This window comes from Camellia sinensis, chromosome 13 (assembly GCF_055761805.1).
Source record: "Camellia sinensis isolate YWXY chromosome 13, ASM5576180v1, whole genome shotgun sequence".
Taxonomy (NCBI): domain Eukaryota; kingdom Viridiplantae; phylum Streptophyta; class Magnoliopsida; order Ericales; family Theaceae; genus Camellia; species Camellia sinensis.
In genome coordinates, this window is record NC_138973.1 from 88,313,673 (window position 1) to 88,385,761 (window position 72,089).

At 34.9% G+C, this 72,089-nt stretch overlaps 3 protein-coding genes across 5 annotated transcripts; 1 reads left to right on the plus strand and 2 right to left on the minus strand.

The window, feature by feature from the left end:
* The first annotated feature begins 25,606 nt into the window (after window positions 1-25,606).
* LOC114276617 (diacylglycerol O-acyltransferase 1) lies at window positions 25,607-42,106 on the plus strand. 3 transcript variants are annotated; one of them, XR_003634321.2, is made up of 17 exons: window positions 25,607-26,349; window positions 30,130-30,210; window positions 30,447-30,520; window positions 30,687-30,762; window positions 31,965-32,032; window positions 33,047-33,170; window positions 33,277-33,375; window positions 34,130-34,231; window positions 34,323-34,459; window positions 37,898-37,979; window positions 38,101-38,121; window positions 38,994-39,056; window positions 39,259-39,306; window positions 40,115-40,177; window positions 40,276-40,329; window positions 41,130-41,336; window positions 41,802-42,106. XR_003634321.2 is itself a non-coding variant. In XM_028218402.2 (16 exons), the coding sequence occupies exons 1-16, from the start codon at window positions 26,002-26,004 to the stop codon at window positions 41,232-41,234; spliced, it is 1,545 nt and encodes a 514-aa protein (XP_028074203.1). In that variant the 5' UTR covers window positions 25,607-26,001; the 3' UTR covers window positions 41,235-41,589. The 3 variants fall into 3 exon arrangements, 2 of the variants coding, with proteins under 2 accessions (XP_028074203.1, XP_028074204.1); XM_028218402.2 differs by lacking the exon at window positions 41,802-42,106 and having other exon boundaries at window positions 41,130-41,589; XM_028218403.2 differs by lacking the exon at window positions 41,802-42,106 and having other exon boundaries at window positions 34,163-34,231; window positions 41,130-41,589.
* Window positions 42,107-44,401: 2,295 nt separating this feature from the next.
* On the minus strand, window positions 44,402-51,288 carry CKL12 (casein kinase I-like 12). The gene is made up of 14 exons (XM_028218404.2): window positions 50,820-51,288; window positions 50,698-50,738; window positions 48,728-48,797; window positions 48,464-48,612; window positions 48,282-48,377; window positions 48,109-48,179; window positions 47,433-47,494; window positions 47,241-47,304; window positions 47,074-47,158; window positions 46,863-46,989; window positions 46,643-46,725; window positions 46,499-46,562; window positions 46,049-46,188; window positions 44,402-45,086 (listed from the first exon to the last, which is right to left on the minus strand). Exons 1-14 carry the CDS (start codon window positions 50,893-50,895, stop codon window positions 44,811-44,813), a joined length of 1,404 nt encoding a protein of 467 aa, XP_028074205.1. The 5' UTR covers window positions 50,896-51,288; the 3' UTR covers window positions 44,402-44,810.
* A 14,213-nt stretch (window positions 51,289-65,501) lies between these two features.
* On the minus strand, window positions 65,502-71,182 carry LOC114276616 (IQ domain-containing protein IQM1). Its single transcript, XM_028218401.2, has 9 exons — window positions 70,613-71,182; window positions 69,130-69,638; window positions 68,923-69,040; window positions 68,746-68,811; window positions 67,949-68,037; window positions 67,369-67,456; window positions 67,011-67,241; window positions 66,803-66,904; window positions 65,502-66,249 (listed from the first exon to the last, which is right to left on the minus strand). Exons 2-9 carry the CDS (start codon window positions 69,603-69,605, stop codon window positions 65,791-65,793), a joined length of 1,629 nt encoding a protein of 542 aa, XP_028074202.2. The 5' UTR covers window positions 69,606-69,638; window positions 70,613-71,182; the 3' UTR covers window positions 65,502-65,790.
* Between the last annotated feature and the right edge of the window lie 907 nt (window positions 71,183-72,089).

Sequence of the window (72,089 nt, forward strand, 5' to 3'; positions counted from 1 at the left end):
TAATTTTGATATAATTATACTAATTTTTGTTTTAAAATATGGATTGAAACTAATGCAGATATTATGAAAACACAAAAATAAGCAAGGTAAAGTATATATTTTCATATAAAATAAATGACAATATTATTTTTTAATCCATGTAACTAACAAATTATTAATGAAAATTTGGTTAAGTGTTATATAAATTAAAATCACAAAAGATTTCAACATAATTATGTTAAAATTGTGTGGCTTATTATATTTTCTTCTAACTTTAAGGGAGGTCAGTGTAATTTACCCTTCTTAATTTGAATCAATATTTATTGAAATTTAAAATAAAGGTAAATTACACTAACCTCTCTTGAAGTTTGGAAAATATATAATAAATCCCACAATTTTGACATAATTACACTATCTCCCTTTTTATTAACGTTAAATTGATCAAAACTAATGCATATGGTATAAAATCACAAAGATATATAAGTGAAAATATGCATTTAAATGTAAAAGATATGATATTATCATTTTTTTCATTCATACGATTAATGAATTTCTAATGAAAATGAGACCAAGTGTTATATAAATTAAAATCTTAAGAGAATCTAGCATAATTATGCCAAACGTGTGAGCTACTTGTATTTTTTTTTTAAATCTTAAAGGAACACTGTACGAGCACGAAATAATGTTCTCGTATAACTTTGTTGATCAAGTCTGCGCTCCTCCAAATGTCGTCGCTTTACTCCCTAAAAACACAAACGTGAGCTAGCCGGCGGGTGTGTGCCGGATACCTCTCAGATGCCTAAGTTAGCCAAATAGACAAATAGGTAAAAGCTCTGTGTATTCGAGAATCAAAGTTGTGTTACCTTTACATAGGTTAGGTTGTGAGCTTTTATAGGTTCCGTGTGGCACAATCCTAGCAGAACTCTTATTCCTCCGCTTGGAGTCCTCCTAGGAATCACACTCCTCAAAGATACTGTTTATCCTTCAACACCCCCTTCACTGCTTAAACCAAGTGAGATGGTTTTACCATGGTTTGGATAATAGCATGACCGAGCTAACGTTATCTCTTTCATACTTAACCCGGCGCCTTTATATGCAACATATAGCTCAGCTCATGTTCACTTGTACCTCGGTTTTCTTCTGTTTAGACCGAGCTAACCACCCCAAGCCTTGACCGAGCTAAAAAGGGCAAGGTCCACCTTAAGAAGCCCAAACACCTCTGCTCTTAATACTATGACCGAGGTAATTATCACCACTCCGACTGTGGTAACTATAACCATATTTGGACCGAGCTAACTACAAAGTCCTCTTTACTAAGCCCTTTTTACCGCAGCACATAGAACGGCCAATTACCACGACTTGGCCTAGCTCGGCCCTATTGCACATAAAAACCCCCTCTCAATTGCCCCTTAATTCCATCTGCGTAGCATGATTAGGATTACCTGTTACCAGCCGAGCTAAAACTTTAGACTTTACCGAGCTAAGTTATCACCAGGCTACCGATTGGTTCGGTCAAAAAACGTCTTTTCAGACGCTGCAAAACTGATTCGCTTACGATTCTCTTGGACACGTGGCAAGTCTTTATTGGTTAATTACAGCTGCCATAGCCACCCTCGTACCTCGCAAAATTTGAACAGTCCCGCCCAAACTCATGCCTTACACAAAACAAAACCTTACTTTTCAAACAAAACACATCACTATTCATCTTCCCTCTCTCTTTCCCTCTGAGTCTTCATTCTTGCAACCCTAGCACCTGCCAAGCTCGTGTTTCTGTTGATATTGTTTTCACCTTCGGTTCCTTCATTTTGAACTGGTACGTGACTCAAATCTTTTTCTTTTTCGTTCATTTTGCATTGTATTGTACTACATAACATAGTATATATGTTTCTCGAAAAACACTTTCTTGTAGTTTCCATGGAAAATAACCACTTTGTTCCAAAAACCATGTAATAGACCCACTAGATTCACAACCAATCTGAGAAATGATGCTTTTGATCCATAATAATATTTCAACCGAACTAGCAACCTGTTTGTATTTAAGGTGTGCACCCAGCCGAACTAGATAAGTTGTAATCGGTCTAAGAACCTTCTGTATCATTTAGCTGAGCTAGGAAACTGTATTACGTGTGCGTACTACCGAACTAGAAAGCCTTAACCAACGACCGAGCTATAACTTGGGGCCAAACCAGCTCTCTCACTTAGTCAAAACCGAACCAAGAATGTGCTGCACCCTATGCTTCAACCGGGCTACGAACCCCTCGTTTCACTTAGCCGAGCTAAAGTCCTCCTGCTGCAACCAAGTTAAGAACGGATAGTATCCCACGTAGCCGAGCTAGGATTCCATTCCCTGGGGCAAACCGAGGTTCGTCCCTTTCTCCGTCATATCCATTGTAAAGGTTGGTCTCCTTTTCCCGTTCAGCCTCTTCTTTGTGAATTCCTTAGACAAACAAGACTTTGCCCTACCCAGCTTTCCACAAATTCGTACAGAATAATAAATGACATCGTCGAGCTAAACCGCCGGCTTGGCCTCAACCTCGGTTTAGCCGAGCTATTTCACCAATACTCCCTCGGCCAGAATGAAGACGGTTGGGTGTATTACTTAAGAATAAGACGCCGTCGAGAGAAAAAAATTAAAAATACACCAGACAAAGATGTAAATGACGATGATTTTTTCTGGGTCTCGGGCAACTTTAAAGACCAGGAGGCCCAAATCCCGGGCGACCGAATTAACTGGAATAAGGGAGTAGCTGGTATGCGTACCTCGGTTTTAGCTTCGTGCGTTCTTTACTCTATTTATTAGTTTAGCACCATGCTAACCGTTGCTTTTTTCCTTATGCAGACTTGGACCATCTAAAGTCACAATACTGTTACCCCAATCTAGACGCACTCCGCGCCGCGCTGCGATACCGCAATCGAGGTTGGACCGAGCTACTCAATTTTGAACTGACATACAGATACAGCAACAGGAGGAAAACCAGGGTGACGGATTTCCTCCTTGAACCCTCACCAGAACCAGATCCAACACTACCTCCAATCAATTTGATCCCACTAACAACGGAACAAGAAATGGCTAAGAAGAGAGCAGTTAGGGCCCTCATCACCGAAACAAATCAAGCCGAGGTACCAAAAGCTGGCCAAACACAAGAGGCCATGGTAGCCCTTCTAACCGCCCAGCCTTCATCATCTCGGCCAAGCAAGCGCGCTCGGACTTCCATAACCGAGCCACGCCTCGTTGATGAAGAAGACACCATACTTCCCCAATCAACCCAGCTGAGCCCAGAACCAGTGCGTTCAAACCGGGCTAGCGCTTCAGAATGGGTGCCTAAGATCACCTACAAGAACCGAGCTATCACTAGCACTGACTCGGTGGTTGTAGAAAAAGACCATTCGCTGGCTTTTAACCTTGCCAAGAGCGTATGTCTGCCAGCCGATATGGAGCACCACGACCATCTCACCGAGCTGAAGGCCATTCGCTCTGTAACAAAATCGATGGTGCTAGTAAGTTCTCCATTTGCTCGTCCTTCTAATTTTGTACATCTGTTTGCGCAGTTTTAACCATAATCGTTATCTCTCCTTTTGCAGGCCATGCAACAGAACCATGTCGCTCATAAGCGTGTGTTGGAGCTACGTAAGACTACACGGCAGGCCGTGGCAGAGGCCAATGCCAAGTCAGCCGAGCTAGAGGAGTCAAAGCAAAAGATGGCCGAGCTACACACCGAACTAGCCCGACTCACTGGACTAGTCAACTCGGCTAAAGCAGATAAGCAAAAGGCTTCAGCTGAGTTGAAAGATAAGTATCTGCGCGAGCTGGCCAAGCTCGAGAGAAAGAAAAACGCTGAGATCGCCCGGCTGGAGAAGAGCATGGAAGATGCTGAAGACCGGGGTTATAAGAAAGGGGAGGCCACTTATATCTAATAGTGTGAAGCCGCAAAAGATATATTCTTCAAGTGTGGATGGAAGACGGCTGTGGCGAAGCTCCGTCATGACCAAGAGACCTAGGTCTTCCAGAACCCTCCTCCACATTTTATACTAAGCTACATGGCGGAGTATGCCAATGCCATTCAGCAAAAATTTCTTCAAGTTGAGGAAGAAGAAGAGTCCCCAGAGCCCAACAATGCCCCGGTCGTCGCCAATGATCTCGTTATTCAGTCAGCTCGGGTGAAGCCACCGGTGGAAGACTTGGTTGAAAATGTAACCGAGCTACTTGTTGAAACCGGGCTTCGAGTTGATCTGGATGCGGATCTCGACGACTTTTTTGCTTGATCCTGTATTCTCTTCTTTTTACTCTTGGAAAGAATGTGTAACTGGGCTAGACTCTCATTTCTTGTAACTTTGACTTGAATTTTGAATGAAATCTTCTTTTGTTTTCCTCTATTGTTTGCTCGGTTTACTCCATGCTTGCACTTACTTTTTACTATGATTTGTGTGAAGTATAATATTTTTTGGCCGAGATACCTATCTCGGTCTTAACCTTGTAGTCTGTTTGGTCATACCTGCCATGTTTCTTCAGCCGAGATTCTTATTTCGGCTGAAGGGTACCCAAAGTTAGTTATTCCAGCCAACCACTCTTCAGCCTAGATCCTTATCTCGGCTGAAGAGTACTTAAAGTTAAAGTTGGTTATTCCGGCTAACTACTCTTCAGCCTAGATGTCACGACCCAAACCCGCCCCTATGGGTTTAGCACCATAACTGGCCAGTAATCCGTGATTACCGAAGGCCTGCTTAACAGTAATGGCAGTAATACAGAGTAAAGGGGCTGACGGAAGCCAAAACAGAAAATAAAAGATGTCCAATGAGCTGTGACAGTCTGAATGCAAAAAGACTTTATGCACAAGTCACGTTGATAAACAAAACATATATACATATCAGACATATACATAACATCCAGGTTAGGGACCAAGTCCCTCCAACATAACCGTACAGTCAAAACTTATTCATTTATTACAAAACAGAGACAAAAGGGTGGTCCTGAACACCCCAAAGCAGCCTTGGCTTGAATGAACTAGGAACCTCGAGGTGTGGCACAACGGTTGGCTTGACAAAACGGGAGCTTAACCTGACGCTCCTAGCATCGGTCCGGTGCCTGGGCACCTACATATAAATATAAACAGTGAGCTAAAGCCCAGTGAATAACATATGCGTAAAGGGGTTAAGAATGAATGTCCTTTCAGTAATTAAAACAGTCAATTATATCAGTTATTCAATCAGTGGCTCATATTTCATGCCATAACAGTCATTTAGGAAACATAAAGACATATGTGGTACATCTAATAGCAAAGCAGTACAGTAGGTCTTAACAGACCGAACACTCAGTTGATGGCCATCAAATAGTGAACAGTAGTGGTCCCAACATTGGGGCCGACAAATATCTCTGTAACAGTAGCAGTAACAGTAACAGTAGGTTGCTATGGATGCCACGAGTACAGTTTACAAATAGGACAAACATTCATTCATTGAACACTAACATTTCAGTAAGTAGTACAGTTGATCATTCAGAAAATAATCATAATTGAACATATCTTTACAACATTGTTACTCACAGAGCACTGGGCTATAGACAAGCTAACGAGTGTCCTCGAATGCCAGCCCTACAGAGTAACAGAATGAACACACACTCGGGATCAATAACTTAGCCCCTAACTTTACATGGTGTGGTTCTATAACATTATCCTCATTAAGATACCTTAAACTTGGCCTAGGAATGCCTAGGATGGAATAAGGATGCCAAAATGCACTTTAAAACACTTTTCAAATTTTTGTTGAAACAGGGGTCTCGCTGGAGCGTGGCTTTCTACGCTCGAGCGAGCGTGCCAAAATAGAGGGATCGCTCAAGCGTGGACTTCCTCGCTCGAGCGGTTTGTAAAAATGCAAAAAGTGCTGGATGTTGAAAATCTCCGCTCGATGCTCGCTCGAGCGTGAGACACAATCCTCGCTCTAGTGTAGGTTCTTTCGCTCGAGCATGCGTCTGCACATGCAGAAAACCTGAGAGCTTGCAATCTACGCTCGAGCCAGCATTCCTTCGCTCGAGCGAAGCTCTGAACAAAAGATGGTCGCTCAAGCGTGAAAGCCAAAATCTAGAATTTCCAGATTTGCCTCCTAAGCTCAAACTAAGCATTCAACACATCAAAACTCAACCTTTTGGGCCCATTTACTAGAAAACACTTGAAAACTCATACTACAACATATTTTGTAGATCAATTTTGTAAAATCAAGCCTAAAGGTAAGCCAATTGAACACAATTCAAAGAAACTTTCATGAACTAAGCAAGAACATAACATGCATGAGTTCTAATGGACTCCAATGCTCCAAATCATGATCAAATGTAAGATTGAGCTCAAAATCAAGGTGAATTCATGGACTACAACCAAAATATGAACATGCATGTTAGAATTTTCATGAAACCAACCTCAAAACTCAAGAATATGTACATTTAATTCTCAATTCAACTCTTTAAATTAATTCTAGACTTTAACTCCAAATTTTACCATGAACCATGCAAGAAGCAACTTAAATTCATAATCAAGAGGGTGAATTCCCTACCTTAGGTCTTGAACTCCAAGTATGGAAGTCTAATTTTGCAATCACTCTTCAAGTCTTCTAATTTTCGAAACTAATTCTTGTTAAAACCAAACTTCTCCTACTCTCCCTCTCTTGCTTACGGTTTTGGGGTCAAGACGATGAATAAAAGTGGTGCATCAACAAATGTAAGGTGTAAGGAGTGTTGGTGAATTAGGCCACTAAGTGGCAAAAGTGTAAATAATTCAAGTTGATGTAATTTAACATTAACCATGCTAGTTTAATCATTCCAAATCAAATTTAAATTAAATCTACCATAAAATCACATAAATTCTAACTAGCATAAAACACTAATCAATTTCTGATTCGGTCGCCAATAAGGCTTTCAATTTGCAGTTCGAAATTAAAGCATGAATAGATTCATTCAGAAGTCAAACAGATAGAAATGCATTCAAAACAATACACTCATACAATCGATTCATAATATTGTTCTTATCAGTTACTTATCATGCTCAATCATAGATTAGCACTAATCAGAGGTGAAGGTTGTCACACTAGATCCTTATCTCGGCTGAAGAGTACTTAAAGTTGGTTATTCCAGCCAACCACTTTTCAGCCTAGGTCCTGATCTCGGCTGAAGAGAGCTCAGTGTTGGTTATTCCTGCCAACCTAGAGCCAAGTGTTTGGTTATTCCTGCCAAACCTCTTCAGCCTAGATCCTGATCTTGGCTGAAGAGAAGTAAGTGTTAGTTTTTCCAGCCAATCACTCTTCAGCCTAGATCCTGATCTCGGCTAAAGAGAGCTTAGTGTTGGTTATTCCTGCCAACCTAGAGCCAAGTGTTTGGTTATTCCTGCCAAACCTCTTCAGCCTAGATCCTGATCTTGGCTAAAGAGAAGTAAGTGTTAGTTTTTCCAACCAACCTCTTCAGCCTAGATCCTGATCTCGGCTGAAGAGAGCTCAAAGTTGGTTATTCCAGCCAACTCTGATTTCATTGCCCCTAGCTCACTAAAACTACTTTTACAGAAGAAAACAATTATGATGAAAAGGAAACTACTTGTTTTATTGAAAAAAGAAAAACTATAAGTACGTTAAAGAAAAGCTAAAAATAAAATAGTTTGAGATTGGCAGTGTTCAATGGCCTGAGAATGGCCTTGTTGTCTCTATCTTCCAAGTGGTATGCCCATTTTCTTGCTAATCCAACCACTTTGTAAGGTCCTTCCCAATTAGGCCCTAACTTGCCATCTCCGGGTACTAAGGTGTTTCCCATTACATTGCGCAACACCTAATCTCTAATCTTGAATTGCCTCGGATGTACCATCTTGTTATATTTTCTGGATAACTCTTGCTGGTATGAGGCGATGTGAACCAGTGCCCTTTCTCTTCTCTCTTCCGCAAGGTCGAGTTCCAAGGCTATGACTTCTCCATTTAAATCTGGGTCAAAATTTTCACTTCTAATAGTGGGAAGGCCAACTTCTAGTGGGATTACTGCTTCTATGCCATAGGCCAAGGAAAAAGGCGTTTCTCCAGTTGACCGCCGAGGTGTGGTATGGTAAGCTCATAAAATATGAGGGAGCTCCTCAGCCACCTTTTGCTTTCTCCAGCCTTTTCTTCAATCCATCTAAGACGACTTTGTTTGATGCTTCCACCTGGCCATTTGCTTGGGGGTATGCTAGTGTAGAGTTGTAGAATTCTATCTTGTACTCCTCGCAAAAGCCTCTAAAAATTTTGCCATCAAACTGAGTGTCGTTGTCTGATATTAGAGCCTTGGGTATGCCGAACCGAGTGATGATATTCTGTCAGACGAACTTCTTCACATCTTTCTCTTTTATTGAGGCAAGTGCTTCTACTTCCACCCATGTTGTAAAGTAGTCTGTTGCTGCAAGAAAGAACTTTCTGTTGTCGGGCGCCGTTAGAAGTGGTCCTACTATGTCCAAGCCCCACATTGCGAAGGGCCATGGGCTAGTTAATGGTACAAGCTCTCTGGCTGGTTGATGTATTTGGTGTGCAAACTTCTGACATTTCTCGCACTTCTTGACATACTTCTCTGAATCTACTTGCATGTAAGGCCACCAATATCCTTGCGAAATTGCTCTGTAGGCCAATGATTTTCCCCTTTGGTGGTTTTCGCATATGCCTTCGTGAATCTCGAACAAGAATGCCTCGACCTTGCTGGGATGGACACATTTCAAGTAAGGTCCTGTGAAGGATTTTTGTACAAGGCCATTGATGGGGAGAGCCAAAATCGCTGTGACTTTGCTCTGATCTTGTTGGCTTCTTTCTTCTCTTCAGGTAAAACGCCGTCTTTTAAGAATACTATAATGGGATTCATTCATGAAGGCCTTAGTTCGGCGCAACATACCTCAGTTACTTCGGGTTCTTCAATGCTTGGTCTTGGTAGGAAGTCGATCAGTAGTGGATGTGGGATGGATATATCTGCCATCGAAGCAAAGCCTGCTAGTTCGTCTGCTCTACTGTTTTCTTCCCGGCCGATCTGCTTTATTCGCATTAATTCGAATTTCATGATTTCCCTTCTGACTAACTCTTGGTACTTTGCTATCCTCTCATCTTTTGCTTCGTAGTCGCCTGAAATCTGGTTTACTACCAGCTGGGAGTCACTGTAAACCATTAGCTCGGTGGCATGCATTAAGAGTGCTGATTTTAAGCCTGCTAAGAGTGCTTCATACTCTGTCTCATTGTTTGATGCTGGGAAGCCAAGGTTGACTGCTTGTTCCACTATTAGGCCATCTGGTGAGATAAGAACTATGCCTAGTCCTCCACCATGCCTATTGGATGCTCTATCCACGAAGAGCTTCCACATCTCTCCAACGAATAGCTTCCAGCAAGTGGAGGGGTCGAATGATGTCTTGGGGTCATGAGTGTTGTCTTCTTCCAAGTCCCTAGCTGCTATTGGGGTTAGCTTTTTATTATCTGACTACCCCAAGTCTTCACTTGTCGATGAGTCCTTACTGGGAATGGCATGGTTTATTCCTCCCTCTTGATCTTCAAGCCTGTGTGGTTTGCAATGTGGTTGGGTATCCTGAATTAGGGGTTGCGCATTTCCTGCGGCACTTTCCGTCCCCATTCCTGTCGTACCAGTCAAGTCAACTGGGCAGATGTGATGACTTCCTGGTGTGAACTCTGCCATAAAGTCTGCCAAAGCTTAGGCTTTTATTGCGATTCTGGGTTAAAACTTGACATCGAACTGTCTTAGTTCCATCACCCATTTCAAGATTCGCCCAGAAAAGTTTGCCTTATCAAACAAGGCTTTTAAGGGAAAAGCAGTTTGGACGATTATGGTGTGGGCGTGAAAGTAATGCGACAGCTTCCTTGAGGCCATCATCAAGGCTAAGGCCAGTTTTTCCAATGGTAGGTACCTGGTTTCTACGCCTAGCAAGGTTTTGCTAACATAAAAGATGGGCAGATGTTGGATTCCTTCTGCTCTGACCAACACTGCACTGACTGCGTGCTGTGATACTGCTAGGTACAAAAAGAGCTCTTCTCCAGGTACCGGGGTTACTAGCAATAGGAGAGAAGACATGTACTCTTTCAGGCTTTTTAGAGCGTGATCGCATTCTTCATCCCACTCAAATTTGGCCTTCAAAGCTTGGAAAAATGGTCGACATCTGTCTGATGACCGACTTATGAACCGGTTGAGTGCGACAACTAGGCCAGTGAGATACTGCACCTCTTTTACTGTGTTGGGCCTCTCTAGATTCTAGATTGCTTTGATTTGAGAAGGGTCTGCTTCTATATCTCGGTTGGTCACCAGAAAGCCTAGGAATTTGTCTAAACCTACGCCGAATGCACATTTGGATGCGTTTAGGTGTAACTTATTCTTCTTCAGAGTTTGGAACATCTCATCTAGGTCTCTGAGATGGTCTTTCTCATTCTTGCTTTTGATCACCATGTCATCTATGTAGGCCTCTATTATTTTGCCTAACAATGGTTCAAACATCTTGGTGACCATTCGTTGGAATGTTGCCCCTGCGTTTTTTAGGCCAAAGGACATGACCTTGTAACAATACAATCCTCTAGGCGTTGTAAAGGATGTGACCTCCTGGTCTGGTTCATACATAGCGATTTGATGGTAACCTCTGTACGAATTAAGGAAACTAAGTCGATTGTGTCCTGCCGTCAGGTCTACCAGTTGGTCTATCCGTGGTAGGGGAAAATTGTCATTTGGGCATGCCTTGTTGACTGTTTTGTAGTCCACGCAGACACGCCATTTTCCGAGAACAATGAGAGACCCGTTGCTAGTGGGGTTACATCAACAATGACACCGAGAACAACCACAACATCTACTCCCGAGGGGAACACCTTGAGGCAAGGAAGGGTTTACGCCCTAGTTTCAGAAAAGACGCAGAATATTGGAACAGCGAATGCATGTATGATTTTACTATCTATTGTTATGTTGGCAATGTTACCTATGCGCTGGAAAATATTGAACATGTGACTATGAACAAATTAAAATCAATAATCAGTTTTCATGCTCATACTATGTCAGAACAATTGAATATGAGTTATTATGCTTGACAACTTGAATTATGATCTTTGAAACCAAATGTATCCTAGACTTTTGAAGTACTGGACTATGTTGCTAAGGAAAATGACAGATTAAGGCAGTATTTGACCACTTGGAAACATATGAATCACATTACTAATTGAACTCGTGGACATTACCTTTGCTATTACTTGTAAGGAATGGTTACATTTATGTTACTACCTTTGCATTGAACGCTATGAAACTTGCTACTAGTAGACTTCGGGTTGAAACCTCAACTACTGGGTGATATGTTACTTGTGTACATTCTTTGATTGACTACATCGGTCTTACTTGATTTTGGGGAAATGTTATTCATTATGTGTTTGACTACTATGATATTGCCTTCACTGCTACGAGATGGATACAAGAACAACTTTGTCATGCTGAATAACTGAATCGAACCGTCGAGTTATTTTCTTTGTATGATGATGCTTCGTGAACTACTGAATGGCTGCAGAATGAATAATAATATGTGACCGAGATTTCTGATTAAGATTGTGCCAGGATAAGCCAAGTTTGGAGGACCAAACTTCCTAAGGTGGGGAGAATGTAACGGCCCAAAACGCATGTCACAATTATCCGTAATTAATTATGCGCTAATATGAATTAATTGGGGACTATCTGTTTGAATTGGAAAAAATATCTGTTGAGGCTACAACTTCAGGACTGAAATTGACGACCATAATGGGTTCGGAAAACAAAATTGAACACGCCTATATGTTACCGGGAATTTTTAGAGCCATTTGGAAAATTTAATTGAGAACTGATTTTCGTCTGATTCGCTAAGCCATGTTTGGCTTAAGTTTTTGGCACAATTATATATATGATGTATAGATAAAGGTAAGGACCATTGTTTGACTCAAAACAAAAGGGAAAAATCTGGGAAAGGGAGAGAGTTCTAGAGAAAAGAAGAGATCAAGGGAAAGGAAGGGAGGAAGAAAGGGTTTGGGCCAAATCTTCTCCAATTAGCTACCTAAGGTAAGAATCTTCTTCTAATTTCTTGAGATAAGGTTGATTCACCCATGATCTCATGGTAAGTAAATTGAATTAAGGGGAAATTATGTCTAGTTGAGAATATTGTGATGTATTTTAACCTAGGATGCATATATGAGTATATATGGCATAATATTATGAAATTCATGTTTATAATCATGTTTTTCTTGCATGATTGACATATTGGGGAGGAAACTCCATGGATTTGAGAGATGAAGCTTTTAGGTGCATGTTAATGATTTTTCATCTTAATTCAAGGTTTAAATCTTTACATGATGTATTTGGATTTTTGTTTGGAAGTTATAATGTTTAATTCAAGTGGTTTTCAAGTGTTTTGGGCCTTGATTTTCATGAATTTGAAGTTGTTTTTGTAAAAGAGGAAGACCCACAGTTTAGCAGAAAATTCGGACTGGTTTTTCACCTAGACCGCTCGAGCGGCCAAACAGTGTTTTGGCTACTGCAGTTCCACCGCTCGTGCGGCCTGGGCCACCGCACGAGCGGCCAAGCCACCGCACATGCGGCCTGGGCCACCGTACGTGCGGCCAAACAGTGTTTTTCCAATTTTGCTCTTTTGATATTTTCTGACTTCCGGGCCTTCATTTACTTGATTTTCACATGTTCTATGCATCCATTAGCATCTCATAAACATGAAATAAAGTAAAGAAAGAATATAATAAACTAATTGATTCGATGACGATGTGTGTTAAGAAATTGTGCTATGAATGTTTGTATTGTAGGTCAAAACTCGAAGACCGCGCAATCGGTTTTGGAAACCCACTGTGAGTAACATTTCTGTAAGGATATGTTAATATGAACTATGTTCCAAATGTGATACGTTAAGTTATGTTTTTGAAATGTGATTTTGATTCTGTGAACGAATATCCTATTTGCGAAACTAGTATGGCATCTACGGATAGTCCCAAGTCATGGGGGACGACACATTAGTGCGGGTCCATGACATACACGTGATACGAGATCTCGTTAGCCACTTCATTGTGGTGATATGTGTTAATCGGTATCCGGAACCGATTCTCTAGTCGGAAGACGATATGTGTTATATCCTGTGAGATGTACCATTATGTTATGTTCTGATACAAATGATTATGAATGATTTATTTTATGAATACATTATACGTGGAATTTGTTCACTACCCCTTTACTTTAATGTTATTCACTGGGCTTTAGCTCACTGTTTTTATATATGTATTTATAGGTGAGCGTTCTGGGAGTCAAGCCTAGGCGGAATCTTGAACCGAGCCGCCGTTTTGGAAGCCTACCAGGTGTTTTGTGTGCCTCCGAGCTGGGGCTAGGCCTGGAAGGCCGTCTGCAAGCTTTGTTTTTGTTGTACACTTATGGCACGTGCCTATGTTTTGTGTTTGTTATTTCGTTATATGTTAGGTAATGTAAATGGGTAAATTAACATTTTTGTCATGTAAATATTTGTTCATATATATGCACAGCTCTTTGGACTTATGGTATTTTGTCTTTGCTTCCGCTAGCCCTGATTATTTACGTTTTGTACAGGAAGGCCTGTGGTAATCTTGGATTACTGGCCGGTTACGATGCCAAACTTTTAGGGGCGGGTTTGGGTCGTGACAGTTGAGGTTCTGGGGGGCTGGCTGCATCCCTCCTTCTATGTACTGGTCCAGGTGCCCAGCTACCACTAACTCATCTAGATGCTGCCTTAACGGCGTGCAATTTTTAGTGCGGTGCCCCTTTTCATCATAGAAGGTGCACCAGGACCTCTCGTCATAGTCTTTTTGCGCTTCTCCCAACTTAGCTGGCCATCGGACGAAAGGTTCGTTGCGTATCTCACTGAGAATTCGATAGATTGGTTTTTTGAACACTGTGGTAATGGCAGTGCGAACTCTTAACTTCCTTTGTTCTGGGTCCTCTCTGTTGGCCCACCTGCCTCGTCCATTCTTGTTAGGTTGCTCTACCGTGTTCACTTTTGTTGTAGTCCTTTTATCTGGCATTGTTGTTGTGCCAGATTTCGCTTTAGCACGGGCGATATCTTCCTCCACGCGAATATGTTGGTGCACTCTCTCCATTAAGGCCTCCATCGTGAGGGGTGGTGTCATAGTAATTGAGTCCCTAAATTTGTTACCGACTAGCAGGCCCCGTTTGAATTGTGCAAGGCGAGGTTCGTAGGGCAATCCCCAATCTGGTTGAAGGTTTCCCAGTAGCGACTGTTGTAGGACCTTAACGTCTCTTTTTTGCCCATGTCAATGAAGAGTAGCTGGTTGATCTCCACTGGTGTCTTGGTGTTCGTCCTGAATCTAGTCACGAACGCCTCTGCCAATTGTGCCCAGGAGGTGATGCTGCCTTATGGTAGCCTTTCGAACCAGGTTAGACCTAGGTCGCCAAGGCTGGATGGGAACAGGATACACATCAGGGCCTCGTTCCGCCGGTACACTGCCATAACCTAGCAAAAGTGGCTTAAGTGCATGTAGAGGTCTGTCTTCCCCTCATAAGTGGTGAATTTGGGCTGGTGGAAGCTTGAAGGTAGTGACGCGTTCTCATTTGCCGGAACGAACGGCGAGCTCTGTAACCTTGCTAATGCTTTGTCTGTTGGTTCGTAAGCAAAACGCGGCATTGACATTTCTACCTCGACGCTCCCATGCGTCCGAGGTGCCAACCGCTAAAGGGATGAAACTCTGTGTGGGTCGCGTGCCCTGGTATCCTCCTTCCACCGTGTCCTTTTTTCCAGCACAGTTCGTAAGTCAGATGATCTAGGCAACTACGTGTGCCTAAATGACATCTGGTGCGTGTGCGAGGGTCGATAGGTGCTTCCCTCAGTATATGACTTTTCAGTTCTCGTTCTCTCAGACTTGGAGTAACGAGTTCTGGAAGTCCTCGATTGAGTGTCGCCTGTTCTGAGGCTCCTACTCTCTACCTGTGATGGTGTGGTACGCCTATCACGATCCTCCGAGTGGCGAGGAGGCGTGTTGCCTTTGCGCCCTTCTCCTGTCGCCACCCCTTTTTCTTTTATTTGGCACTTCATTGATTCCATGTCTGCCGCCATCTTCCTTATTAACTCGTCTTGTTCCTTCACGCGATCCTCCAGAACTTGAGGGTCTATCCTACGCCTCTGTCTTTCAGGACTTTGAGAGCAACGGAGGCTGTTAGCCCGTCTCCCCCTTGCATCCCTCTGGGGGTTCTGTCGCTGGGGTTCTAAATCAGCCATAGGAAGGATAGCAAGCAAACCTTCGCGCCTCCCACCCCCCTCCGGGGTTTGCCCATCAATGGCTGATTGCGGCAAATCTTTATTGTGCGCCATTGCTTTCAATTAGAGAGGAAAAACTTAATCAAGAGGTTTTGTTCTTTCTGGAATTCCCACAGACGGCGCCTGTACGAGCACGAAATAATGTTCTCGTATAATCATGTTGATCAAGTCTGCGCTCCTCCAAACGTCGTCGCTTTACTCCCTGAAAACACAAACGTGAGCTAGCCGGCGGGTGTGTGCCGGATACCTCTCCGATGCCTAAGTTAGCCAAATAGACAAATAGGTAAAAGCTCTGTGTATTCGAGAATCAAAGTTGTGTTACCTCTACATAGGTTAGGTTATGAGCTTTTATAGGTTCCGCGTGGCACAATCCTAGCAGAACTCTTATTCCTCCGCTTAGAGTCCTCTTAGGAATCACACTCCTGAAAGATACTGCTTATCCTTCAACACCCCCCTCACTACTTAAACCAAGTGAGATGGTTTTACCATGGTTTGGATAATAGTATGACCGAGCTAACGTTATCTCTTTCATACTTAACCCGGCGCCTTTATATGCAACATATAGCTCGACTCATGTTCACTTGTAACTCGGTTTTCTTCTGTTTAGACCGAGCTAACCACCCCAAGCCTTGACCGAGCTGAAAAGGGCAAGGTCTACCTTAAGAAGCCCAAACACCTCGGCTCTTAATACTATGACCAAGGTAATTATCACCACTCCGACCGTGGTAACTATAACCATATTTGGACCAAGCTAACTACAAAGTCCTCTTCACTAAGCCCTTTTTACCGCGGCCCATAGAACGGCCAATTACCACGCCTTGGCCTAGCTCGGCCCTAATGCACATAAAAACCCCCTCTCAAACACGATGTAATTTACCTTTAATATTAAGGGTGTAAATGGTTCGGTTCGGTTGGTGTTGAGGGTAAGTTTAGTACCAAACCCCATTCTTTTGGTTTTGATTGTTGAGAAACCGATACAAACCATATATTACGGTTCAGTTTTATCAGTTTGATATAGAAGAGGGATTTACTTGAATTTTTAAAGGGTTTTATAAAAGTTTGTAGAATTTTATATTAAAAATAAATAAATAAAATATGTGAAAATTGCTCTATAAATGTTTATTTCCCTAGTTTTTATCACAAAAGTATATTATATTAGTCACTTATCATATAATGCTTAAAGAACTAAAATACAAAAGTATTTAAACATAATATTCGGTTGATTTAGTTTGGATTGGTATAAAAAATTTTAAAACTAAAATATAATGTATATTATGAAAAATAGACCGAAAACTATAATTTTGGTCCGATTGGTCGATTTAGTTTCATTGATTTTTCTTGCACCCCTATTTAGTGTTTGTTTGGAATGTTGGCTATTTTAATGACTTTTTGGCTATTTTATGAGATGAAAAAAAAAATGTGTTTAAGATAATTTTTGACTTTTTTTTTTTTGTGTGTGTGTATAATTGAATAGATAGTTGTGACAGAAAAAGTGATGTATAGATGTGGCATTTTATCTTATTAACTATTTTCTAATTTTTTTTTTATCTTTATTAGTTATTTTAGCCAAAATCATTGATCCAAACACCACCTTAATATAATTACCTTTGTCAGTTGAATCATCTTTCTAAAAATTGAGTTTTTTATTTTTCGTATTTTTATTTTTGTTTTTATTAAATTTTTTTAATATTTTAAATACATTTTTTAAATTTTAGATACACCTAATATAAATACAATCAGTGTGTTTAGTTTGAGTTTTCTGGATTAAGTTTTTTGAAAACTGGTTTTTTTAGTTTTCGTGTTTTTTTGTTTTTAGTGAATATTTTTAAAATTTTAAACATTTTTTTACTTTTTTAGATGCTCCTTACTTAGATGTATTTAAAAAGTAAAAAATTTGTGAAAAAATATTTTAAAAAATTAATAAATACATAAAATATAAAAAATGTACTAAATTCTTGTATTTTTGGTATTTAGTGAATTTTTAAAAGATTTTTTTATATATTTTTTACTTTTTAGGTGTATTTATGTTAGGTGTATTTAAAAAGTAAAAAAATTACTTAAAATATTAAAAAAATTCAGTAAAAACAAAAAAACACGGAAAATAAGAAAGTAGAATTTTCTGAAAAGTGTTTTTTAAAAAGTGGAAACAAGCAAGGTGATTCATAATATTACATCTACCAAATTTTGGCTCATCCGAATTGTTCGAATTTGTGCATGCCAATCGTCCAACTGGTCATTCAGTCGGTCATCCGAATAGATATCAAATTGACACATCGGATGACTAGGATGACAACTGTAGTTGATAAAGGTGACGCTAATTGTCCAATCACGTCATTCGGACGAAATCGGGCTACCTCTATTTTGGTGGATCAAGCATTTCTCATACAAACATACCTAAAAAGTATAATATTTTTAAAATATAAAAAAATTACTAAAAACAAAAAAAATACAAAAAATAAAAATTTAAGAAGGTATTTAGGAAGATCTAAATAAGTATATTTTTTTTATTTTTTATAAAAAAATATATAAAAAAATAAAGAGATAATGTAACATAAATAAAATACTAATATAAAAGATGCTGAATAATACTAATCTTTAAAAAAATTTGAATTCAAAAATTGGAACCAACAAATTAAAGAGGATGTGTAGGTACTCATGTTGCCGTATACCAACAAATTACGCACCCATATCATCATTTTTAGCGATGATGCATAAAACAAACAAAAATTTTACATAAAGACTATGGTTAAATATAGGCCGTTCATACCACCGGCAGTGGTGGGCCAGTGATTTTTGGAGCCTTTTTCACATAAGTTGTCCGGCTCCATACTAAGAAATGCATAAATCTTTAGATAACGCGTTATATTTTTGTTATAAAGTTTTATGATCCTTACTGTGAAACGGGTCTGAAACTACGGTTATCCTGGTGGGTCTCATCTTTTTTTAATTAAAGTTAAATTTAGAGATTTTTATTGATAAATCTCATTTAGAAGTATTCTAATTTAAGAAATTTATAAAAGAATTTTTTTAACCCACTTAGTTCTATATATGTATATTTTTATTTCATAAAGTCATTTTTTTTAATTTACACTATTTTCGTAGCGGTGACGCCACATACACCAATTAGTATACTAATACTAGTTATAATATTATTATTGATCTCACTCATTAATCATATTACAAATATCAAAAACAAAAATTTTACATAAACACTAGACACTTATACCTTTATATTTAATATTGATATTTAATGTCTCTAAACCCTAAACCAAAAAAGCTCCATTTTATCAAATGTCCCAAAACCATAAACCAAGGAAGTTCCCTTTTTATCAAACATATTAAAAAATTTGATAATCTTATAAAATGTACATATTTTTTGAAAGTTCTTTAATAGTTTCAACGCCCTGAGAATTTTCTCTTATCTGATGTGAACGCTCACAATTCCTTACCAGAAAATTCTCTCTCATGTAATGTAGTGATGTAAACGTTTACAACATGTAAACATTCTTATTTTTAAGCAATAATAATATGTTATTTTCTCTTTTTTTGTGATTGTGATTGCAATTGGTGTTGATTATGTTCAAAGGGCGTGAAACTTCTATTTTTTTTTATTTTTTTTTTTAAATAATGAAATGGTGGTTTGATATATTGTGAGTGTTTGAGAAGTTGCTATTTTAGTAGGCTATTTTAGTTTTTGACTATTTTAGAAGGCTAAAATTTTTGTGTTTGGGAAGATAGTTGATTTTTTTGTAGTTAGATGTGATATTTGTGAGAAAAAAAGTAAAATGATTATGAATTTGATATAACATTTTGTCTTATTAACTATTTTAGCCTATTTTGTTTTTTAGTACTATTTTAACCAAAAAAGCTAAAAAAAAGCTTTTCCCAAATTGTCTATGTATGTAACTAGTGTTGTGATGTGAACATTCGCATCATCTGTATATTCTTATTCACATCATGTTTGATTACTGTGACAACCCTCACCACTGTTTACTGATTAACCACTGATTACTGCTAAACTGAGACTAAACATGTTAATTGACTGACTGATTGAAATACTGAACTGGTCGATTGAATGTGCTAGTTTAAATGCATATCTATCTATTGACTGTTAAATTATCTGTTCATGTTTTATGTTTTAAACAGCAAATTGAAGGCCTTATCGGCGGCCGAATCTGAAATTGATTAATGATATGTGTTAATCATAATTTATGTGATTTTAAGGCATATTTATTTGAAATGTGATTTGGTATGATTAAATAGATTAAAATAAGTTAAATTACACAAGTTGTATTATTTACAACTTTGTCACTTAGTGGCCCACTTCATACCATATGTTGAGACTTGAATTATACGTTGTTTAGCATCATTTTCTCAGCCATCCTTGAGTCCTTAGTCGACTAGAGATAGAGAGAGTGAGGAAACTTGAGTTCAACAATTTTAGCTTGGTGATTTGAGGAAATTGAAGGTTGATTGCATGTTTAGACTCTTACACCTAGAATTGGAGACTTAAGGTAGATATTATACCTTCTTGTTCATGTATTCAAGTTATATGTTGCATGGTTTATGGAAGTCTAGAGATTAAGGTCATGAATTAGCTTAATTTGTTGAATCAAAGCTTAATCTTTGCATGCATGGACATATTCTTGCATTTTGAAGTTGTTCTTCACAAATTTGCCACATGCATGTTCATATTTTGAGTATAGTTCATGATTTTACCATGTTTTTGGAAGAATTAGCTCATTAGAGCAGGTAATTGAAGCTTTGAATTGGTTTAAACTCATGCACGTCATGTTTGAGTTATGTTCTTGGAAATTGGTTTGAAATTGAGTTTAATTGAACTACCTTTGGATTTTGATTTCTCAAATTGATCTTTGAAACATGTTATACTATGGGTTTTGAAGTGTTTTCCAAAAAATTAGCCCAAGAGGATCGAGTTTGGTGTTTTAAAACTTAATTTTGAGCTTAAGGTTCGAATTTGGAATTTCCAGAATTTGGACTTCCGCTCGAGCGGGGTTACTGGCGCTCGAGCGGAAAAATCGTGTTCCCAGCACTTTCATTTGTTTTACAGTACGCTCGAGTGGAATAATGTACGCTCGAGCGGGGAGTTATGTTACATGCTCGAGCGGGTATCGAGCGCCCAATCGAGCGTAATTTTCACACATTCAGTACTTTTACTGTAGCTTGCAGTCCGCTCGAGCGGATTGATTCACGCTCGAGCGGAGACCCTTATCTGCATGTCCGCTTGAGCAGATATGGACACGCTCGAGCGTAACCCCTGTTTTCTGAAAGTTCTGAAAAATGTTTTAAAGTGCATCCTTGCATCCTCATTCCATCCTAGGCATTCCTAAGCCTAATTTAAGGCATTTTAATGAGAATATTGATGTAGAACCACACTGAGGCAAACTAGGGATTAAGTTATTATTTTTCCAACTGTGTAGCTTAGTGTGTGTTCATTTTGTAACTGTGTGGGGTTGGCATCCGGAGACGCGTACTAGCTTATCTGTAGCCCAGAACTCTGTGAGTAACAATGTTGTAAAGATATGTTCGAAAATGAATATTTTCTGAATGATCAACTGAACTGTTTACTGCTAATTGAATTAATGTTTGCCCTCTATTCTGAACAGTATTGTGGCATCCTTAGCAACTACTGTTACTGTTACTGCTACTGTTACAGAGATCTCTGTTAGTTCCTATTTTGAAACTTTTATTTACTGTTATGATGGCCATCATTGACTGTTCGGTCTTTCAAGACCTACTGTTTACTGTACTGTTCTGCTAATGAATGTACCACATATGACTGTTATGACTGAATGACTGGTATACTGATTCAATGAACTATTTTCGTTACTGTAAGGACATTCATTCTTAACCTCTTTACACATTATGTTATTCACTAGGCTTTAGCTCACTGTTTTATATACATATGTAAGTGTTCAGGCATTAGACCGGAGCTAGTAGCGTGGGTTAGACCCTCTTTTGTCAAAGCTAACCACTATGCCTCACTGCGAGGTTCCAAGTCCTTCAAGCTAGGGCTTTTTGAGTGTTTTAGTTCCCCTCTTTTTGTATCTGTTTTGTAATTATTGTATAGACTGAATGGTGTTGTACTGTACTGTTCTAGTAGGGATTAAGTCCCTGTCCTGAATGATTGTATATATTGTACATACTTTTTGGTACTGATTGTACATATATAAAAAGTCTTTTTGCATACAGACTGTCACAGCTCATTGGACATCTTTTAATTATTGTTTTGGCTTCCGCCAGCCCCTGTACTCTGTATTATTGTATTACTGTTAAGCAGACCTTCAGTAATCTCGGATTACTGGCCAGTTACAGTGCTAAACCCATAGGGGCGGGTTTGGGTCGTGACAATTATCCAAAAAAATAATGGTGTGTGGTTAATGTATTATTGATGTTGTCATATTTTTGCACTTTCTCTTTCATCTAATGTGAACGTTCACAATACCTTTTCAGAAAATTCTCTCTCATCTAATGTAGAGATGTGAACGTTCACAACATGTGAACATTCTTATTTTTAAGCAGTGATAATATATTATTTTTTTTCTTTTTGTGATTGTGGTTGCTATTGGTGTTAATGATATTCAAAGGACGTGAACCCTCTGTTTTTTATTTCTTTTTTTCAAAAAATAATGAAATGGTGGTTTAGAGACATTAAATATCAACATTAAATAACCGTCAACCGGTAGTGGTTTCGGTCCGAATATACCCTCTAAACCGTTTGAAGCTAAAAACCGGCCTATTTAGAGAAAACTGAAAAAATCGGCGTTTGAAACGGTCGACTTGGAGCTGGTTCACTAGGTCGATGGATTTGGAATTATTTTTTTTTTTGATTTCTGCTAACTTACTTTTATTTCTTATATATAATATATATATAGATATGGATATAAGAATATAAGAAAATTTTAATTAGAAATTCTCTTTCAAAGGTATCCTATTGTGAGGAATCTTATTAGAAACTTAAAATTATTGTGAAAATCTCCATCTATTTATAAGAAAAACAATTTCTTTTAAAAAAACTCAAGAAATCCATGTGGGATTCAATCAAATGTATTGGAGGGAATATTAAAATTTTGATATCTCTCCAAAATTTTTGTTCTTCTTTCAATCAAATTATTTGAATTAAAATCATATGGAGGGAATATTAAATATTTGATTTCCTCTTTCAAAATTAAAATTAATAATATTTTAAAATATATTATTATATTTTTCAGGAAAAAAATATTAATACAATATTTAAGATAATTTAATATTTTTAATTTATAATTTTATTACTTATATTTTTATTTAAATATAATTTAAATATATTTATTACGTCACGGTTCGATTCCGGTTCAATCCGACAGTTAAATCAGTGACCCGTCCACCCAATCCCTTTCCTGGTTCGCTCACCGGTCCAGTTTCTAAAACATTATGTGTAGCTAGTGTTGTGATGTAAACATTCACATCATCTGTAAATTCTTATTCACATCATTTTTTATTACCCAACAAAAATAATGATATGTGATTAATGCATTGTTGATCCTGTCATATTTTGTACTTTGTAAGCTACAATGTGAATATTAACATCATTCTTATATTCAAAATAGGGGGTTGTCAATGTGAACCTCAACATTACCATTGTGGACATTAACATTTATTTGTAGATGTAATATGAAGATTATCATTGAAAAGTATCCATTCCTACTTAATATTGTCCATTTTTTTGCCCCAATGTGAACTTTCACACATGTCACAATGATTATATTGATATAACATTGTGAACATTAACATTTGTATGTGGATATAACATGAAAATTATCATTGAAAAGTATCAATTTCTACTTAATATTGTCCATTTTTTTTGCCTCAATGCGAACTTTCAGACATGTCACTATGATCATAGTGTCTTTATCTATATTCTAGAATTCATGTAAACATTCATATTTGTATGTTTTATTATACATGTTCACGTCATGTAATTGACAACACAATGACAAAAAATTATTTTTAAATTAATGTAAATATAATGACAGTCAACATCCTAATGTATGGGAACTACCAAAATATAATGACAATCAACATTAAATGGGGACAAAAGAGATTGAGGGTGTGTTTTGGTCTTCTTACTTCAAATAGAATCTAATAGAATAGTAAAAAAAATAATATAAATTGAATTAAATAAAACTCTTAGAAAATAGATTTATTAAAAAAACTCTCTTAAATTTAACTGTCAATCGAGTTTCTTTTTCTTTTTTTATTCAAAAAAAAAAGACTAGTAATACTTTAATTATTCAAAAATTATTTAAAATTATTATCACAAATTTAGGTCAAGTTTGGCAAGTTGTCAAAAAGTCAAAAAGCTAAAAAGTTACTCAAAAAGTTAAAAAGTTATCACTATTCACCAAAAGTCAAAAATTACGACTACACAACTCCCAATTCTAATTTTTCCCTACACACTAATATATATAATTTTTTAATACCTATTTTTTCATAAAAAATCAAAAAGTTAACCCAAATATCTATATATTTTTCCTCAATTTTTTAATCTAAAAAAAATAAAAAATACACTTATTTATGACACTCCAAACAACCCTAACATTCCCCCACAAATTCTTATTGAATAAAATCTTAGTCCCCAAGCCTTGACTCTAGACTTTTGTATAGGGCTGGGTTTTCTTCCAATTTGATCACCGGACCGGGGGATATTGGTGGGTTTGTAGGGATCCATTAGAGCATTTCCAACGGTGACTCAAATTTTTCACCAAATTTGAGTAAAAAATGACCCATTTCACTAAATTTGATACCACTCGCTCCAACGGTTCACATTTCACCAAATCTATTCCGGGACAACCGGGTGGTCGACCGGTTAGGCAATTTTTTTTTTTTTTTTTTTTTTTTGCGAATTGTCTGAACTTTTTTTTGAACTTTCTGAACTTTTTCGGGACGACCGGGGTGGTCGACCGGCCGGTTGACCAGTTAGGCAATTTTTTTTTTTTTTTTTTTAACGGTTTGAACTTTTTTTCCTGAACTATTTGAATCTTTTACTGGTTGACCGGTGTACCTCTTTCAACGGTTAGTAACAATGATTTGGTAAAATATCTGTCTTGTTCTCAGTTTGATACTTTTTTTTGCTGAAATCTCATTTTGATATCAATTTGGTGCAACGGTTGGAGCTTGAAAAAGTAGGTTTTTCATCAAAATTTGAATTTGATGCTGGGTTTGGTTCACCGTTGGAGATGGTCTTATAAATTTCGTTTTGATAATTTAAACTGTTTAATATATAAAATTTGTTGAGTATTATATATATGTAAAAAATTATTTTAATCGGATATCGATAGCTATCTCATCAGATCAGATTTTTGTCAATCGTTTGTTTCGATAGTTATCTCATCAGATCAGATTTTTGTCAATCGTTTGTTTTTTTACTATTTATATTTTTATACAAAACTAATTTGATCACGTAATTATTGATATCCAAATAATTTAATTTTTTATAAATATATAATACTCGACGAATTTTAAATATCGATTTAAATTATCAAAACAAAATCCTTAATGAGTCTCTCACAAATTTAGGCCTTGTTTGGCATAATTTAAAAAATTTTAAAAATCAAAAAGTCATTATTTTATTTAAATCATATCATCTTATTTAAATCACATCACATCTCTATCATATTATTTTAAACCTAACCCATATTTTATAAAAAATTAAAAAATATACATATTTAAATTAGGAAAATGCCTGGTAGCTCGAAGCTACCAGGCTCGAAATGGCTCGAGAGGGAGAGGGAGAGGGAGAGGGAGAGAAAGAGAGGGAGAGGAGAAAGAGAAGCGAGGGAGAGGAAGAAGGTCGGCGGCGTCGCAGCTCCCCGCCCCGCCGTCGTCGCAGCTCCGGCCGCCGCTGCTGCTTCCTCCTCCGTCGCAGCCCAGCCTCCCCTCCTCCTCAAACCGGTTTTTATGGCCCCCTCCCCTCCCTCCTCCTCCTCCTCCCTCCTCCTCCCTTCTCTTCTTCTTCTTCTTCTTCTTCTTCGTTGTTCTGCAAAACCAGAAAAAAAAAAAAAAAAAAAAACAAAAAAAAGCAAAATCGACACCTTCTCTTCTTCTTCTTCTTCTTCTTCTTCGTTGTTCTGCAAAATCAGAAAAAAAAAACAAAAAACAAAAAAAAAGTAAAATCAACACCAAAACGATGTCATTTTAGTATCGAACCACGACATTCGAGCTACGTAGTACGATCGTTTAAATTATATCAGACCACCCTTAATAATACTCTTCCATCTGCTCACAAACTAAAGATAAGCCCCGCCTTTCAAATCAAAGAGCTCAAAAAGGAAAATAAATAAGTAGTATTTATTTATTAAAATGACATTGACAAGTTTATTCTGCCTTTGCTTTGACAGTGCAACGTCTCTGCTCTCGACATCTCTCTCTCTCTCTCTCTCTCTCCATCAACTTCCAAGCGGCTGTTTTCCCATTCTCACATCATCTCGTCTAATAGCAATCCCCCCCCCCCCCCCCCCCCTCCCCAATCTCTCTCTCTCTACATATATTCCATTCACATATCGATACATACATACATACATCTTGTAGAATTGCGCTATTCCTATTCCTATATATATAGTGTACACGAACCGCCTAATCTCTCCACAAGTACATCACCACTTCTCGAAACTTCGCTCATTTCTTCCATTTTCATAACTTCATTTCTGCGCAACTCTCTCTCTCTCTCTCTCTCTAGACTCCACCAATGACGATCCTAGACTCGCCGGAGAGCGTCGGCACCGCAACGACCACGACGTCGACCGCGGATCCCGGCACCTGCGTTCGGCGGAGACCGAGCGCCGCCACGGGAGGAGGAGGAGAAGAGGCCATTTCTGATTCGCTCTCGAAGACGAGCTCGTTGGAAACTGATAGTTTGGTTTTTGGTTCGGAAAACGATCAGAGTCAGATCGGGGACGGTGACGGCGGCGATAAGGTCGCGAATGGAGAGGACAGAGAGAAGGACAATTTGGCGAAATTCTCGTACCGGCCGTCTGCTCCGGCTCACCGCAGAATCAGGGAGAGTCCTCTCAGCTCTGACGCTATATTCAAACAGGTTTTGATATATTCATTGTTGATTGCAATTTAGTGTTCTTTTTCATTTTAGAAGCTGATTACAAATTTGAAGTTCCGTTCTCATTGTTTTAACATGTTGTAGCTTCTTATTCACCTTAAATTGATGAACGTGAGCCTGAAATAGACTAAATTTAGATGCTGTCTCGCATTCAGGTAACTGTTGAGCTGTTGTGAATTCAGATATACTTTCTTGTACAAAAGTTTGCCCCTTTTGAAGGTTTCTTTAATATAATTTCCTATTGACCGTGTATTTTGATGGTCGGTGAGCCTGTATCAGGTGCTAGCTTCGAATTTAAAACCTTTTTAAGATCAGGAGACAAGAGACTGGAATAAAGAAAAAAGAAGTTTTGTATAACTAGAATAGAAATGGAAGAATTTTGTGAATTGATGACCAGATGCCTGAAAGTGACAGAGGTGCGGTGATTGGAGAATACATTGCTTATGGGGTTCGATTGGGAAAAGTATTCCCTTAAGAATGTAAATGCATACTTAATCAAAAAGTAATCACAATTGGAGGCCCTGCATAAGGAGACTTGATCACAACTAGTGTAGAACGTGTCAAAGGGAAAGAAATTGAAAGGAAGAATTGTTGAAGATGAATGGTTGCTAGTGCTTGTATTGATTCTACTGGAGGTTTCATTGTTTTAGCTATTTGAAGTTCGAACCCCTACTTATCCAAACAAAAAAAAAAAGAAAAAAATTTGAACCTCTCTTGCAAAACAAAGATTGGTCTCCATTCTTGCTTATAATATCAGAAACTAAACAGATAGAAAGCAAAAGTTCCTTTTGTGTTTTTAAGGAAAAGTAAGAGAATTGATTTCAATGTTCATGAGTATGTTTGAAACTTGAAAAGATGTCAATTTTGCAATGGTAGATGAAATTCGATGATCCCAGGTAAGCTGGAAATATGTTAAATTTTCATTGGTGGGACCACTTGTATGCTGACATATGCTCAAATTTAGCAGATTTTAACCTGTCTGAAATGCTACTCGTGCACTAAGAACCTTCTTTTTGCAAGCATTGGCTTTCCTAGTTACTCCATGTAGAACCCAAGAGCAAGATCAGTTTATACTTTTTATCTGCAAGGGAAGTGCTGTGGCCAAGCTGTTTGTGAACATTTTTTTTGGGCATACTTGTGCTGCTAAATGAGCCGAACAATGATTCTTAGGCAGCAGTATATGTGGGTACACATGATTCTGCCCGAACAAAAAGGAAGATGGAATCATGGAAGAATGAAGGTCATACAAAGGCAACTCGGTTGACATTGAAGAGGGACAACTATGTTACATGGGATTGGATATGGTAGTTGGGTGTGGATATGTGCCTATGTGCCAGATTCTTATAGTTTCTATGCTTAAGGACTCCAGGACATGGCTAGATGTCATGTTTGCTATCATTTGTATTTTATTTTTGGTGTAAGATTGTGTTTAGAAATTAACATGGAACGTTTTATGCATAATACAGGGGTTTTATGCATTATTATATAGGAAACATAATTACCTGGTATGCATACTGGATACATGATCCATTAGATATGCTGGACATATATGATATCTCATACCCCTATCCAAGTATTGAGAGTCCAATGCTTGTGTTTTACACATTTAGAAGAGTCCATGCAACGAAGGGGGAGAACAACAAACCAGAAAGATGTGTTACAAAAAGGAAAAGCATATGGAAGATGACTGCACGGAATGGTAAAAAATTTAGAGAAGGAACCTATGGAGGGGAAATTCGCAAACAAGACTAGACTTGTGCGGAGTTCAATTTCCCAGCACTCTCCATGAGAGTGAATTCTCTTCTTGATGAAACATGAGCTTTGTAATTTGTTGTTTCTTTCTTGTGTGTATCACTATAAAGAGTATTTCGTTACTTAAAAAAACATAGAATGGTGGGTAAGTCCTTGTTATCACTAGACTGAACCATTCGTTGGGTTCTTCCAAAATTTCTTGTAACCTCCATTTGGAATGGGTCAATTGGTGGAATGTTAATAGAAGTGCAATAAGGGTTGGTGGCTATGAAAAAGGGATAGATTAAGGTATTAATATGGTTTGATAGGACTGCTTTATTTGATTGGGTCGCAAGAGTGAAGCCTGTTGGTCTGTGTAAGTGCATTGGATCCATTATTTTTGTGATAAGGCCATCTTGCTAAAATCGAAATTAACATTTGAAAACAGTTGGGAGAACAGGTTGCAATTTATAAGAGGACCAACAAATATTGACAGGAATCCAATATGGAGTGAAAGAAGTTTGGGTTGACCTTAAATGGGTTTAGATTGTTGATGGGTGATGAAATTAACCATTAAAAGTATGGGTTGTGTAAGGGTTTCAAGGATTAGACTGATTTGTACCTAGTCACCTGTCATCTTGACACGGTTGCATCCAAAATTGGTTTAACTTGTTTAGTTAGTGCCATTTTTATGGCCTAATAATGACACGTGGGAATAAATGTCTGCATAAATACCATAGGTTATGCCTATGCTTTTCTTATTTGATTTCAAAAAGTTAGTATAGATTAGGATCACGTGTATGTGAAGAAGTTGGGTTTGCTGGTTGTCAAGAGGGGATTTATTTTTGTTCATGAGTTGACATGTCAATCCCCCATGTTGTATAATAAACAAGCTGCATGTTCATCTCATGTTACGCTTTGAATAGATAGGTCTATGTAGGTTTTAGGCTTGAGTTTATTCATATGATTAATGCTAGTCTTATTTAGTTTTTATTGAATAGCTTGAACTCCATGAGACAAGAAGCTTTTGCTGCCTCTAATAGGGGCTAAAAATAAGAATTCTGGCCTAAATAATATACTTGAATAGTTAAAGAGGAAAACAACTTGATGAAATATGAAATAATAAACCTCAGAAAATGGCCTATGGGTATTGTAAAGTAGGAATAATAATTTAGCACCAAATTGGGATTGAAAAACTTTTGCAAAATGAATATTGACTTGTTTAGCCTTGCATAGCTTATTTAAGAAACCAAAGTTGTCAGTAACAAAAAAAATAAGTGCTGATTTCTTTCAGCAGTTTGCCTGTGGATGTGAGGCTGATATGATAATAGCTGTGAATGAAAATTGTTTGTTGAAATTCCATTAGTATAAGCTGCTGCTAGTATAAGTGTCATAGTTGGTGCAATCTTGTTCATATATACTCACAATTATCATGATCATTGGAATTGCTGTTCGAAAATTCAAACCACCAACTACATGATGGTCAAGATTATTACTGTTTCTTTATCTATAGTTCCTTATGTGATCAGGATTTTGTTGTATATTGTCTGTTTTCTTAGTTGCCTTATGTAAATATGTGATTGTTTTCTACATCGAATTTAAGCCATGAGACAATAAGTTTTTCTTTTTAAGAATAAAATAAAATGATAAGTAAGCCTGTTAGACTTAAAACTGTGTTTGGAAAAGCATAAGAAAAGCTTTTACCTCTCATGTAGTTTTCTCTTCTTGTTTATATTTATTAATCATTTAAAATATGTCATGTGGGTGTGGCGATATAAAATATTGACATTAAATGCTGGCAAATGCTATTGCTAGACAAGTTTCTGTTCCATCATAGAATTCAAGTGAAATAAACCAATTTGGTGTTCTATGATGCTTTTGAAGCAACATGGTGGGCTCCGCCTGCAACAGTACACGAGATGAATTTATAGCTGGAAGCTGTGTTTTCTGAATTGTTTAGCTTAACTTCTTGTTTGAATGGCTCATACTAGAACTGTGTAGTGCTAACTACTAGTTAACATCATGTGGCAGAGTCATGCTGGTCTCTTCAACCTCTGTATAGTAGTTCTTGTTGCTGTAAACAGCCGGCTTATCATTGAAAATCTGATGAAGGTTTGTCCCTCACTACTAGTATCACAATTTTCTGAATTCACATTCATTTGGACAGTTAACGCAATCTGTTGATTTTACCCATGTGTTCATTTTTGTGAACATTTTGACTGCGAGTCTCTGTGCATTTCTGGTTATGTTTATTATAGCATATGCCTAGAAGATCTCAATACACATTTCTGAAAGAAAATGTTTTAGCCCTACAATTACAGATGATGTATGTTTGTATTACTGTGCAGTATGGCTGGTTGATTAGGTCTGGTTTCTGGTTTAGTTCAAAATCATTGAGGGATTGGCCACTTCTAATGTGCTGGTAATGCTTATTAAACCTTCTCTCTCTCTCTCTCTCTATATATATATATAATAAAATTGAATTGGTTGATAACTTGGTGCATCATACTTAATTTTGATATTTATGGGAAGGATTTAATTGAACTGTGGTTTGTGGAGTGCCTTACATCTTCTGGTTTTAACTGCAGTATTACTCTCCTGCTTTTCCCACTTGCTGCTTTTGTAGTCGAGAAGTTGGTGCGACAAAAGTATATATCTGAACCAGTAAGTGATTTGAGTCCAACTCTTGTAATTGGTGTCCTATTCATCAACTATTTCGGAGATAGGCAATAGAAGACTATGTTTTGCTATTTGTTACACAGGTTTTTTTTTAAGATGCTAGTAACCTTTTCCCCTCTTTTTGTATGTGGGCTGTGCTGTGCCCCCTTGGTGCCTCTTTTAAAAAAAAATCCTCGTTTTAACAACTACTTCTATGGTTCACTGTTCTGTCATGAAATTCCTGTGAAAACAGCACATCATATTGTTGACTTGAGGTTTTCTTTATGTTTATTGTTATTATATTGATCAGTGCTTCATAGCATATTGCACATTTTGTGTCAAACTAGATCTTCGAAGTATAGGTTTGTCCCTCGGTAATGAGCAAACATCACATGTTCTGCAGGAAATCCTATGATTGAGACTGTTGGTAAATATATGAAGGCAAAATATATAATGTTGTAGTTTACAGTTGATTAGGTTATTAATATGGTAAAGTCATTATTGTACTCAAAACCAGTTTATCCTTCTGTTTACATAATGCTATCTTAATTCCCAACTATCAAAACAACTTTGGACTTTCATGATTTGACAGCAAGACATTGACAAGGAAGTTTTGGACCTACCCAACCTTAGGTATATGCATGCTTTGCAGTGGCCCATGCTGTACTGCCTCATTTACACAACTACACAACCTTTTCAGTGAGTTAGCTAATCAGATTTTTAATGAGTCTTTTCATTTGTTAATTTCTTCATTATTTTCCATTTTGTTTTGCTGTCATGTTTTCCTCATGGACTAAGACTAAAAGTATAATACTTCGCATTGGAATAGTAATTATGGAAACAACTATCAGATTTTGAATGTTGGGATAAGACATGTCTAGGAACTTTTATTTGATTTTTATTGATTACAAACTCTGAAAGCTCTCTGTTGGAAGTTATACAATTAGATAGCCAATCCTTTCATTATCCTGAAATGTACACGATATTTCACTAAGTTTTTCATTAATGCATTTGTTTTGTAGCTTTTCTCATTATTATGGCAGGCTGACTTGTAGTGATAGAACATCCTCGGCACTGACTACTTTGCATAAATGCACACAGTTTCTTTGGTTGTTACTTGTAAACTTACCATAATGACTGGAGACAATGCATTGATGTTTTAAGCCCTTGAACTCTAGAGTTGTTCACTTCTAATCAAAATATTGCAGGTGGTTGTCAGCCTTCACATATTAATAACGACAGCTACAGTTTTGTTTCCAGTTTTTGTGATCCTCAGGTTAGTTGTCACTTACTTTCTTGTAAATTTTCATTTGGTATTTTGTTTTATTTCTAGCATCAAAATACAAAAGCAAACAATATTTAGCAATTTGCTGCATTAAACTTTGATCGAGGCAGTGTAATTGGGTCGATGCTATTCTTTGTCTTTCATCACTGTCACCCAAGAGTGTTTGTCAGTAAATTCTAGTTGAACTCTGTTATTTGTTTGACTTGAATAGATGAGTAGTGATATGCAAACCGAAATTTTGTATGTAAAATTAATACAAAATTATGTGGCAAGTCTTGATTGTATCATTTTAAACAAAAGACTCATCAAAGTGACATATTTTCCAAAATGCTACCACATCATTCTTGTTAAAAATTCTGTAAGGATATCATTTTCCTCAAAAGATTGCATGATTTATGTAATTAAATGCAAGAATGAGCATTCCTTCCTAATTTGCAAACAATCAATATATAACAGAATTTTGATAGAAGCTTTAACTGTGAGCTTTGCTTGATTTAATGGCTTCATGCAAGCCCTTTTGGTTAATGGCCCTGTTTGGTAGAGCTTATTTCCAGCTTATTTCAGCTTTTAGTTTAATTTAAGCTATTTTGATGTGTTTGGTTCAGCTTAATAATACAGCTTATAGCTTTTTGTAAGTCAAAAATCAACTTATTCGTTGAGTGGGGGAGGAGAAGCTTAATTTATAAGTCAAAAATCAGCTTATGTTCATAGTTATAAGCTATAAGCTGTTAGGCTATAAGTTATAATCACTTTCCCACAGCTCTACCAAACAGGGCCAATGTCTTGGCATCTCAGGTGGATTGATGGTTTTTGGTACAAATCTTGGGCATAGATTGTTGGGCTTTTATTGTCCAATAGATCGGTGATGTGCTAGGGGAGTGCAACAAAGAATGAGAAATTAGAAATAATAAAAAATATATTTTGTTTGTAGCAAGCGAGAAAACTGGCAAATTACTTCATGTGATGCCATTGAAGAGTTCATGGCTGTGGTTTGAAATCCTGCAGGTATGATTCTGCTGTTCTATCTGGCGTCACATTAATGCTCTTTGCATGCGTTGTGTGGCTGAAGTTGGTATCCTATGCACATACAAATTATGACATGAGAGCGCTTGCTAAATCACATGATAAGGTAAGAACCGGGATCTTTTTCTTTTAAGGAACAGCAAAAGTTGGCAGTGAAACACTGATGAAGGGAAATGATCTTTCTTGTGTGGCAATTTTTGTTGTGATGTTAGGGGGAGGCCTCGTCTGTTTCTTCAAATCTTAACTACTCTTATGATGTTAGCTTCAAAAGTTTGGTTTACTTCATGGTGGCTCCCACCTTATGTTACCAGGTAAACACACTCAAACTGTTCACAAATAGACCCAGGAAATTTTTGTCCGTAATTTATGATTGTATAATGTATAAATACTTTCACTCATAAAGGTTGTTTACCTGATATACTTTGTTCAGGTTTTGTGTGAGAGATATCTTTGTTTATAATTTTCTGTGGGGAAAAAATAAACGTTGTTTTTTGAGTTGGATAACCTGGAAGTTCAACTGATATGCTTTGGAAGCCATACCACAGTTGCAATGACTATAGCTCCTCTGTCCCAATTACCTCACTAAAGCAAAGCCTTGTGGCTGCCATTTAACAGCCCCACCTCCCACCATCATGTGTTCACCACAGCCAGCTCAACTTTCTCCTCTCCACCCCTATCTCCTCCTTTTGCTACTTGCTACCCCTCTGCTCCCTTGACTGCTCCTATAAGTGCTGGACTCTCACCTTTCTTGGACAAATTTGGTTTTGCTTTACAATTGCTTCTGTGATGTCAACTATTCTCTCGCTCTCTCTGTTGGTGCTTCCCCCCCCTCATTTTTTTGTTGTTTTTCTAATGTTATCCTCAGGCTTTTCTCTGCCAGATTGCAATTTTAGTCATGCGTGGGGAAACTGTATTATTTTTCAAGTACCTAGCGTAGGTTATCAGATAATTAATTAATGTGGATTTATTGAAATCAACTGGGTAACCTGCTGTGCTTCTGCGTCAATTATTTCCTATCCATGGCATTTGCTCTTTTGTCTTCATATTAAGGGATTTTGTTTGTAGACGAGTTATCCCCGCACTGCATGCATTCGACAGGGTTGGGTGGTCCGTCAAGTCATCAAGTTGGTTATATTTTCAGGACTCATGCTATTTATCATAGAGCAGGTAAATTTCTTTCTATATTCAAGCTTAGCTCTCCAAGTTTATTGTTTTCTTTTGTTTGGAAAACTGACATTTAGTTTATACCATCATGCAGTACATCAATCCAATCGTTACGAATTCACAACATCCTCTAAAAGGAAACCTTTTATATGCTGTAGAGAGGGTATTGAAGCTTTCAGTTCCAAATTTATATGTGTGGCTCTGCATGTTCTACTGCTTTTTTCATCTCTGGTATGTCCTCTCTTCGTGGTTCAGTTAAATACTGTTTTCCTAAGGAGCACAGACACTTCTAAGGTGACGCATCCGTGTCGGATGTTGACACTCTTTGGATTCTTCCCGACACGTGTCCGACACTCTTCAAAACGTGTCCTATTTTTTAACTTTTTTATAGACCCGGACACTTGGAGTACACAAGTATTTATTGCTTAAACACACATGTCTATCAATTAGACACAAGTAAAATTAATTATGAGTTTGAACAAAACAACTTGAGATACAATAATAAAACAAAAATCACATAAATTTATAGAAATTAGTGTCACATTGCATTTTTTACTATCTTTGAATGATATATTCATATATATAATATATAATAAATATATAAAATTATATATTTCATGCATGTCCCTCACGTGTCTTGTTTTGTATTTTTTGAAAATTGGCGTGTCGGTGTGTCTGTGTCGTATCCACATCGTGTCGCGTGTCCGTGTCCATGCTTCTTAGCTGTTTTCTTATAGGAGTAATGTGAAAATTGTCTGAGGAATAGGATCATGAATTCTTGTGACTCATTTTGCTGTTCGCAAATTGTACTGTGTCCATAATTTTAAGTTTATTGTTATGAAGGTTCATTAAATAAATTTAAACTAAATATGTGGATTCAATTTTGCTACATACAAAAATGAAATTGAGGAATATGTCAAGATTGATCATTAAGAAATATCAGATATGAGCCATTTTCTTTAATTATCAGAGAGAGACCAATACAATGAAAAAGATAAAAATAAATAAATAAATGCATTCCTGGGAAGTTGGTGGTGGCAACTCAGGGAAACAATATGAGAGATGCTGGATTTGTGCAAAAACATTCTTCTATAATTTTTTGATACCAAATTTATGCTATTGTTTCCGAAAATTTAGCACTATTTGAGGATTTGGGGTTGTGGTTTACATTAGATTAGTTTACTTGTTAATATCATTTGTAGGAAATGTTTTGGGGACAGAATTTGAGGGTTATGAATAATTTAAAAAATGCTCAGTTCAAAATAGCAAATTGGCATTGTTTGGAATAGTAGTGTGATGAGGATAGGAAGATGATGAAGGAGAGGTAGCAAAAGAGAATAAGAAGGTAAAACACCAAATCAGCTTTGTTTCATAGACTAATAGTGTCACGGTCTCTTCCTCCTTTGCTTCGGATTTTCCATATCTATATAGGGTGACTCGGTCTCATAATTGTTTTGTTGCTTCCATGGCTTGTTCTTTTTTGGCCCCGATCTCTTGGAATTTCAATTTTTCTAGAAACCTCAATGATAGAGAGGCTGCACAACTAACATCTTTGTTGTCAAGACTTGATCACTTTTCTCTGTCTCCTCGTGTGGAAGATAAGAGAGTTTGGACTCTTCATTCATAGGGTATCTTTTCGTGCAAGTCTTTTTTCGACAAAATCATTGATATTCCTCATGTCCCTCACTTTCCTTTTTGTAATAGAATCTGGAAAGCTTGTGTGCCTCTTAAAGTGAAGGTGTTCATGTGGTCCTTGGTTCATGGAGGCATTTTGACAAATGATGCATTGCAAAAAAGGAGACCTAATTGTTTTCCAAGTCCTCAATGGTTTATTATGTGTTGTGAGGATAGTGAATCTGTGGATCATCTATTTTTGCATTGTCAAGTTGCTTTGAGCTTGTGGTGCAGGTTGTTTCTTTTGAAGAATGTTTTGTGGGTGGCACCAAGAGGTAGTGTGCAAATGTTGCTAATTGATTTCTGTGGTGTGGGAGGGTCAAAGAGGACTAAAGTGTTATGATTTTGTGCCGTCTTTGCAACCTTTTGGGTGTTATGGTTGGAGAGGAATGCATGGGTTTTGAAGATAAATCTAGAGATGCGGATTTTCTGTGGGATAAAGTTTGTCACTTAGCTTTCTTTTAGGTCTCGATGAGTCCCCATTTTAAGGGAGTTCCACTGTTTTTGTTAGCTAGAGATTGGGTGTCGGTGTATCCCATGTAGGAGTTTGTTTTTGAATGAAGTGTTTGTGATGTCTGTGTATTTTCCTTTCTTTGTTTCTCTTATTTGTAGAGGATGCCTTATCCTCGTCTCTCTTTTTGATTATCAATAAAAATTTTGTTGTTGATCGGGAAAAAAAAAAAAAAATACTGTCACGAGGATAGGAAGATAGACGGATGCAGAAGAGAGCCAGGTAGATGAGAAAGAGGAACAAGAAGGAAATCAATTAGGTAATCAATAGTGATGTAGGACAATAAGAAAGAAAGAGAATATAGGAGAAGACCTTAGGCTTCAGCACCTACAGAGTTTGGCTTTAGCACCAAATGTAGCAAGGGTCACCTTATCAGCACCTAAGGAGTTTGGCTTCAGCAGCAAATGTAGCAAAATCAAAATGACTTTTTTCCCAAGTCTTCTAAAACCTATTACACACAGGCTTATTCATAGGAATTCTAAATAAACCCTAAATAAAATGAAACACTACACTAATTGAATCCTGATGGAATATTAAAACCTAACAAATAGAAATATAAGATAATACCAAAAATGTAATAAATGCTAATCTTCAATTCATCTTTTTTGTCCCCAATCAAATAGAACTTCTATTGTGGTTCTCTTTTGTTGAAAGGAGAAGAGCAGTAATGTGAACGTTTTGCGTGCTAATACAAGTGCCAGGGCTACTTTTCCGTTGATATGTATTTATCATGGTATAAATGCTTAGATGGCAATGGCAATTAATGTAGGCTATCAAAATGATTGCTACCAGAGGTACCAAGTCTATATTCATGGGACAAATTCAATCAAGTACAAAGAATAGCCATATAAAACTATCGTGTCCATTGTTGATGTGTCATGAATCTGAATGTGTAGATCAACATGGCTTGGTCATGTATTATGCAAACTTAAAATTACACATTGAAAAGCTAGATGACATAAATGGAAGGTATTTAAAATATTAAGAGTAGACCTAAGATGATGTGGACTGAGGTGATTAGTAGAGATTTTTTGGCATATTCTGAGCAGAAAAATAAAGTAGGGAGAAAAAAGAATTGTTTCCAAAAGGTTGATCATGGCCCTAGATTGAGCAGAAACTTGAAACATCCTCATCTTTCCACACAATAAAGTTGGAAGAAGGCTTGGTTGAGTTCACTTTTTCACTTTCATGCATTGTAGTTTTGTAGTAAATAGATTTAAAAATTGGTGCACATGCTGTTTCCTTTTCCACTGAAATCTTTGTTTGGAGTTGATTTTCAAATTAATTAGAATGACGGCTCTTGATGAAGTTGAACAGAAAAAATGCATTACTATATGAAAATTTGTTTGTTTAGTTGAGTTGATGAAGTCACACTCTGTTACAAAATTTGCTTCTTAAATGCAAGATAATCTCAGAACTTTCTGTGTCATTCTCTTTTCTTGACAAAACTCTGGTTGTACTTGCATGCATTGTTAAAACTATAGGTTAAACATACTTGCTGAGCTTCTCTGTTTTGGTGATCGTGAATTCTACAAAGATTGGTGGAATGCACAAACAGTGGAGGAGGTAGATCTTATATTGTTTGACATGTTGAAGGTTTTTATGTTTCCAATCATCTGTTGCTCAATTAACTTGTAGACTGACTCTGTTTGTTGAATGAACTTTGTGGCGTGGCTTCTGACATCAGTATTGGAGAATGTGGAATATGGTTTGTTCCTCCACCCAAATTTATTTTTTACGCGACTTTCTGTTTCATATTGATTAATCTTGCAGCCTTGTCATTATTTATGTACTTTCCTATTCTTGTATAGCGTTTCTTTTGTTCAGCTGGGCAAGTTTCAAAATATAGTTTTTGGAAAATGCTTAAGACCTCTAAAACATCAATCAACCCTAAATTTACCCCAATTGACGTGGATTGTTGTATGTTAGTTGTTGATTTGTTTAGAAATCAACCAACTAGGACCCAACCACTGGCCACGTCAGTGATTGCACGTCATTTGTTGTCATTCTGTCTAGGTTTTCTTTGATTCTTAAAGCAAGAGAAATTGGAGAGGGATTGATTCAGAAATTATAACAAGGTGTTGAAAAACTATTATGTTTTCTGGTATCTGATAAATTAAAATCCAGAAACAATGGATGCCAGGAGGCTGCAGTAGTCAGTTGTTTTTTATTCTGTTACATTTGCAAGTGTGTTTGCCCTTGGTTGCACTGGGATTCTGTTATGGAATGAGATCAATGACTGACGAAACCAACTGAATCCACTCGTGACATGATCGAAATATAATGTTACACCAATTAACCTGCTATAATAAACTACAAAATATAGTAAAGGAACTCAATATATGTAGCCCTTTAAACTGTTTTACTGAAGAAAGTGGTCATCGACTGTTAATATATTGACCTCTTGGTTTGCACTTTCCATTATTTGTGTAAATCTAGTTGAATATTCCATTTATTTGTTCAGTTGTGTATGAATTTATGATAGTAGTTGGAGAAACCAAATCCATACTTCTAGAACATAGGAACAAAAGTGGTTTGTTGTCAAGTGTATTACTGATTGGAAATTGTTACTGATTACAGCCTGTTCATAAGTGGATGGTCCGCCATATTTATTTTCCTTGCTTAAGGAATGGAATACCTAAGGTAATTGACCTACCTTCTCAAATTTCTAGCTGAGCTTACTCAATTATTTTGTCATTTGTTCCCTTCTTGTTTGTTTGCCCTGAGGGGTCACTCACTAGTCTTTTTCAACCAAGCATGTGTTTGTGAGAGTGTACTCAATATTTGTGCCTAACTTTGTGGTTTTATAAAATTTTCACTTACATTTTGTTCTCTGTCAATTTAGGGGGTTGCGGTATTGATTGCCTTCCTTGTATCTGCTGTTTTCCATGAGGTAAAATGCTCTCTTGTTATTTATTTATTTGTATCATTAACAAAACTCGTATTTTGCAATTAAAAGATGCCTGATGTTTAGGCAATCTAGGTGTGCTGTTTTAGACTGATGCATCACATATTAACTGAATAAAATGGACCTCAGTGAACCCATTGTACATACATTTCATTAGCTTAGCTATCAGTTGATCATACGGTGCCTACTTTTCAAAGACATCACATTGCTGGTGGTCACGACAGAGTTGAATTGTATGAAGTTCAATACGAACATTGTCAAAATCATTTGTCTTAAAAAATATGGTTACTGAATTAGACCTTGACAGGATGGTCAGTGGCAATACTTTTTGTTCGGTTTTTGCCAATCAAGGTGTAATGACGACCATAAAGGAGCATTCTGTACTAAAACTAATATGGTAAAGAAGAATTGTGAGCTCAACTATTACTGGTGGTGGCACTTTAGTGACCTAGGATTGAGTAGTGCTGTAATCTGAGGCATTATGATTTATGCTAGAAAGTAATAGTAGTTAATAAATATGAAATCTAGCCGTGTCTTGGTTCTCCTGGACATGAGAATTAGATGAGTCCAACACTTACCCGACACCCATACCTAAGTTCATGTAACATATTGCTTCCAAGGAAGACCTGATAATATTGAAGAAGCCAAAGAGTGAATTCCTTTTTAGTTGTTATTCCTAACTTATATCCTTTGATGATTTTAGCTATTCCACCTTTAAACCTTCTGTATTTTGTATTTTCAATGACATTGATGACTTGGTGTTTACATGTAAATTTGTTTAACCTTTTTGTAGCTATGCATTGCTGTTCCCTGCCACATATTCAAATTTTGGGCCTTTATTGGAATTATGTTTCAGGTAACATGATTTGGTATGTTTTGATAATTGCACCACACACACACACATAGATCCTTTACTCAAGAGTTTTATCGGAATGTTTTTGTTTCTTGTATCAGGTTCCCTTGGTCATGATCACAAGTTATCTGCAGAACAAGTTCAGGAATTCTATGGTACGTGCTTCTCTCAAGAATTAAATATATTGTCACTCTAAAATCAATTTCAAAGAAGAACACTTTCAGTTTAAAGTAGTATGATTGTATACCAGTTTGAGAAATTAAAGCTGTATTTGGATCTTGGATTTGTGGTGGAATTCGTAGACAGTAAGAAATAGGAAGGAGAAAGTGGAAAAATAAAATAAAAACAGGCATCATCACATTTCCTTTCTGTTAACACCCCCCCAATAAATGTCTCCACAAATTCAAAATCTAAATATATTTATGGTTGGGAAGGTGGCGGGGCCATTAGGAATGGCGAAACTAATGAAAATTGGAGATAATATGGAATATTACAAATAATGATTTATAATTGATGAGATTTAAAAGGTTTAAGATGAGAAGTAAATTAGTGAAAATGAATGTTAAATGTAATATTTTAGGATTCTAATATTATTATATTTAGGAAATATAATCGATTTGGTGGTGTAGAAATTCAGGGGTGGGGGAAAAATTGCCATTCCTACTTTGGTGTAGGTCTGTCAATGAGAAAGACAAATTACTCCTAATAATCCAATCTGAATCCGATCCAAAAAATTGGAATCTGTCGGGCAGTAATTGGATCCTTATTAACTTTACTTTTGCATCATAGACCATGAAAAATCATTCTAGTAGTCCTAGGTAGTTGAAGTCATTGGTAACCAGAGTTACTTTCATCTAAATTGCTGTTTCTTGGTCTTTTTCTTCTTCTTCTACTTTTTCTTTTTCTTTTTCTTTTTCTTTTTTTTTGTTTTTTATTTTATTTTTTGTTTTTTCAGGTTGGCAATATGATATTCTGGTGCTTTTTCAGCATTCTGGGTCAACCCATGTGCGTTCTACTCTACTACCACGACTTGATGAATAGAATAGAGAAAACACAGTGAAACATCTCCCTCTTGAAACAAATGTATATCATCACACCATGGCCCGAGAGAGCATTCCGAAACTCAAAAGTTGCCCAATCCTGCTGCATTGTCTGTCCCTCAGTAAGTTCCATCTTTGAAACTGCAGCATTACAATGGGTTTGTACAACGTGAAATTCCAATCATTCAGTGTGTTCTGAGGCGTTCTATTGCTACCCATAATTTATTTTCCTTACGCCATTCTTATTGAATTCACAATTTGGGCAATTTTGTTGAACTGATGAACTACCAGAGTTAGATCATGATTGAATCCTAGTTTAATATTGGTGGGAAATTGTATATTTGCTCATATTAAGCTTGTGCCTATTGCTGCTTCTATTGGCCATTCCTTTTTTGCATATATCAACCGTTACATTGATTGTTTTCCTCCTCATGATTTAACGATTAAGAACAGTTTTAATAAAATAAAATAAAAAATTGTGCCACTGTTACCGTGCATACAAGGTTGGCAGTGTATCCAAGAAATTTTGGCCTTTTTTTGGATGATATTCCAACCTGTGATTATAAAGATATATTTTCATTCAACAGTTATAGCTAGAGGAGCTCGAGTAAGCGCAGGACCTAAAGGAGGGACAGAAGGCAGTGAACTCCCAAGGAGCTCCCCCCACAGACAGTCAGTAATAACCGTAATTACTCTGTTGTTCCAATAGGGTGGTTGTGAAATTTCCAAACATGCTTTCGATGACTGTAACATGCCGCATGAACTCTTCTATTTGTTTCAAAGTACTAGGGAAGGAAGAAATGATATCTGAACTTTCTTTTAAAAAAAACTGGAAAATGTTACCATCATTTTCATGTCATGAATTTTGATATAATAGTTTACCCTTTTTGAATCTTGGAAGGAATCATTGACATATACAATTTTACTTTTGCACTTTCTTATTACATTTTCATCTTCAATTTGGTTTGATGAAGTAAACCAAGAACCAAATCATTTTATAAAATTTGAATAAAACCAAATGTAGTTAAGTTTAGTTTGAAATAGGGTTCTTACAATATGATCATAAAATATTGCTCTAACTTGCTCAAACATCAACCCACTATAACATCATTTTACAAACAAGAATGGCTTAGATGATGATTAGAACTAATTCTATCACTCCACAAATACAGGCTTGCAAGAGCAAATGGTCAACCATTTACGTAAAAATTGAGCGCATGCCTATGAACGGATAGGGTTTGGATCAAATTTGACAAAATCCGATCCGATCTGATTTCTTGTTAACTCGAATCCGAAATCAACTTTTTCAAAGCCTCTTTTATGTAATCCGAATCTGAATCCAATTTCTACGGATGCCCGATTTGCAAATCCGATTCGTTGAAAACAAACCAAGATGGGATGGGATGGGAAGAGGAACAAATATAAAATTTAAACAAAAAGGGCAAAAAGAACAGAGCATAGGTAACACGAACCCAGATGGATCATGCAATGTAGTGCACTCCAGATCTGAGTTTGTTGTTGATTGTTGAAAATCAGTCTTGCATGGTTGGAGGAGCTAGAGAAGAAGCCTTGGCAGCACTGCATAAAAGGCTTCGATAGTTAACTTACCTAGTCACTCATTGACAACTTTTTACTCATTACATGGAGAACATTTTTTGATTCAACTAAATATCTTTTATCAGCTGTGATTCAGGGCCCGAAAACAGGGGGCTCGAATGCCCCGTATTTCCATTTAAGGTAAAAAAAAAAAAAAAAAAAAAAAAAGGAAAAAGAAAGTAAAAAAAAAAACAGTTTTCAAAAATGGAAATTAGGGGTATTAGGGGCAACTTTTTTAGGGCCACCAATCATTTTCCATCTTTTATATATAGGCATTTCTCTATCTGGTTTTTTTGACTGGAAGCAATTGAGTCCTGATCTCAGCATTAACATCCCTTTTACTCATTACATGGAGAAAATTTTTTGATAGTTATAGTTGGCTTCTTCCGCAGAAGAGTAAGAGAAGAGATTAGGCAGATTCAGAGCTGCTTCTACATCGCCGTCAATTTACGTTGCATTGGCTCGACGATGGAATTGGTGGTGGTCTAAGACTGAAATCAGAGTGTGTTCATAATTCTAGGGTTAGTATGTCAGGCAAAAATTATAATTGAATAGGATGCATGATTGGACCAGATCAAATTTATCCAAATCTGTTCCATTTAAAATAGGATGGTGAGTCAGATTCAGTTTTAATTGGGCAGTCAGATTTGGATTTAAATAACCAAATCAGACGTTTCAAATCAAATTCGGGCAAAACCAAAATCAGGTGAATCAGATTCAGATTTAATTGGGCAGTCAGATTCGGATTTAAATAATTGAATCGGATGTTATGTTTCGAATTAAATTTGGGAAAATCCCAATCCACTGACAGGCCTACTTGAGCATTTACGGTTAATAACAAATTATATATAAACATATATAACTAAATGATCCAGTTTACTTCCAAATTGAAACAGTAATTATAAAACCACAAACTGAACCCTAAAATATAATTAGCACGTTTTATAAATCAAGACCGAATTGTGCTTCAAGAGAACCAAATCAAACCATTTGGTTTGGTTTAGATTGAACCAGTTTGTGATTTTTTTAATTTTTTGCTCAACCCTAGTTCCAAGTTCCGAGTAAATTTGATAAACAAAACAAGGTCCCCAATAATCATAAATCCCAATCCATTTGCATGCCCTACCTAGAGAGAATGGAGGCTTTTCCATTAGGACCAGTCCACTGAATTTTGAGCCTATGCTTTGCAACAGACAAAAATAACCATATTTCCAACAGTTTATCGACACCAGAAATATATAGTAGCCAGCAACCACAGGCACTCAGAGACCAAGATCAAAATCAGGAAATAATCCTACATACTAAGAAATAAAAGACCGGTCTTTGAATTTGAATTAAGGGCTGAATATATGCGAGGAAATCCTAGGAAAACCAATATTACATAATAATTGGAAAACAATTTACATTTTACGACTAATAACAAGAGGCAAATTAGACCTCAGCTCTCTATCAATGAAAGATCAACACAAATTCAAAATAACACAGGTGAGTACTCTTGACACTATTACAGTAGTAGCATAAGCATGTCCTCCAAGAGCCTACTAGTAGTATTTAGCCACACTGTAAAACTTACCAAATGCTAAAAACCCAATTTCCGTGTCAAATAGTTCATGCTTGTCATCAACACACGGGAAACAAACAAAAGTAGAACGGGAAAACATTTACAACGGAAAATTTACAGTTCCACAAGCTTAAAACCAGTAATCCCCAACACTAAGAACATGCATAGATCATTAGGGGGATAGGGGGGTAAATCAGAGTAAGGGAGTCGAGCAAATATGACAGCCCACATAGATAAAAAAGGCCTTACCTTGATGGGTTCAGTTGAATTGCTGCTGCTGCTTTCGGATTCTCTCTTCATTTTATTGACTACAAGTCCACAAGAGTGTCGTTGATCTCAACATAGGTGGTCAACTTCAAGAATCTAATAAATCCTATCTGATGTCTAGCACACAGAGTATGTAGATTTACAAGAATGCAAAAAAGAAAACAGTGAATATCTAATAATGAACCCGCTCTTCATCATCGAAATGCAGAGTCTCAATACCCTTGAGAGTGGACTCATAGTTCTTCATGCCAGAGGTGTTCCTCCCGGATGATGGGCGCTTGGGGTCTGAGGATCCACCAACTGAGGAACTTCTTTGCCCGCTTGAAATTTTGGTGCGAGAGCGAACTTGATCAGACTCGTTCCCCATGACAACTCCGTCACGGCTACTAGAGACAGCAGCTCGCCTTAATGATCCGCTTGACCGTCCTAAAAAAAAGGAGCTTGACAACTGCAAGATGAATTGGACATTGAAGTTCAGATATTGTTGCTTAGGCTAAATTGAACTGCAACATAACCATCATAATATTGCATTCAAGACACATAATGCATTGTTTAGGCTGTTTTTGGATGTAGGATTTGAGTAGAGATTAGTGGGGGCGCAAGAAAAAGTGAACAAAATGTGAATGAAATATAAATTAAATTTTCTCCATTTCACACCCACATTTTCCTTTCCCTCCACAAATCCCTATGCCAATCTTAAATCCAAATATAGCCTAAGGCTGTGTTTGGATTGTGGATTTGGATAGAAATTTGGAGAGGGAAAGGAAAAAAAGCAGGTGAAATGTAGCTATATTTCATTCACATTCACACCTTTTCCCTTTCCCTTTCTAAATCCAAACACAGCCTAAAGAATGGGAAACGGGAAAGAGGAAACAAAGGATCTGACAGAAAACGTAAAATTAAAATCAGCAAGAAATGTTATGCTACAAAAAAAAAGTTTATAACTTGTGGATATAGCGAAGCAGTGATCGTGCCACCAAAATTCAAATCTTTGGGACAATCCACGAATAAGTACTTTCATCGAGATCACATGCTCTCAAACGAACCGTTCAGCCTATTTACAAAGCTTAATTGAACCTTGAAATATCCGAGGAAAAAACGTGTATCTCAAACTAGCAAATTCTTAAACCAAATTAAACAATTATGCAAGAGAAGTTCAATATGAGCAAACCATGCTATTTATCAACCCAAAAAAAAAAACACATGCAATCACATCAATTTATACTATCGACGGGGATCATCTTGCAAAAGGTCAATTTTCTAACCGCTTGTATGCACCTAGCACCAGCCCCAATTTGTCATAACGAATCCAAGGCAAATGAGAGAAGTCTTCCACAAAAGCCATTATTATGCAATGAAACAAAATCAGCGAACTACTAGAATCATATAAATATGATTCGAACAGCTTACCATAGCTTCTTTGCTCGTTGAATCATTTGCAACTGGACCCTTCTGCTTGGATGAAGTTCCTGAATTTATTACTGGTCCAGAAAATCTTGTACGTGATGGTTCCACTCCGGACAAACCGGTTACTCTCCCTTCTTCCTCACCTGCAGTAAGTAATATAACCTAAGGAATAAGTAAAAAAGAACCTAATCTTCTCTATTGTATGGGCAATATTTTACAAAACCAATCTAAAGGGGTTTGTGAAAAAAGGACATAATAACAAAACCAAAACAAAAGATGAAGGGATTGAGGGTAGATAAGTCATTGAAAGGATCCAAAACGGAAGATTAACAAGTCTGAAAAGCATGTCAGCAAGGTGGGCTAAAGAGGGAACTCTACTCATTAAACCACCCCAATAGTATCAAACAAGACTAATGTTTATCTTTTCTTCCAAGACGCAGTGCAGGAAATTACCCGATTGTCGATCAGCATTCACAACAGGAGGTGGCAGTCCAGAGCTTGTTCCAGCACCAGTAGCCTAACAGAAGCAATCTTCATATAAATACAGATACCAGCAACAAACAACAGAGAGGCAATTTATTCTGTCATGTCACTTACAAGAGCCCGGGAAGGCGGAGTGGCAATCTGCGATTGCTGATACTTCAAAATGGTCCAATCAAAAACATAATCGAACTGGAAGCCTGCAACAGTATTAACAGGCATAATGGCAAGATGAAACATGAACGATATTATCAGTTCTTAAGATGGAAACAACAGATAGTATAAACAATCAATCTCTCAAGCTGTGCTGCCTATCACAAAGAAAATCTACACAAACCTTCACGAATAAAAAGGTCACGGAATATTCTCTTCAAATAAGAATAATCTGGCTTGTCATCAAAACGCAAAGACCGACAGTAGTGGAAGTATGATGCAAACTCTGTTGGATAACCCCGGCACAAAGCCTAAGAAGGAAGTGTATTAGTCATGATTTAGATATTAAAATAAGAGTAGACATCCGAGTGCTGTGTTACAAACAAGTTACCTACCTCAATAGATGTGGAAACCTTTCTTTCACTAATTTTTTCGTACTTCTGTTTCTTAGTTCCTGCTTTCAGTCCCTGCCAAGGAAGACTACACATACAAAGGGATGTCAAAATACACTATCAATAGAGAGTGCAAGGAAAAAAGAGAGGGAATGTAGAAAAAAAATCACCTTCCTCTTAGAAAGTACATGAGGACATATCCAAGAGATTCTAAATCATCCCTCCTGCTTTGTTCTTTGCAGCTCAAAAACAATCCAACAGAGCAAAGTCAATTTTTTTATGACAAAACTGACGTTCAATGGGTAAAAATGTGCATGCAAGTGAACCACCCTACCAACAAGACAACAATAGAGAACACTTACCAATGCCGAGGTGAGTGTTCATACTTGCGTATCTTGCAGTTCCAGTCAAATTTTTGTTCTCTCTGCATTGTTCACAATCATATATGATGAAGATCTCCGTAAAGCCAAAAGGTGAAAGAAGAATTTAAAGAATTCAAAGATGCTAAACGAGATCGGTGGTAAATTCCTGAACTAATGAACAACAAAAAGGGACACAGCAAGGGAATAAGAGACTATCATGCTGATAAATTGTGGGAGTTCATCACATGGCATCATCACAACCACCATGATCACAGACACTTCTAAGGTGTTGTGGCCATGCCAGACACCAACGCTTGTCAAACACTCTACGACACGTTATGCATGCATCCATACCTGTCTTGTTACGTTTTTTTTTAGAAAACAAAAAACAAATTATCTAGATTGGCAAACAAAAACTTATTTGATATCAATTCAAAATCATGAAATGCCACAGTTCCTGAAGTAAAACTGAATAAAAAAGGGTGCCTGGAATATAGATGCTTAAAGGTCCCCCAAAAAAATCCTATGTAAACAATTTAGAAAGTGACCCTACATCAACCAAAGAGTATCTGAAAAAGAACAGAGCTAACGTGTAGTGTGTTTATGTGTTCATGAGAGCACAGATGGCAGTCAGGTCAGGATCCATTAAATAATCAACTAATCAAAATCATCTCACCTGTAAGGAATGTGTTGGTGGGTCGTAGTGTCTCTATATTTTTTAGCCAGACCGAAGTCAATGATGTAGACCTAAAAAAAAGAGACATGGAAGACCTAATAAACACATATATTGGGAGGGGGAGGGGGGGGGGGAATTTAACCAGCACGAAGATCGAAATTTTGACAGGGAACCTGGGTTGCACGCCTTGCCAAGCCCATAAGAAAATTGTCTGGCTTGATATCCCGATGTAAAAAGGATTTAGAATGGACAGACTCAACTCGATTGATCTGCAATAAATACCAGATTACAAGTGTTGACAAACTTAGAATTATCTAAATGCAATAATAGTATGCATTAAATCAAATGCAGTTACCATTTGATCTGCAAGCATAAGAACAGTCTTTAAAGAAAGCTTCCTACTGCAAAAATTGAACAAATCTTCAAGACTGGGTCCAAGCAAATCCATCACTAGAACATTGTAGTCTCCCTCCACTCCAAACCATCTCACATTTGGAATTCCAGCTGTAATATTTCAGAAGTGTTATGACCAGAAAAGAGTATCAAATCTATGAGCAAAAGAGCTCATAACAGATCAACTGTCCCACTAAAATAATAAATTAATAAAAACAGTCATTACTTCCTCCCTGTAGAATTCTGTATAACTTTGATTCGTAAAGCAACTGAGGATGTTTTGTCTTCACATTTTCCTGATGATTTGAAACAGTATTAGCAGCTTATCAACCATAGAAGGTTAAAAACCAAACCAGTACAGCAGAGAATCAAGCATGAACTTAAGACAAGATATGCAAGGATAGGCATCTCAAAGAGACTGGCTAGTGGCTAATTTTATAGGCAGCAAAAGTTTGGGGCATTGTATCAATTCCTTGCAATATAAAATCCATCCACATAAAGTGCATCACTCTTATGTGTAATTTGGCAGTGATTTCAGCCCAGATGCAGTGTTGTCATTGCCAATTAAACCACAAAAAAGAGTATGTCTAGACCCATCCCCATCACTTGCTTCTTATCAGGTTCAAAATCCATATACATTTTGATGGACCTACTTGGAAATCCATGCAATTATAGTTTTTTTTTTTTTATAAGTAGAAATCTATGCAATTGTACATTAACTCAGTTACATTGAACATGGATTTGTCTAATTCATATAATGGGTGTGAGCTGGGTATGTTACATGCTGTACAACGTCACAAGATGAAGGTAAATATCACATTGTTGCAATGTGCTGAGGTGCTTCCTAATACAAAATTGATTTTCTTTGAGCAAGTAGGTGATCAATGAAACATACTACTATTAAATTGAACAAACAACAACTTTACGGAACTTATTGTATTGTTGTTGATAATATATGAAACATGTAAGTTTAATAACCCAAAGAAATTAAACTATTGATTGGTCAAGGCACTCCACTTAGATGTTCTCTAGTAAAACTTTATCATACTTAGAAATCTACAAAGAAAATAGGGAAAATAAAAAATTAAAATACCAAGTTTGGTGGTGTGCAACAAGCGTGCAAGTACGAAAAAGAAATAGACACAGATATGACAAGGTGAACAATAAATTCTGGGGGAAAAAAAAAAAAAAAAAGAAAGAAGAAGCATTTGAAGCCTTGTTACTTGCTAAGTTAATATCCCAAACAGCAATATCTTATTCCTAATATACTGAAATGCAGCACCTTGATGTTCAATACATGGTGGATGCTTGTCAAGTTAAGAAACTTTTTTCAAACTATTAATATCCTTTGGAAATCTCAAACACATTCCACATGTACACAAGGAGCACATGTCTGTAATATAGATAGGAGTCCTTTGTACAAGTGTCCAGCCATTTTAAGTTAGTAGAGTATTGGAATATGTATTCCAAAATGCAAATTGTTGAAACTAGCATTCCCAGAAAACATTTAAAGCAGTGTATTAGATTGGAGAAAGTCAGAAAGATAAATACAACAAATATCCATGTGATAAGTGTGCAAACAAATAGCTACCACAAGATACCAAACATGGTCTATCTGTAAAGATAGTCCTTTTCAAACAATTACAAAAGAACTCTCCCCACTTTTTTGTCTCTTTTGTTCACAAGATCAATACCTCTACAGCATAAACCAGACTGTGTACTATCATCACCAATGATGGTTTCTTTGAACCAAATAACAGACTACTCCCTATTCCCAATCAAGAATCCCCCTCATAGAAAACCAAAAACTTCGAAAGATTAATCATACTGTACTGAACACAATTATAAACAATAACATTACGGCAATACTACAAACTCAAAAAAATCTGCATTTCAAGGTAAAGACGGGATTTTTTAACATTCTATATCCACGAAGGATCTACAGTAAATTCCACAAACACATTGTACTAAACACTAGTGTAATCCAGTCTTCAGATGGTTAAAAATAAACTTGTACTTCAGTTACATTACACTAATTTGCTGCAAATATAAATCAGATACACCGGCAGTTACAAATTTCAGAAATTTCACCTGTTCAAAACCACACATAAATCAACTTTTCACATCAGAACAACTTCAACACAAACATATACACACAATCTTACAAAGCAATACATGAACAAGTAGAGCACTCACAAGCTTAATTGCAACCTCTTCATTAGTCTGAATATTAGTACCTACAAAACAAAGCCCCAATCATCGTCAATTCACACTACAACCACAAAAAAAAAAGGTCAGAGTAGAGAGAGTGAACAGACCGAGATAGATCTCTCCGAAGGATCCACTGCCGATTTTGCGACCGAGGCGAAACTTGTTGCCAACACGAGGCTCCATGGAAGCCAAACCCTAGCTTCAAATTCAAGCAACCAAGACCGAATTGAGCGATGAGCGAGCTCTAGAATTGTGGAGATCTAGGGGATTAGGTCACAGAGAGTGAGAAGAGAGAGAAGAGGAAGGAGAGCTTTGTCATGGTGGAGTCTTTCTGTGTGTGTGTGGGTGTGTCTCTCTCTCTCTCTCTCTCTCTGGAAATACATACATATACATAGAGAGAGAGAGTTTCTATCTCTATTCTATGTATCTACTACTGGGACACACACTCTTCTTCTTCTACTTCTTGGTGAAGTATATATTTTGATCCAAAAGAAAGGAGGTAGAAAAAGGTGGAGTTGGGAGATTATTACAATACAACAACAACTGGACACAATAGTGCGTATCGTTTGGCCTTTTTAGAGATAGATGCCTTAAATATTTAAATTAAAAGGTTATTAAAAGAAAATTAATTCATTAAAAAAAATTCATATTCATTCTAATATTTACATGTTATTTAGTCAAATATTAAAAACAAGTTTCCAAATATTTTTGCACGTTATATTTTTGCAAACAAACCAAAAAAATACCACACCTTTCAAACAAGCTCAGAGAGAGAGAGAGAGCCAATGATGCATGAACTAAACATATGAAACAATCGTGTTTAGTCGTTAAAAATTAGTTTGAGTCTGGTTTAAGTCTGGTTTGTTAAGTAAATAAATTAAACTTAAACATATTTTTAAATTTGTTAAAATTTTAAAATCAAACTTGAGTAGCCAATTATTTGTTTGGCTCAATTCAGTAAGTTAAAGCTATATAAAACACCAACCTTTAAAAAGAAGTTTCTACATATATTAGATTTTTGCGCATTATATTTTTGCAAACAAATCAAAAATGCATAGTTTGGGAAGTTGATTTCGGTGGGTTAGGGGTTAAAATAGTCACAAAAAATAAAATAAACTATTTTAATCACAAAAAACAAAACATCAAATTCAACTCATAATCATTACACTCCTCTCTCACAAAAAAAATCAAAAAAATCAAAAAGCCAAAAAATCCTTCCCAAACCAGACTTTTTAGTCCCAGGCTAAAATAATCAAAAAGCTAAAAAGTCAACCCACTTCCCAAACGGAGGCTAAGAAGGTTACTTTCCAAACAGGCTCTGAGTGAGAGAGAGAGAGAGAGGAGGTGATAAATGAACTAACAGCAGTGATTTAGACCTCTTCAAACTTCAACCCCCACCACCCCCTACACACGCGTGGCGGATGGTGATTGGAGGAGGAGAAAAAAAAGAAAAATAAAAAGAAAAAGTGACCAATAAAAAAAAAAGGGGGTCAAAAGGGGGTGGGGAAAAGGGGGTCCCAATCTTTATTCATGAACTAAATAGTTTGCACAATTGTGTTTAGCTGTTAAAAGTTGGTTTAACCATGGTTCGTTTAAGTACATAAATCAAATTTATAAACACATATTGAAATTTGTTAAAATTTTGAAAGAGATAAAAGTGGAATTGGACTAATGGTGAGATGAAATCCATAAATATCATATTTGTTTTAGAAAATTGTCATGGGATAAATGGTTTTATGAAGGAGAGGACTAGCAAATCTACATGTATTTGAGTTTGCTAGCTAATCCAATGTCACAGGATTAGAGGATTGAGGTGAAATGGCCTCATCGCCCTCCCATGTTAGAAAAATAATATAATGAGGATTTTTATGTAATTTTATAAATTTAATCTCAATCAACTAATGTCACCACATTAGTAGACAAACAAAATTTATTTTACATTTTTAATTTAATACCATTATGTAAGTAATCCTCTTATTCAATTTTATTAATAATTTTATCCAACTTAGTTTGACAAACAAACAGAGGAGAGAGAGATTTGTGCATGCGTGGAGAGTACACGTAGAGAAAGTCTTGAATCGGAAGAACAAAAGAAGGTTAGGTGCCTCTGTCGTTTGGGGTTCATGTCACATGATCATGTTGCGTAGTACAATTTTTTCTTTTTTTTAAAAAAATATAAAGGATAATTTATACTTTTCACTTCTAAAATTAAATTTTAAATTTACTTTAATTCTTATCAATTTAATCTTTACATTTTAAATCTAATTTCAATTTGATCATTTTATCTAAATTTAAATTAATTTTTCTACATGTACATCGTAGCATTAATTATTATTAATATAATTCTTACATTTTAAATCTAATTTGAAGTTGATCATTTTATCTAAATTTAGGTTAATTTTTCTGTGTGTATATCACAGGAACCTAACAATTATCTCAAAACAGTTACTCTTACGATTGTTTGGGAATTAGCTATTTTGGTTGATGTTTTGACTTTTTATGAAAAAAAGATATACAAAAAAGTAAATAAAATAGTTGATTTTTTTTTAATGACTTTTAATTTTGCCAAAACAAGCCTTGATCTCTAACTTGAACAAAATAACCAAATTGAAATTAGATTTTAAGGCATTGTTTGAGAAAAAAATGATTTTAGTGAAAAAGGGCCTACGAAAAGACAACTTATTCTTTTTATTTTTTTTTCACTTTTTTTTGTAGAAAAATAAAAATTAGTGCAAAAGTTAATTTAGAACTTTCAATCATTGTTGGATAGAGAGAGGAGTGTGAGTATCACCTTTACATAGGCACTCTCCACATCATTAAAGCTGCATTAAAACCCTCAAATTAGAATTTTCAAACATTATTCATTATTAAAATTGAAATCCTTCAAAGCTCCTATGAACTCCACATTTTAACTAAAGGTAGATATTGAGCAACCCTCCTTTTTATTTTTGGCTTTGGTTGAACAACCCTTTAAACACACATTTTCATGCTAAAATAAAAAAATAGTATGCTTTGAACCTTCAATGGTTTTTTTTTATTAAATTTTAGTTCAAACAGGCCTTTCAATTTTAGTCGTCCTATTATATTTTGTTCACTTTTGACAGTTAATAACTTAATATATTATTTATGGGACCAACCTAAACAATAAATTCATAAAATTAACTATAAAACCCAAAACTAAATAAATAAAACTGTCATCAGCCTCACAAACCTATATTGGTGAAGAAAGACCATGTTGGTTTTATGATTTTTTTTTTTTTGTTTCCTTCTAATCTTGAGAAAATTAATTTAATATATTTATCAATCAAAAGGGAATGGAATGTGATAAAAAAAAAAAAAACTACAACCAAATAGTTTTACTCTTCTTCAAATTAAGGGTAGGAGAAAGAAGTGCCACATTTGCATTTCCACCCCTCAGGCTCATAATTTGCATATTGGACACCCAAATGGCCAGTGGTTTTGGGCACTTGAATGGCATTGCATGGTTTGCAACCTCCACACTTGCGCTCACAATTTGGTGGTCTTGACCCAAGTGCGCTAAGCCCTTTATATGCTTCCTCATTCCTCTCTACTCTTTCCATGCTGTCAATTCCCTTTACAATACATTATATTTACCAAAATAGAATAAATCTATTATGATCCAAGAAAGAGTATTATATTACAATAATATCACAAATTCAAAGAAACTATTTAGAAAATGAATCAATAGTTTATATTCATTAGGAGTACATCTCATACTTTTCAAAATAAAGCTTCATCATTCATGGCATTTTTTAGGACAAATTACATATACCCTCTCGAGGTTATAGATACCCCTGAGGTTTGAGAAATTACAGATACCCCCATGAAAGTACTATTTGCATAACAAATTATGGGGCAAATTGTTATGAAAATATAAACTTCATGAGACAATTTGTTATAAAAATATAAACTTCAGGAGGTATGTGTAATTTCAAAAATCTCAAGGATATCTGTAATTTAGCTAAACTTTAAGGGATGTATATGTAATTTGCCCCATTTTTTATTTTATTATCCAAACAAGTAAACGCACCTGTTTTGACTCAAGGACAACTTGTGGGTTGTGGAAGATATAGCCTGTGTTTGATCAAGCACAGAATGTTGGTACAACATGAGCGACACATAATAATTGATACAGGATCGTCTGTTCTAAATTATTTTGTCTCAATACACATTTAGTTATAAAATTATATCTCGATATTTTTGTATGCCCTTGTTTGGAAAATTAATTATTTTAGTTACTTATGTGACCTTTTTAACTATTTTAACTTAGTTAAAATAGTTGTGCTTAAAAAGATAATTGATTTTTTTTTTTTTGTAATTAATTTGATAGTTATGAGAGAAAAGACGAAATAATTATAGATTAGATATGACATTTTGTCTTAGTAATTATTTTAACTTATTTTGTCTTTATTGACAATTTTAACTAAAAAAAACTAAAAAAACTACTTACCAAACAGGGCCATTGAGAGTTCGTTTGGAAACTAATTATTTTAGTTAATTTTTTAACTTTTTATGAAAAAATATATAAAAAAAAAAAGTGTGATATGATTGGATGTTTTGATTTTTTGGCTATACTAGCCAAAAAGCCAATATGCCAAACATTAATATTCTCACATGATCTAAGGTTAGAAAAGTATTGAGATAGTAAGATTTGAGAACAGAAGATCATGACCCTCAAATTAACCAAAAGTAGAAATAAATAAAAAAATGAAATATCAACTAATTTTTTTCTCGCTTTTTCCTTCTCTTTTTCTTTCTATAAATCTATTTTCAAATCTTTTATCTAAACACAACTTAAAAATTTAGAGAGAAAATTAAGGAAAACCAAACATGATGGGATCAAATCAATGTAAAAAGGGTTTAACAGTAAAAAGCTTGTTTCTACTAAAAAAGGTGAAGCTAGAAATGAAAATGAGCTCAAGGAAAAAAAAAAATGTCTACAACAAGGGCTCAATCAGACCAGTTGGTGGCTGTGGAACAATTTGGGTAGTGTTTGATTCATTCCAAATACTTACTTTCATATTTGATAAAATAAAATTTATATATATAAATATATGTATGTGTGCATTTCAAATGGAATTACAACTCATCAATTTAGGAGAATGGTCATTTTATTAAGAGAAAAAAAAAGAAAGAAATTTCATGTTCAAAATCATTCAAATCAACCAAACAGTATTTTGCAACCAAAAATGAATAATGAAAAAAGGGAAGTGAATGATGCCTAACCTTCCTGATGAGCACTCTCACATACTGCAAATGGAAAGCTTGTTGCAAACACCCAACTCATTATATACAGAGTTATTACTATTGGATTAGAGTAAACTCTTCTTTTCATTTTTTATATCCAAATGTTTTGAGAGGGAGAGAGAGAGAGAGGTCTAGAACTCTAACTCACTCACATTTCAAGTGGCCAAGCATGATTGTTGGTATACTCATATATATAGAAGAATGGTGGAAAGGGCTTATATGTATTGATTACAAAAAAAAAAAGCTTTAAAGCTTGGATAAATGAGTATGGCCTATTTGCTAGAACTGTGAAAAAGTGCTTATAATTTATACTTTAACAACTTATAGTTTATAATTATGAACATAAGCTGATTTCTGACTTATAAATTAAGCTTCTCCTACCCTACTCAAAGAATAAGTTGATTTCTGACTTACAAAAAGCTATAAGCTGTATTATTAAACTAAACTAAACACATCAAAATAGTTTAAATTAACCTAAAAATTAAAATAAGCTGAAATTAAGCTGTACTAAACAGGACCTATGTGTTGTTTGGTTTCTATCTATGTGTGTTCTGTTGGAGAGATTTTTGTCTCACAGATAAGTGATTCTGCCTTCTTGTCAAACTACTAGTCTAGAAATTTACTCTGTTTTGACCACTCATGTTACCACCACCAATAAAAATCTTACCATAAATTACATTGATTTTTTTGAAATTTGAAAAAAAAAAATAATTATATTGATTTTTTTTTTCAAGTAAAGTTAATTAACTTAGATAGTGTAAAAATATAAAAATAAATAACATAAAATATATATTTTTATATAAAAGATGTGATAATATTATTTTTTTATTCATATAATTAACAAATTATTTTTCATCCGTATAATTAACAAATTATTAATAAAAATGAGATTAAGTGTTATATGAATTAAAATCTCATTGAAGCAAAATATAATTATGTTAAAATTATAAAATTAATTATATTTTTTCTAAATTTTAAAGGAGATAAGTGTAATTTATCCAAAAAATCTTACTATAGAGACAAATGCATACAACTCTCTCTCATTCTCTCTCTACCCCCATCTCTCTCTCATTTTTTTTAATTTTCATTTTCGTATTATTTTATAATATATAGATAAAATTTACTTAAAATACGAATGGCTCCTTGTAGGTTTGCAAATTATAAATATCTCATTGTTAGAATTTTTTATTTAATAAAATTAATGAAAAATTACCTAAATTGTTAAATGAAATATATTTATGACATTATTAAAACTATTAATTGAATTGATAATTTATTAATAAAATGAATCATTTGTTACGTAATTAGAAATTTGAAATGACGAGATGTAATTTCTAGAATTACAAGAGACAATCTGTATTTCAAGCAAATTTTGGTGGTGTTTGGCAAGTTGGGTTGGGGCTAAAATAGCCACAAAAGACAAAACAGGCTATTTTAGCCACAACAAACAAAACATCACATCCAACCCATAATCATTACACTCTTCTCTCACAAAAAAAATCAAAAAAGCCAAAAAGCCAAAAAGCCCTTCCCAAACCAAACTTTTTAGCCCAGGCTAAAATAGCCAAAAAAGCCAAAAAGCCAAAAAGCCAACCCACTTCCCAAACGGAGGCTTTAAGAGGTATATTTGTAATTTACCACTTATATATTTAGTGATCTTATTTCATATTTTAATTATTTTTAGATACACTTAAATGAACTTAAAAAGTAAAATATTTATAAAAATCTAAAAAAAAAAATACTAAAGATAAAAAATTTAAAGAATAATTTTTTCATAATTTCCTTAAAAATATTTTACTTTTTATGTGTATGATGCATCTAAAAAAATTCAGTAAAATATGAAAATTTTTATTAAAGACCAAAAAAACATAAATAAAAAAACTCAAAAATACTTTTAAAATTAAACCAAACATAGTTTACGTCTAGCGTAGGAGTAGAGACAGCAAACATATGAGTTTGACCGGGTTAGTCTAAAATTTACTCATGTAATAAATAGATTTAGGCGAGCTAAATTTAATTAAAATTAAAACGTTGGCTCACCAAAAAAAAAAAAAAAAAAAGGAGAAGTAAATTGTATGCATCTTTTTTGAGAGATTTTAAAAAATATATAAAATTTTTTACAATTTTTGTATAATTATATTGACTTCCATCTTAGTAATGCTAAAATAATCAAAATTAATGCAATTAATGTGAATACATAAAGATAAAAAAAGTAAAATATACATTTCATTGTAGAAGATGTGATAATATCATTTTTCTGTCTATATGATTAACGAATTATTGACGAAAAAGAGATTAATGTAAATTATAATATTAAGGAAGTCTAATATAATTATATCCAATTATGATATTTACTGTATTTTTTTTCTTCTAAATATTAGAAGAGATAAATGTAATTTACCAAAAAATATATGTATATATTTAAAACTCACCATTATTATTCTAAATTTACAAGTGAAATACTTCAGCTCTGTTTGGTTTAATTTTAAAATTATGATTTGAATGTAAAGTTGTGAGTTGAGTTTTGAAAAGAGAACATTTATTTGGTTATAAGTTTTGAAATGAGTTTTTGAATTTTGAAAAAAGTTTTGAGTTGTGTTTTGAGTTTTAAGTTTTTGAATTTTATGTTGTATTTTCAAAATTTTTGGATTTTTTTTAATATTAAAAAATGTTTAAGAAAGATTTATTTTTTATTTTAAATATATAATTTTTATTTTATTTTATAAATATTTTAAACTCATAACACAACTCTACACTCAAATCATAATCAAACGCATATCTCAAAACTCAATTTAAAAATTATTTTCAAAACTCATAACCAAACATATAACTCAAAACTTTACACTCAAATTTTAATTAAATATATAACTAAAAAATTAAAATATTTAAAAATACATTTACAAAATAAAATAATAAAATAATAAAATATTTAAAATAAAATTATATATTTTAAAAAATACAACATATAAATGTATGAAATACAGTGCACATTAAAATAAATAAATAAATATTTAAAATATAAAATATTTACCCTAAAAAAATAAAATTAAGAAAATTTTTAAAAAATCAAAAAAACTTAAAAATACAACTCAAAACTTTTTTCAAAACTTATAACCAAAAAAAATTTTCTTTTCAAAACTCAACTTAAAACTCATAACTCAAAACACGATTCCATATTTAAATCATAATTATAAAAAATAAAATAAAAATATTTTTTTGATTTTTTTTTTTTTAAATAAAGTTTTGAAAGAAGTTCGCTTTTCAGTTTTGAAAATATTTTAAATTAAGTTTTAAATTATATGTTTAGTTATAAGTTTTAAAAATAATTTTTAAATTGAATTTGATATATTTTTAAATTGTATATTTAATTGTGTGTTTTAAAAAAAAAATAAAAATTTAATCAAAATTATGATTACAAAACAAAACCAAACGCTACCTTCAATTTCCTATCAATTGGGCCACCAACTTTGCCTATGTTGAAGGGAGTATAGGGCTGTGTACATAGCCTAGATAGTTAAGTAGTACTTTTTCAGTGATACATAATACTGCAAAGGACTATGGTCAGTCAGTGTTTGGTGATAAAAGCAAAGTTACTTCTAAAAACAGAACAGATGTAAGACAAAATTTCTGTCTCTTACAAACTCATCGTGCAGCTTACTAGCAAAATAATTGTGTTGTGCATACAAAAGGAAATTTCATTGAATGAAATACAGTAGGGTAAATTACATTGATGCCCCTGAAGTTTAGTTTAATATAGGAGTGTTTTGAGAAGATAATTAAAAATTATTTTTGACTCTTTTGATTTTTTTGTGAGAGGGAGAGATGGGTTCCCAAAATAGGCCACAGATTTTCTTACTCACATTTTAAAAATTACATTGTGTTCCTTGTCAGTGTTTGTCCTTTAACATAAATACCAGAAAACATATAATGACCTTAACACCCTCAATTGCAAGGGTAAAACTACTATATTACCCTCCATATAATTATATTCATCCACCTAATTCTCTCTCCATACACGCACACAACAATATTTTTTGTTTTGCTTACCACTGATCACTATGCTCTTCTCCTTTTACCATTGAATAGAACACCTATTCAGAGAGCAAACCTCACCACCATGGAGCAAGCCCCCCTTCACCATTAATACACCACCATAGACCTCTCACTCACCATTGAATAGACCACATAAACAACCAGCCAACAAACCCATTGTCCACCACTACCAAAACCACCAACAATCACCACCTCTTACCTCTTAGTTGTTCATATTGAAACTTGACAGGATTTGATAATAATTTTAAGAGCAAAATACAATTTATTAGTAATTTTCTCTAAAAAAAAATATCAGATATAGAATGCATGGTTATGAAATACAACATTCACAACTATAAATATAAATATTTTGTTCATATGAACACTTTAGATCATTTATGTATTGGGTAAATTATAAAACACTCATGCAATTTGTTTAAAATACAATTTGTCTCTTATAGTTTTGAAAATTAAAGTTTTTAATTTTATAACAAATGGTCATTTTATTAATAAATCATGAAATCAATTAATAATGGTTAATGATGTCAAAAATTTATTTTATTAATAATTCAGGTAATTTTATCATTATATAGAAGAACAGTTAGAAATTTCATTTTTTCAGTTAATTCTATTAAATGAAAAATTCTGACAATGGAGTATTTGTAATTTTTCAAACCACAAGGGACAATCCGTATTTTAAATAAATTTTAAGGGGTGTATTTGTAATTTATACTTAAAATTTTAACCTTTAATGAATATGTAATAGTTTTGTCCCCTAAAAATTAGGCTCAAGGACACTAATCTCCCTTGAGGTTCTGAGAAAGTATAGTAATAGTTTTACCATAATCACATTGAGTTCCTTTGTAATTTTAATTTATATAGCACTTAATTTATTTTTTTTATCAATATTTTGTTAGTTATATGAATTTAACTTTATTAAAAGGAATATTAATGTAATTATATCAAAATTATAAAATTTATTATATATTTTTAAATTTTAAGAGAAGTTAGTATAATTTATCTTAAAATTTATTAGTAAGGATCCAATTTGCAAAAATCTTATTGATTTATGGGAGTGCTCAACAATGATGGATAAGGATTTGTCTATGGTAAACAATACCCGAAGGGCATGTTTGATTGGATGGATTAGAGTATGAGATTGGAATTATTAATCTGTGGGCCCAATTATCTTATGTTTGTTTTAACATTTTGGTTTAGGATTATTAATCTAATGGATAATTAATCCAACAAATTTGTAAGATTATTAGTAATGGGGTAGAGGTGAGATTATTAATCTAATAGATAATTTATTCTATTAATCTAATTAAATAATAAATACCATACTAATTTAATAAAATTATTAATACATCACTATTACCCTTGTAAATTAAACCTGACAAAAATAATGTAATTTGACTCTCCTCTAAAGAAGGCAACAATTTCAGAGTTTTTTGTGCACCAATTTGATTTTTTTTTTCTTTTTTTTATTTTTCCTCTTTTGCTGTTTGTTTTGTTTTGTTTTTTGTTTTTGACTTCTGTGACATCGTCATTTGTAAAACAGCGCTGCTTGAGGGCCCTAAATTTCGGGGCTCGAATGCCCCGAAATTCCACTTTTGGTAAAAAAAAAAAAAAAAAAAAAGGAAAAAAGAAAGAAAAAAAGAAAATAGTTTCCAAAAATGGAAATTAGGGGCATTAGGGGCAAATGTTTTAGGGCCACCAATCATTTTCCTTTGTAAAATTGCACTTTGCATGAGAGGTTGTGATTGAATGATTTGATAGTTCACTGTGATGTTTCCACTGTTTCACTGCATTTTTTTTTATCAGCTTTACATCTTTATTGGGAGAATAACCTGAGTGAAAGGTGAAAAAAAAATTGTGACAGTTTGACCGAAGCGATTGTGACCCTTTTGATAAGAATTTAAGGTTATATTTTTTAGAGCTTTGATTGACACCCCTTTAAAATTTCACCCCACCATCCACACACACATGTGGGGGTTGGTGATTGGGTGAGAAGAAAAAAAAAAAAAAAAAAAAAATATATAAACCAATCAAAAGCAAAGAGGGTTGTGGGGGTGACCCCCTCAAGAGAGTCCGAATCTTTTTTCTATTTTTTATGATTAATATGTAGGAGTTTAATAGTGTGATAAGAGTGTAAAAATAAGTCGTAAATTGTTAATGGTTTGAAATCTATTTATAGTTTGGGATTGGCATAGCCCATTTAGGCCTATTTGGATTTGGGCTTAAGTCTAGCCCGAGTCCTTAGGCTTGAGTTTGGACTATCATTTTGAAACCTGGTCCAGCTTGATTTCCTTGGCCTAACCCATCTGGCCCAACCCATCAGCCCGTTTAAGACTCACTCAAGGCACGGTTTCGAGACTCAGTATTTTTTTTAGTGAAAAATAATAAAATTTTAGTTGAAAAATTTTAAAAAATAAAAAAATGGGTTAGGTTCAAATCCGAGGCTAGGCCCAGGCCTATCGGTTCGCCCAATGCCCGAATACTCCTAGGCTTAGGGCTGGGACTAGGCCTAATTTTTTGGCCCATGGGTTGGCCCGCCCCCGCCTGAATTTTGGCTGGAGCCCATGAGGCCTGACATGGGCTGGGCTAGGCCATATTTGCACTCTTACTCTTAGGATGGTTCTCTAAGTGCTAGATGAATCGTATTTAAGACTTGAGTATGGAATTGAATCCTAACAGCTGCACTCTTTTACTTAAATGGTGTGTGCGTTGTGGAATCAGTGCACACACTCGACTAACACTAGGGTATGGGGTCGATTCCAAAATCGACAGAAGACAGATTTGAAGAGTTTACTCGTTAACTCAAAATTGGGACAATTACACATCACTAATGTCATAAAAAATTAATTATATATTAATAAAAAAATTATAATTATAATTATTATTAATATTTATAATGTTTCTCAATATTTTGTAAATATTTTCCCTACGTTCAAAAAAATCAAGAGAAATTACAATTTATTGATTTTTAAAAAATATTTATAAAATTATGGAGATGTAACACTTTTTTGTTAAAAAAATACAATTTAAGTTATATCTTAAAATGATTCTCATATTTTGATAATTTTTCCACCCAGTTCTCACTAAGGTCTATTTTAAAAAGATGGTTAAAAATTATCTTTCAACTTTTAACTCATTTTGAGTCACATCATGTCTCATATTATATATATATATATATATATATTTAAAAAAAGTCAAAAAAAAACTAACTTTTAACAATTTTCTTAAAATAGGTCTAAATAATAATTTCTCTAAAAAATTGCAAGTTCGTGAATTTAAAAAAAAAAATTATGATAGATCTAACAAGTGGCTTCGACCACTGCCGTCACTCTCCGACCACCTCTAGCCCTCTTTCGCCACTCTAAACCTCTCTTCCATCCATTTGTGTCACTCGTTACATCATATTGTCCTCCTCTTCCTGCCTTACTTCACACCCTATTTGACTCAACAAAAAATGTTTGAAAGTTCTAAAGGAACTTTAATGGGGGCCTCATTGATTTGATGTTTTGATATTTTTCAAAAATGTTTGAAACCTCTAAATGAGGAGCTCTAGAGGTGGACCTCATTTTATGATTTAATATTTTGACTTGTGATGTTCCATTTTTTTTTTTAATTTTTTAATTTTGTTATGCATTGACACATTACTAGAGTTGGCATTAGAACTCCAACTCTACTGTTCTCTATCATCACTTGACCTTTTTTTTACCTTGCAACGTCATTAAAGCTATTGTTAGAGCTCTCTCCCTAGAGCTCTGTATCATCACCGTTGACTCAAATCTTACCGAAACTCTCCAAACCCTCCCTCTTGCCCACCATCTCCTTCCCTTGTTACAAAATTATTATTTTTGATTATTTTAGAAAGCTAGTTAAAAGTCATCTTTTAATTTTTAACCCATTTTAAATCATATCATTTCTTATATTTTTTTACACATCTTTTTAAAAAATTAAAAAAATTAATTTTTAACCATCTTTCTAAAACGCCGATTATTGTGTGCAAATGTAATGTGTGATGAGTACAAGTGCAGTACACGTACGGTGTATGATAAGTATACACAACCTCACATAGTTTACACTTGCATCGGGTTCAGTTAAATTTTGCCTCATTATTCTTCTTGCTTTATTCAATTGCAATAATGCTAGAGGGCCACAATTTTTGTGGTCACAATGGCTCAAAACTGTCAAAACGACGTCATTTTGGCATGTTTTGCACCCAAAACGACGTCGTTTTGACAGTTTTGAGCCATTGTGACCACAAAAATTGTGGCCCTTAAACATTTTCTATTCAATTGTCATGGTTAAAGCTTCTCAATGACTGGTAAATTTATGCCCCATGTTCCACTGTTACAAAATTACAGTATTCTTCCTTCTCTATTCTAGTGTTTCAATTTAATCCCTCAATTTAATTCTATTAATAGATTATTAAAACATCTTTTCTATATTGATAATTAGATTAACGCAATTTAAATATTGAGAATCAAATTGAAACAGTTCTATACATTTAAGGGATCAAATTAACATAATCTAAATATTATAGACCAAAATGACACAAAACTCATATTTTGAAGACTAAAAATATAATTAATCCTCATCTTAATAATAAAATTTTAAAATTTAAAACTTATTCTTATTGTGTCATGTATTTTACTAAAAATCACAAACCCAAGTTGATTTGATTGGAACAAAAATGGAGAAAAAATGATAAAATTTTAAATATTATATGAATCTATTTAATTGACTATTAATTGATTCATAATCCTCGAAGAATGAGTGATTTTATGTTATAATCTCATTTCATGTTGGGAAGTTAAATCAGTAGAATAAATTTAAATATACAGAATGAGGTACACATGGTTTTGCTTCAACACATGGTGGACCCCACATGCAAAACCTACTCACATGTGTTTTATTTTGCAAAAATCTTCCGTGTTTATAGTACAATAGAGTCAAGAATTGCATTTCATTCTTGACTACACACAAGCAGTTGAAACTTAAAAATGCAAAGATTGCGTTTAAGAATGATAAGATATTGTAACTAAGGAAATTATTGAATAATTCCGGAAAATTACATAGCCATACTTCAAGCCAATTATTAATTATTTAGTCTCATGTTGTTCCTTCATCCTCAACATAAATCGTGAGCCCCCACCCCGTTCTATTAATCAAAACTTTATAAAGCACGACGTGTCCATACTCTGAGAACACTGAATAATCACCACCCTTGAAAGCTCTTTCAAATGAAAAATAAAATAATATAAAATAAAGCGAAGCATTTGTTGCTCTGCGTTTGTGATGAGTCCGTCAAACGTGTAAAATTCTTCAACAACACGAAATGGAACAATAATTTACAATTCACACTCTGGTCCCAAACAAGTCCAACAAAACACATACTTTCTTTGCCTAGTATCATTTCCATTCATTGAAGAGCCAACAATTTCTTTGCCAAAAAAAATAAAATAAAAAATAATTAAGAATTTCAACGGCAAACTAAATCTTATTTTTCATTGAAAATTACCAACTACAATTTTGTTTACAAGAATGAATCAATAAAAAAGGGAAAAAGGAAAAAAAAAAGAAAAAAAGAGAGCCAAAATTGGCTGTAAATATGATCCAGATCAATTGAACCATCTACAAAATAATGAAGAAATCAAGAAATCAAGTTAGCCCCCCTTCATCCCCAGCATATGCTGCAAAAACACGCATTCAGGGCACATCTGCCCCTGGTGCTGCTAGTTTTGAGTTATCCCTATATTACCAATCGCCTTAGCTAGCTGTGGGAATGGGGGTCCTAGGACTTGGGAGTCCCATGTATGCTAATCTAGGAGAAACCCAGACCTTTGGGCTCGGCCGGGGAGATGGGATCGGACCATAATTGCCGAAGGGTGAAGCAACTCGGGGTGACAGGTTTACTTGTTCGAGTGCTCGGAATTGTAGCTCTGTTGGGTAGTCCCGGACACAACCAATACGAGGACCGGCTCCGGTACTCCACTTACACGACAAGGGCTTGTCAAAGTTGAACACTGGGGCATCAATGTTGGCATCATTGGAGCCCGTGTCTTCTTGATGATCGGTCGTAATTGACTGTTCCAAAGCCTGAAGGTCTACATAAGATGTGTTTGTATTTTCAGATTGTGTATTTTTAGTGAGAGTCGATACCGGCTTGGGCTGTGGCTCCTCAGAATTAACCTTAAATGAAGGATAGTCATCATCAATTGCACACCTCTGTATTAAAATGAAAATGCCAAATCAGTATTTGTAGATCATAATATCAGTTATGCAGACTCGGATTACAAAAACATCAGTTATAAACATCCAAATAACTCATATATACATGCCCATAAAATATGTAGACCTTAGAAGCACGAACATTGCTAAGAAGGTGGTGTTTATATTGTGTCCGTGCCGTACAACGACACTCGCCGGACACTTGTCCAAATATCTCCTATTATTTTTAAATTATTTTAGACTTGGACACTTGGGAGATACAATTATCCATTGCTTAGACACACATGAAACTAATTACAAATTTAAATAAAATAACTCAAAATATAATGATAAAGAAAATCAATGTAAATTTATAAAAATTAGTATTATGTTGCATTTTTTTTTTATTAGCTTTGAATGATATATATTCATATATATATGAGATAAAGTAATAATATATAAAATTATATATTTTATGCGTGTCCCGATGTGTCCTATCTTGTATTTTTTGAAAATTATCACGTCAGTGTGTCCATGTCCGTGTTTCTTAGATGTAGTTCAGAACATCTACCTTAACATTAGTGAGATCTACATGGTGCTCGCCAAGGAAGCTAATGAACTCCTGGAAATTTTCTTCTGTTGGGTGATAGTGACCACTGTATGGCCATATAGCCTGGAAAAAAAAGTATGAAAAAAAGATGTATTTAGACACAAAAAGAAGTATAATTGCATAAACTAGATGCAAGGGTAGATGCATATGTACGCATCTATATATGTACCTCGAGAACCCCATCATGAGCAACTAATCTTCCAGCAGCTGTGGTCGCTCCACCGGCTAGAAAACTTGAATGCTGAAACGTCCCTTTCTTCTTCTGCCCCACATACAAAGTCCTTGACGTGCTTAGGACAAAAATCCACTTCGAACCCTCTGTGGTTTCTACGAAACACCCACTTTCTTTGTACAAAAGCCTCCCGTTTTCAACAATTACTTCATATGCTTCCCTTTCTTTCTGAAATGGAATAAAAAAAAGTAGCAATAAATTAGATACACACACCATATACGTAATTTGTGCAGGGCAATGTACGTTTATTCATGTATCTGTATCGTGCTAAACTTTTAGATGATTTGAAACTTACTGGTCCTAGGTATTTGATGCATTGGCGCTGTAGCTTGATTCTTGGGCAGGCCTCAAGGTTTACTTCCTTGCCATTGCCTACATCCAACCTTCATATTTCAGAGATGAAAATGTAAGTGACAGTTAGTGGCAGAGACAGGATTTTAGTCCAGGAGAGAAAATACTAGAACAATTTTTTGGGTTAAGTCAGTTTGAAACACACTTTAGTTTGGTTTATCAAAAAAAAAAAAAAAAAAACACACACACACACTTTAGTTTGGTAAAAGTAATAATGAAAAAAAAATCAATTATCAATATTTTGAAACTATTCCAATCTGTTCTATGTGTGTTTGGTTTGTGAGAAAGTGGAATCAAGTAAAGAAACAAGACATGTTGTATTTCTCCTTGCTTGGGTTTGTATGAGATACATACAACAACTAAACAAATTTGTGAAGCTCAAGAATTCAAATCCTTTTCAAAGAAAACTTGATTTATATAGCCATGTTAAATCAGATTAAAGACATTGACCTTTCCTTTGTTTCCAACAAATTTCTCATCAACCAAACAGAGTAATAAGTTAAAAGCAATTACCAAGTACTCACCAGTAGAAGAAAGGCTGAGTGCTCTCACTTTGAAACCAGATATCATAATACAGATGTAAATTGTGTCCATACCGATGCCGTGGATCAATCTGTAAATAAATAAAAAAAGAAGTATGTTTGGATCATTGAATTCTCTTAAACCTTGATGGCCTACTATACCCAAAATTGGTGATTGAATTAAGTAGATCAGCTCCTAGTTGGAGGGCATGTTTGCCACTTACAAGGAAAATTTTGTTTCCAATTCAAAGCCTAGTGAGATTGTACAAGTTCCCACAACACTTGTCGGAGACACATCTAAACATGTTCTACTATTATTAAAAAATTCCTAGACTTGGACATGCTTTAGAGAACATGTGTCTATTGCTTACACACTCAAGAAACACATTACATGTTTGAATTAAATAATTTGGAATCCAATAATAAAAGAAAAACAACATAAATTTTTACTTAATTCTCCTCCTTTAAACTACAATAATTATCGTCTTTGCCAATAATTATTTATTCTTATATATACCATATTATATATTTTGCATGTCTATCATGTGTCATGTCCTACATTTTTTTTTGAAATTTCCATGTTGGCGTGTCTATGTCTTGTCATGTGCACGTGCCCGTGCTTCTAACCATCAGACTTAAGGTTCTGACACTTGTGACCTTAGCTTCTATACTATTGCATCATGCAATAGCCCCTCTAAACTTTCTACAATGTTTGTATTATCAAAATGGAAAATATCATGATCTTTGAAAAAAAAATAAATAAATAAACGAACTAAAACGGTTTCAATTCAAGGACTTACCGCTTCAAGCCAATGTTGCAGGGCTAGTTTTTGAGCCTTCTCATCCTTGGACAATCCCTTTCCCACCTTCAATCATAAAAAAAGATAATATTACAATCTGAAATTTTCCAAAATATGGAGAAAAGGAGGGGGAAGAACTTTTTTGGACGTTGAATACAATATGAATGAAAAGAGTACCTTGGCAGCTCTTGTCCTAGCCCTAGCCCATCGGGAAACAGCAGTTTCATGTTTCTTCTCTCCCTTGAAGAATGACACAGAGCTCCGTTTGAGAGCAGCAAAGTCTAACGCTTTCCACCTACAAAATTTGAAATAAAACATTAAACCACTTGAGGAAAACAACAGATTACAAGCAAAAGCAAGATAAGAGTATGTAAAGCAACAAACCAGAGCTCTTCAACCACAACTGCGCAATCCGCAAGGTTTCTCCGAGTACGGTAACTCTTATAGACTTTCTGTACCTTAACCGCTGCAGCATCAAGCTCACTAACAGGTCTTGGTGAAAACAATATTGCTGGTTCAGGAAGCGAAATTGAGGGCACTGATTTATCAATAAAGCCATCAACTTTATTGTTCAATGCGTTCAAACTCGAATTCCTTATGTCTTGAACTAAATTCTTGAATGAAAGTGTTGTTTTGAGCATTACTTTTATGGGTTCACAGTTCAAGTTTATAGAATTCTTATTACTTTTCTTATCAAACCCATTACAGTTAGCTTCTGAATCTTTTTGCTTAAAGCTATCAGCACTCAAGGTCATCTCTTGTCCTCTATAACCGAAACTGATGTTGCGGGCCAAACCGAAAAACAAGTGGCTCACAATTTCTTCCCAGGCTGATGGAAGTAAGGATAGCGATAAACCCATACAAATTCCAATATGTTAAGTGCAAGTGTCCACCTGCACATTATTATTAACAGAACTATGTAAATTTACAAGGAGTCTGTTTGATTATAGCAAAAAATATGATGTGAAACTGTGAAAGAAAAGAAAGATAAAGGAAAATTTATTTAATAATATGCATTTGGTCAAGATGAAATTTTTGTGAGAAAAATTTATTTAATAATATGCATTTGATCAAGATGAAATTTTTGTGAGAAAGTTATGACAGTTGACTACTTTCACGGGAAAAAAAAAATCTAGTAATTTTTGCAAAAATTGAAAGCCGAGTTACCATGTTGATATTGGTTGCATTCATTTTTACCACTCATGCTAAATAAACCCGGGAAAAACAATTTTCAGTTTTTTCCTCTTTCTCACACTTTTCACCATTTTTCATGCTAATCAAACTCAGCCAAAAAAAAAAAAAATTAAAAAAAAGATAAAAAGAGGATTGAATGACTTCTGTCCTTGAAGATTTCCATAAAATGCCAATTTTCTAATCCAATTCAACAAAAATCCAAGTAAAATGTGCCAATTGCTATGTAGCTTTTCCCTTTATCCATAAAATATAGTACAAGTACTCACAACCTAGATAGATGCACCTATACATATACACTGCAATATACATCAATATTGACCTAGGAAATTCTTTAAGTTTTAAGTTCAACAAACAAATGCAGGCCTTCATAATTTTTGTTTCTAATACAAGACCCTTCCTACCAAACTCAAATGATTGAAATATATTTCCAAAAAAACTCAAAATACTACAAAACAATTTGATCCCAGTACAACAGCTTCCAACTTCTATCACCAAGAACCCAAACACTTGTCAAAAATTAAAAAAAAAGAAAAAGAAAAAGAAAATCAGAATCCCATAATAGGCAATGAATCAAACACATTACATGCACAATGAGATATTCAATTTAAACCAATCAAACCCATAAAAATCACAAACATGGTTTTGAGCAATAACATGATATGAGTCTCTTTACCTGACCAGAGCTTTCAGGCTACAAAAATGTATCTGCCTCTTACACACAATACAAGTTACAAAGATGTCTATGACTCTGACCACCTACCCTCCTTATATATATATACACAGAGAGAGAGAGAGAAGAAGAAGAAGAAGAAGCTAATAGAGTTCAAATGGAGCACAAGACACGTTTTCAAGCGTGGACTGGAAAATATAGAGCAGTGTTTGAATTGTCTTTAAGAGTAAATTGTTGAGATGTTTCTTGAATGAAAATGGGAATGGAAAAGTGGGCTAGATGAGTATCAAAAACACGAGTTTGCTTTGATGAAATTTTCAAAGCTTGAAATTTTGGAAAACCCATTTGGAATGGCAAGCTTTTTATGGGTAGTTTTTGTCTCCCCACACACCAGAGAGTCAGGGACCAAAACACAGACAGAGGAGAGAGGAGGGTAGACAGAGAGAGACAGAGGAGATGGGGCGGTCAAAGAAAGTAAGCTTTATATGATTTTCCACAACAACAGCAACTAAACCCCAAACAAGGAAAGACGCTTTTTGATATGATACTATTCTTACGAAAAATTTAGGACTTGTTTGGGGCAAATTATATATATATATATATATATTGTATAAATGTATTTATTTGAATTATTCCAGTCAATATTTCTTTTCTATTTTTTTATACATTTTTTTTTATTATAAAAAGTTAAAAATAACATTTATTTAAAATATTCCAAACCAACCTTTAATATTACATTATTATTATTATTATAAATAAATTTATTTTTAATAATATTTTATTTTAAAACAGAAGATTCACAATCAATAATATTATTATATATAAAAATTATGTATATATTTCTAATTTGTATAATCTTACTTTATTTTGATTAGAAGAAAAGTTTGCACACATGTAGAGGCTTCTCGAGTCCATATCGGACTGGAGGGTTGCTGTTAGGTGCTTGTTGACTTAAAAATTCACAACAATAATTTGAATTATTTTAATATATAAGTTTATTAAGTATTTCATTTTTACAATAAATGATATTGATTTAACATTTGTTAATGGGCAAATTATACTAACACTATGTTTGGATTGAGTGATTTGGAGAAAAAAAAAAGAAAAGAAATTAAGAGATATATATTTCTCTTATTTGTTTGAATAATTTAAGTGGAGAGAAATGAGGATAAATGAAGTGAAACGGAAAGAAACTCATTTATCTTATAACTCTCATTTTCAATCTTCTCAAAAGTGGAGAGATTGAGAGAGAAAAGAAACTAATAAATTCTTATATTTTCATAATACCAATTTTGTCCTTATAAAAATAAAAGAAATAAAATGATTGAAAATATAAAAATATTATTTTGATAATGTAACATAAAATAAGTTTTTTTCTTTTCACTTATGTAATCTAACCAAACATAAAAGAAAGAAATCACAATCATTTCTTTTATTTTATTTCTTACTTATCTAAACAAGAAGGAGATAAATTACAATA

Coding starts and splice junctions, on each gene's coding strand:
- LOC114276617 (XM_028218402.2), top strand. CDS start 26,002: ATGACGATCCTAGACTCGCCGGAGAGCGTCGGCACCGCAACGACCACG. Junction 30,211..30,446: donor TCATTGAAAATCTGATGAAG/GTTTGTCCCTCA, acceptor ATTACTGTGCAG/TATGGCTGGTTGATTAGGTC. Junction 40,178..40,275: donor TTATTGGAATTATGTTTCAG/GTAACATGATTT, acceptor TTCTTGTATCAG/GTTCCCTTGGTCATGATCAC.
- CKL12 (XM_028218404.2), bottom strand. CDS start 50,895: ATGGAGCCTCGTGTTGGCAACAAGTTTCGCCTCGGTCGCAAAATCGGC. Junction 47,305..47,432: donor GAACACTCACCTCGGCATTG/GTAAGTGTTCTC, acceptor TGAGCTGCAAAG/AACAAAGCAGGAGGGATGAT. Junction 46,563..46,642: donor CTCCGCCTTCCCGGGCTCTT/GTAAGTGACATG, acceptor TGCTTCTGTTAG/GCTACTGGTGCTGGAACAAG.
- LOC114276616 (XM_028218401.2), bottom strand. CDS start 69,605: ATGGGTTTATCGCTATCCTTACTTCCATCAGCCTGGGAAGAAATTGTG. Junction 66,905..67,010: donor CTCATGATGGGGTTCTCGAG/GTACATATATAG, acceptor TTTTTTTTCCAG/GCTATATGGCCATACAGTGG. Junction 66,250..66,802: donor TAGATCTCACTAATGTTAAG/GTAGATGTTCTG, acceptor ATTTTAATACAG/AGGTGTGCAATTGATGATGA.